The following is a 70,199-nucleotide window of genomic DNA, read 5'->3' as shown; positions in this document are numbered from 1 at the left end:
TCATTGCTGGCCCCTTCTTTGTGGGAGAAATAGCCAGACATTTGGTATTTTGAAAAAAGGCTCTGCCGAGCACGAAAACGGTGAGATGCTACATCTGTGGGAAAGCAGGTATCCCCAGTGCTGTTGTGCCTGTGAATAGGCTGCCCAGTTAAGGTGAAGACCAGCAGCAGCTTTCATTGCTGCCCCCTTCTTTGTGGGAGAAATAGCAGGACGTTTGGTATTTCGGAAAAAGTCTCTGCCGAGCACGAGAACAGTGAGATGCTACATCTGTGGGAAAGCAGGTATCCCCAGTGCTGTTGTGCCTGTGAATAGGCTGCACAGGAAGGTGAAGACCAGCCGCAGCTTTCATTGCTGGCCCCTTCTTTGTGGGAGAAATAGCCGGACGTTTGGTATTTCGGAAAAAGGCTCTGCCGAGCACGAGAACGGTGAGATGCTACCTCTGTGGGAAAGCAGGTATCCCCAGTGCTGTTGTGCCTGTGAATAGGCTGCACAGGGAAGGTGAAGACCACCAGCATCTTTCAGGGCTGCACCCTTCCTTGTGGGAGAAATGGCCGGACGTTTGGTATTTCGGAAAAAGGCGCTGCCGAGCACGACAACGTTGAGATGCTACATCTGTGGAAAAGCAGGTATCCCCAGTGCTGTTGTGCCTGTGAATAGGCTGCACAGGAAGGTGAAGACCAGCCGCAGCTTTCATTGCTGGCCCCTTCTTTGTGGGAGAAATAGCCGGACGTTTGGTATTTCCGAAAAAGTCTCTGCCAATCACGAGAACGGTGAGATGCTACATCTGTGGGAAAACAGGTATCCCCAGTGCTGTTGAGCCTGTGAATAGGCTGCACAGGGAAGGTGAAGACCAGCAGCAGCTTTCATTGCTGGCCCCTTTTTTGTTGGAGAAATAGCCGGACGTTTGGTTTTTCGGAAAAAGGCTCTGCCGAGCACGAGAACAGTGAGATGCTACATCTGTGGGAAAGCAGGTATACCCAGTGCTGTTGTGCCTGTGAATAGGCTGCACAGGGAAGGTGAAGACCAGCAGCAGCTTTCATTGCTGGCCCCTTCTTTGTGGGACAAATGGCCGGACGTTTGGTATTTCGGAAAAAGGCCCTGCCGAGCATGATAACGGTGAGATGCTACATATGTGGGAAAGCAGGTATCCCCAGTGCTGTTGTGCCTGTGAATAGGCTGCGCAGTTAAGGTGAAGACCAGCAGCAGCTTTCATTGCTGGCCCCTTCTTTGTGGGAGAAATAGCCGGACGTTTGGTATTTCGGAAAAAGGCTCTGCCGAGCACGAGAACGGTGAGATGCTACATCTGTGGGAAAGCAGGTATCCCCAGTGCTGTTGCGCCTGAGAATAGGCTGCACATGGAAGGTGAAGACCAGCAGCAGCTTTCATTGCTGGCCCCTTCTTTGTGGGAGAAATAGCCGGACGTTTGGTATTTCGGAAAAAGGCTCTGCCGAGCACGACAACTGTGAGATGCTACATCTGTGGGAAAGCAGGTATCCCCAGTGCTGTCGTGCCTGAGAATAGGTTGCACAGGGAAGGTGAAGACCAGCAGCATCTTTCATTGCTGCCCCCTTCTTTGTGGGAGAAATGGCCGGACGTTTGGTACTTCGGAAAAAGGCTCTGATGAGCACGAGAACGGTGAGATGCTACATTTCTGGGAGAGCAGATATCCCCAGTGCTGTTGTGCCTGTGAATAGGCTGCACAGGGAAGGTGAAGACCAGCAGCATCTTTCAGGGATGGACCTTTCCTTCTGGGAGAAATGGCTGGACATTTGGTATTTCGGAAAAAGGCTCTGCCGAGAACGAGAACGGTGAGATGCTACATCTGTGGGAAAGCAGGTATCCCCAGTGCTGTTGTGCCTGTGAATCGGCTGCCCATGGAAGGTGAAGACCAGCGGCAGCTTTCATTGCTGGCCCCTTCTTTGTGGGAGAAATATCAGGACGTTTGGTTTTTCGGAAAAAGGCTCTGGCGAGACCAAGAACTGTAGGACTCTACATCTGTCGGAAAGCAGGTATCCCCAGAGCTGTCATGCCTGTGAACAGGCTGCAAAGGGAAGGTGAAGACCAGCAGCAGCTTTCAGGGCTGGACATTTCCTTGTGGGAGAAATGGCCGGACGTTTTTTATTTCGGAAAAAGAGTCTGCCGAGCACGAGAACGGTGAGATGCTACATCTGTGGGAAAGCAGGTATCCCCAGAGCTGTCATGCCTGTGAACAGGCTGCACAGGGAAGGTGAAGACCAGCAGCAGCTTTCAGGCCTGGACATTTCCTTGTGGGAGAAATGGCCGGACGTTTTTTATTTCGGAAAAAGAGTCTGCCGAGCACGAGAACGGTGAGATGCTACATCTGTGGGAAAGCAGGTATCCCCAGTGCTGTTGAGCCTGTGAATAGGCTGCACAGGGAAGGTGAAGACCAGCAGCAGGTTTCATTGCTGGCGCCTTCTTTGTGGGAGAAATGGCTGGACGTTTGGTATTTCGGAAAAAGGCTCTGCCGAGCACGAGAACGGTGAGATGCTACATCTGTGGGAAAGCAGGTATCCCCAGTGCTGTTGTGCCTGTGAATAGGCTGCACAGGGAAGGTGAAGACCAGCAGCAGGTTTCATTGCTGGCCCCTTCTTTGTGGAAGAAATAGCCGGACGTTTGGTATTTCGGAAAAAGGCTCTGCCGAGCACGAGAACGGTGAGATGCTACATTTCTGGGAAAGCAGGTATCCCCAGTGCTGTTGTGCCTGTGAATAGGCTGCACAGGGAAGGTGAAGACCAGCAGCAGCTTTCATTGCTGGCCCATTCTTTGTGGGAGAAATAGCCAGACATTTAGTATTTCGGAAAAAGGCTCTGCCGAGCACGAGAACGGTGAGATGCTACATTTCTGGGAAAGCAGGTATCCCCAGTGCTGTTGTGCCTGTGAATAGGCTGCACAGGGAAGGTGAAGACCAGCAGCAGCTTTCAGGGCTGGACCTTTCCTTGTCGGAGAAATGGCCGGACGTTTGGTATTTCGGAAAAAGGCTCTGCCGAGCACGAGAACAGTGAGATGCTACATCTGTGGGAAAGCAGGTATCCCCAGTGCTGTCGTGCCTGTGAATAGGCCGCACAGGGATGGTGAAAACCAGCAGCAGCTTTCATTGCTGGCCCCTTCTTTGTGGGAGAATTAGCCAGACGTTTGATATTTCGGAAAAAGGCTCAGCGGAGCACGAGAACGGTGAGATGCTACATCTGTGGGAAAGCAGGTATCCCCAGTGCTGTTGTGCCTGTGAATCGGCTGCCCAGGGAAGGTGAAGACCAGCGGCAGCTTTCATTGCTGGCCCCTTCTTTGTGGGAGAAATATCATGACGTTTGGTTTTTCGGAAAAAGGCTCTGGCGAGACCAAGAACTGTAGGACTCAACATCTGTGGGAAAGCAGGTATCCCCAGAGCTGTCATGCCTGTGAATAGGCTGCAAAGGGAAGGTGAAGACCAGCAGCATCTTTCAGGGCTGGACATTTCCTTGTGGGAGAAATGGCCGGACGTTTGGTATTTCGGAAAAAGGCGCTGCCGAGCACGAGAACGATGAGATGCTACATCTGTGGGAAAGCAGGTATCCCCAGTGCTGTTGTGCCTGCGAATAGGCTGCACAGGGAAGGTGAAGACGAGCAGCAGCTTTCATTGCTGGCCCCTTCTTTGTGGGAGAAATAGCCGGACGTTTGGTATTTCGGAAAAAGGCTCTGCCGAGCACGAGAACGGTGAGATGCTACATTTCTGGGAAAGCAGGTATCCCCAGTGCTGTTGCGCCTGTGAATAGGCTGCACAGGGAAGGTGAAGACCAGCACCAGCTTTCATTGCTGGCCCCTTCTTTGTGGGAGAAATAGCCGGACGTTTGGTATTTCGGAAAAAGTCTCTGCCGAGCACGAGAACGGTGAGATGCTACATCTGTGGGAAAGCAGGTATCCCCAGTGCTGTTGTGCTTGTGAATAGGCTGCAAAGGGAAGGTGAAGACCAGCAGCATCTTTCAGGGCTGGACCTTTCCTTGTGGGAGAAATGGCCGGACGTTTGGTATTTCGGAAAAAGGCTCTGCCGAGCACGAGAACGGTGACATGCTACATTGCTTGGAAAGCAGGTATCCCCAGTGCTGTTGTGCCTGTGAATAGGCTGCCCAGTTAAGTTGAAGACCAGCAGCAGCTTTCATTGCTGGCCCCTTCTTTGTGGGAGAAATAGCAGGACGTTTGGTTTTTCGGAAAAGGCTCTGGCGAGAACAAGAACGGTAGGACGCTACATCTGTGGGAAAGCAGGTATCCCCAGAGCTGTTGTGCCTGTGAATAGGCTGCAAAGGGAAGGTGAAGACCAGCAGCATCTTTCAGGGCTGGACATTTCCTTGTGGGAGAAATGGCCGGACGTTTGGTATTTCCGAAAAAGTCTCTGCCAATCACGAGAACGGTGAGATGCTACATCTGTGGGAAAACAGGTATCCCCAGTGCTGTTGAGCCTGTGAATAGGCTGCACAGGGAAGGTGAAGACCACCAGCAGCTTTCATTGCTGGCCCCTTTTTTGTTGGAGAAATAGCCGGACGTTTGGTTTTTCGGAAAAAGGCTCTGCCGAGCACGAGAACAGTGAGATGCTACATCTGTGGGAAAGCAGGTATACCCAGTGCTGTTGTGCCTGTGAATAGGCTGCACAGGGAAGGTGAAGACCAGCAGCAGCTTTCATTGCTGGCCCCTTCTTTGTGGGACAAATGGCCGGACGTTTGGTATTTCGGAAAAAGGCCCTGCCGAGCATGATAACGGTGAGATGCTACATATGTGGGAAAGCAGGTATCCCCAGTGCTGTTGTGCCTGTGAATAGGCTGCGCAGTTAAGGTGAAGACCAGCAGCAGCTTTCATTGCTGGCCCCTTCTTTGTGGGAGAAATAGCCGGACGTTTGGTATTTCGGAAAAAGGCTCTGCCGAGCACGAGAACGGTGAGATGCTACATCTGTGGGAAAGCAGGTATCCCCAGTGCTGTTGCGCCTGAGAATAGGCTGCACATGGAAGGTGAAGACCAGCAGCAGCTTTCATTGCTGGCCCCTTCTTTGTGGGAGAAATAGCCGGACGTTTGGTATTTCGGAAAAAGGCTCTGCCGAGCACGACAACTGTGAGATGCTACATCTGTGGGAAAGCAGGTATCCCCAGTGCTGTCGTGCCTGAGAATAGGTTGCACAGGGAAGGTGAAGACCAGCAGCATCTTTCATTGCTGCCCCCTTCTTTGTGGGAGAAATGGCCGGACGTTTGGTATTTCGGAAAAAGGCTCTGATGAGCACGAGAACGGTGAGATGCTACATTTCTGGGAGAGCAGATATCCCCAGTGCTGTTGTGCCTGTGAATAGGCTGCACAGGGAAGGTGAAGACCAGCAGCATCTTTCAGGGATGGACCTTTCCTTCTGGGAGAAATGGCTGGACATTTGGTATTTCGGAAAAAGGCTCTGCCGAGAACGAGAACGGTGAGATGCTACATCTGTGGGAAAGCAGGTATCCCCAGTGCTGTTGTGCCTGTGAATCGGCTGCCCATGGAAGGTGAAGACCAGCGGCAGCTTTCATTGCTGGCCCCTTCTTTGTGGGAGAAATATCAGGACGTTTGGTTTTTCGGAAAAAGGCTCTGGCGAGACCAAGAACTGTAGGACTCTACATCTGTCGGAAAGCAGGTATCCCCAGAGCTGTCATGCCTGTGAACAGGCTGCAAAGGGAAGGTGAAGACCAGCAGCAGCTTTCAGGGCTGGACATTTCCTTGTGGGAGAAATGGCCGGACGTTTTTTATTTCGGAAAAAGAGTCTGCCGAGCATGAGAACGGTGAGATGCTACATCTGTGGGAAAGCAGGTATCCCCAGAGCTGTCATGCCTGTGAACAGGCTGCACAGGGAAGGTGAAGACCAGCAGCAGCTTTCAGGCCTGGACATTTCCTTGTGGGAGAAATGGCCGGACGTTTTTTATTTCGGAAAAAGAGTCTGCCGAGCACGAGAACGGTGAGATGCTACATCTGTGGGAAAGCAGGTATCCCCAGTGCTGTTGAGCCTGTGAATAGGCTGCACAGGGAAGGTGAAGACCAGCAGCAGGTTTCATTGCTGGCGCCTTCTTTGTGGGAGAAATGGCTGGACGTTTGGTATTTCGGAAAAAGGCTCTGCCGAGCACGAGAACGGTGAGATGCTACATCTGTGGGAAAGCAGGTATCCCCAGTGCTGTTGTGCCTGTGAATAGGCTGCACAGGGAAGGTGAAGACCAGCAGCAGGTTTCATTGCTGGCCCCTTCTTTGTGGAAGAAATAGCCGGACGTTTGGTATTTCGGAAAAAGGCTCTGCCGAGCACGAGAACGGTGAGATGCTACATTTCTGGGAAAGCAGGTATCCCCAGTGCTGTTGTGCCTGTGAATAGGCTGCACAGGGAAGGTGAAGACCAGCAGCAGCTTTCATTGCTGGCCCCTTCTTTGTGGGAGAAATAGCCAGACATTTAGTATTTCGGAAAAAGGCTCTGCCGAGCACGAGAACGGTGAGATGCTACATTTCTGGGAAAGCAGGTATCCCCAGTGCTGTCGTGCCTGTGAATAGGCTGCACAGGGAAGGTGAAGACCAGCAGCAGCTTTCAGGGCTGGACCTTTCCTTGTCGGAGAAATGGCCGGACGTTTGGTATTTCGGAAAAAGGCTCTGCCGAGCACGAGAACAGTGAGATGCTACATCTGTGGGAAAGCAGGTATCCCCAGTGCTGTCGTGCCTGTGAATAGGCCGCACAGGGATGGTGAAAACCAGCAGCAGCTTTCATTGCTGGCCCCTTCTTTGTGGGAGAATTAGCCAGACGTTTGATATTTCGGAAAAAGGCTCAGCGGAGCACGAGAACGGTGAGATGCTACATCTGTGGGAAAGCAGGTATCCCCAGTGCTGTTGTGCCTGTGAATCGGCTGCCCAGGGAAGGTGAAGACCAGCGGCAGCTTTCATTGCTGGCCCCTTCTTTGTGGGAGAAATATCATGACGTTTGGTTTTTCGGAAAAAGGCTCTGGCGAGACCAAGAACTGTAGGACTCAACATCTGTGGGAAAGCAGGTATCCCCAGAGCTGTCATGCCTGTGAATAGGCTGCAAAGGGAAGGTGAAGACCAGCAGCATCTTTCAGGGCTGGACATTTCCTTGTGGGAGAAATGGCCGGACGTTTGGTATTTCGGAAAAAGGCGCTGCCGAGCACGAGAACGATGAGATGCTACATCTGTGGGAAAGCAGGTATCCCCAGTGCTGTTGTGCCTGCGAATAGGCTGCACAGGGAAGGTGAAGACCAGCAGCAGCTTTCATTGCTGGCCCCTTCTTTGTGGGAGAAATAGCCGGACGTTTGGTATTTCGGAAAAAGGCTCTGCCGAGCACGAGAACGGTGAGATGCTACATTTCTGGGAAAGCAGGTATCCCCAGTGCTGTTGCGCCTGTGAATAGGCTGCACAGGGAAGGTGAAGACCAGCACCAGCTTTCATTGCTGGCCCCTTCTTTGTGGGAGAAATAGCCGGACGTTTGGTATTTCGGAAAAAGTCTCTGCCGAGCACGAGAACGGTGAGATGCTACATCTGTGGGAAAGCAGGTATCCCCAGTGCTGTTGTGCTTGTGAATAGGCTGCAAAGGGAAGGTGAAGACCAGCAGCATCTTTCAGGGCTGGACCTTTCCTTGTGGGAGAAATGGCCGGACGTTTGGTATTTCGGAAAAAGGCTCTGCCGAGCACGAGAACGGTGACATGCTACATTGCTTGGAAAGCAGGTATCCCCAGTGCTGTTGTGCCTGTGAATAGGCTGCCCAGTTAAGTTGAAGACCAGCAGCAGCTTTCATTGCTGGCCCCTTCTTTGTGGGAGAAATAGCAGGACGTTTGGTTTTTCGGAAAAAGGCTCTGGCGAGAACAAGAACGGTAGGACGCTACATCTGTGGGAAAGCAGGTATCCCCAGAGCTGTTGTGCCTGTGAATAGGCTGCAAAGGGAAGGTGAAGACCAGCAGCATCTTTCAGGGCTGGACATTTCCTTGTGGGAGAAATGGCCGGACGTTTGGTATTTCCGAAAAAGTCTCTGCCAATCACGAGAACGGTGAGATGCTACATCTGTGGGAAAACAGGTATCCCCAGTGCTGTTGAGCCTGTGAATAGGCTGCACAGGGAAGGTGAAGACCACCAGCAGCTTTCATTGCTGGCCCCTTTTTTGTTGGAGAAATAGCCGGACGTTTGGTTTTTCGGAAAAAGGCTCTGCCGAGCACGAGAACAGTGAGATGCTACATCTGTGGGAAAGCAGGTATACCCAGTGCTGTTGTGCCTGTGAATAGGCTGCACAGGGAAGGTGAAGACCAGCAGCAGCTTTCATTGCTGGCCCCTTCTTTGTGGGACAAATGGCCGGACGTTTGGTATTTCGGAAAAAGGCCCTGCCGAGCATGATAACGGTGAGATGCTACATATGTGGGAAAGCAGGTATCCCCAGTGCTGTTGTGCCTGTGAATAGGCTGCGCAGTTAAGGTGAAGACCAGCAGCAGCTTTCATTGCTGGCCCCTTCTTTGTGGGAGAAATAGCCGGACGTTTGGTATTTCGGAAAAAGGCTCTGCCGAGCACGAGAACGGTGAGATGCTACATCTGTGGGAAAGCAGGTATCCCCAGTGCTGTTGCGCCTGAGAAAAGGCTGCACATGGAAGGTGAAGACCAGCAGCAGCTTTCATTGCTGGCCCCTTCTTTGTGGGAGAAATAGCCGGACGTTTGGTATTTCGGAAAAAGGCTCTGCCGAGCACGAGAACGGTGAGATGCTACATCTGTGGGAAAGCAGGTATCCACAGTGCTGTTTTTCCTGTGAATAGGGTACACAGGGAAGGTGAAGACCAACAGCAGCTTTCAGGGCTGGCCCCTTCTTTGTGGGAGAAATAGCCGGACGTTTGGTATTTCGGAAAAAGGCTCTGCTGAGCACGAGAACGGTAGGACGCTACATCTGTGGGAAAGCAGGTATCCCCAGAGCTGTTGTGCCTGTGAATAGGCCGCACAGGGATGGTGAAAACCAGCAGCAGCTTTCATTGCTGGCCCCTTCTTTGTGGGAGAATTAGCCAGACGTTTGGTATTTCGGAAAAAGGCTCAGCGGAGCACGAGAACGGTGAGATGCTACATCTGTGGGAAAGCAGGTATCCCCAGTGCTGTTGTGCCTGTGAATCGGCTGCCCAGGGAAGGTGAAGACCAGCGGCAGCTTTCATTGCTGGCTCCTTCTTTGTGGGAGAAATATCATGACGTTTGGTTTTTCGGAAAAAGGCTCTGGCGAGACAAAGAACTGTAGGACTCAACATCTGTGGGAAAGCAGGTATCCCCAGAGCTGTCATGCCTGTGAATAGGCTGCAAAGGGAAGGTGAAGACCAGCAGCATCTTTCAGGGCTGGACATTTCCTTGTGGGAGAAATGGCCGGACGTTTGGTATTTCGGAAAAAGGCGCTGCCGAGCACGAGAACGATGAGATGCTACATCTGTGGGAAAGCAGGTATCCCCAGTGCTGTTGTGCCTGCGAATAGGCTGCACAGGGAAGGTGAAGACCAGCAGCAGCTTTCATTGCTGGCCCCTTCTTTGTGGGAGAAATAGCCAGACATTTGGTATTTCGGAAAAAGGCTCTGCCGAGCACGAGAACGGTGAGATGCTACATTTCTGGGAAAGCAGGTATCCCCAGTGCTGTTGCGCCTGTGAATAGGCTGCACAGGGAAGGTGAAGACCAGCAGCAGCTTTCATTGCTGGCCCCTTCTTTGTGGGAGAAATAGCCGGACGTTTGGTATTTCGGAAAAAGTCTCTGCCGAGCACGAGAACGGTGAGATGCTACATCTGTGGGAAAGCAGGTATCCCCAGTGCTGTTGTGCTTGTGAATAGGCTGCAAAGGGAAGGTGAAGACCAGCAGCATCTTTCAGGGCTGGACATTTCCTTGTGGGAGAAATGGCTGGACGTTTGGTATTTCGGAAAAAGGCTCTGCCGAGCACGAGAACGGTGACATGCTACATTGCTTTGAAAGCAGGTATCCCCAGTGCTGTTGTGCCTGTGAATAGGCTGCCCAGTTAAGTTGAAGACCAGCAGCAGCTTTCATTGCTGGCCCCTTCTTTGTGGGAGAAATAGCAGGACGTTTGGTTTTTCGGAAAAAGGCTCTGGCGACAACAAGAACGGTAGGACGCTACATCTGTGGGAAAGCAGGTATCCCCAGAGCTGTCATGCCTGTGAATAGGCTGCAAAGGGAAGGTGAAGACCAGCAGCATCTTTCAGGGCTGGACATTTCCTTGTGGGAGAAATGGCCGGACGTTTGGTATTTCCGAAAAAGTCTCTGCCAATCACGAGAACGGTGAGATGCTACATCTGTGGGAAAACAGGTATCCCCAGTGCTGTTGAGCCTGTGAATAGGCTGCCCAGTTAAGGTGAAGACCACCAGCAGCTTTCATTGCTGGCCCCTTCTTTGTTGGAGAAATAGCCGGACGTTTGGTTTTTCGGAAAAAGGCTCTGCCGAGCACGAGAACAGTGAGATGCTACATCTGTGGGAAAGCAGGTATCCCCAGTGCTGTCGCGCCTGAGAATAGGCTGCACAGGGAAGGTGAAGACCAGCAGCAGCTTTCATTGCTGGCCCCTTCTTTGTGGGAGAAATAGCCGGACGTTTGGTATTTCGGAAAAAGTCTCTGCCGAGCATGAGAACGGTGAGATGCTACATATGTGGGAAAGCAGGTATCCCCAGTGCTGTTGTGCCTGTGAATAGGCTGCACAGGGAAGGTGAAGACCAGCAGCAGCTTTCATTGCTGGCCCCTTCTTTGTGGGAGAAATAGCCGGACGTTTGGTATTTCGGAAAAAGGCTCTGCCGAGCACGAGAACGGTGAGATGCTACATCTGTGGGAAAGCAGGTATCCCCAGTGCTGTTGCGCCTGAGAATAGGCTGCACAGGGAAGGTGAAGACCAGCAGCAGCTTTCATTGCTGGCCCCTTCTTTGTGGGAGAAATAGCCGGACGTTTGGTATTTCGGAAAAAGGCTCTGCCGAGCACGAGAACGGTGAGATGCTACATCTGTGGGAAAGCAGGTATCCACAGTGCTGTTTTTCCTGTGAATAGGGTACACAGGGAAGGTGAAGACCAACAGCAGCTTTCAGGGCTGGCCCCTTCTTTGTGGGAGAAATAGCCGGACGTTTGGTATTTCGGAAAAAGGCTCTGCTGAGCACGAGAACGGTGAGATGCTACATCTGTGGGAAAGCAGGTATCCCCAGTGCTGTTGTGCCTGTGAATAGGCTGCACAGGGAAGGGGAAGACCAGCAGCATCTTTCATTGCTGGCCCCTTCTTTGTGGGAGAAATGGCCGGACGTTTGGTATTTCGGAAAAAGGCTCTGCCGAGCACGAGAACGGTGAGATGCTACATCTGTAGGAAAGCAGGTATCCCCAGTGCTGTTGTGCCTGTGAATAGGCTGCCCAGTTAAGGTGAAGACCAGCACCAGCTTTCATTGCTGCCCCCTTCTTTGTGGGAGAAATAGCAGGCCGTTTGGTTTTTCGGAAAAAGGCTCTGGCGAGACCAAGAACGGTACGACGCTACATCTGTGGGAAAGCAGGTATCCCCAGAGCTGTAGTGCCTGTGAATAGGCTGCACAGGGAAGGTGAAGACCAGCAGCAGGTTTCATTGCTGGCCCCTTCTTTGTGGGAGAAATAGCCGGACTTTTGGTTTTTCAGAAAAAGTCTCTGCCAAGCACGAGAACGGTGACATGCTACATCTGTGGGAAAGCAGGTATCCCCAGTGCTGTTTTGCCTATGAATAGGCTGCACAGGGAAGGGGAAGACCAACAGCATCTTTCAGGTCTGGCCCCTTCTATGTGGAAAAATAGCCGGACGTTTGGTATTTCGGAAAAAGGCTCTGCCGAGCACGAGAAAGGTGAGATGCTATATTTATGGGAAAGCAGATATCTTCAGTGCGGTCGTGCCTGTGAACAGGCTACACAGGGAAGGTGAAGACCAGCAGCATCTTTCTGGGGTGGACCTTTCCTTGTGGGAGAAATGGTCTGACGTTTGGTATTTCGGAAAAAGGCTCTGCCGAGCACGAGAACGGTGACATGCTACATCTGTGGGAAAGCAGGTATCCCCAGTGCTGTTGTGCCTGTGAATAGGCTGCACAAGGAAGGTGAAGACCAGCAGCAGCTTTCATTGCTGGCCCCTTCTTTGTGGGAGAAATGGCCGGACGTTTGGTATTTCGTAAAAAGGCTCTGCCGAGCACGAAAACGGTGACATGCTACATCTGTGGGAAAGCAGGTATCCACAGTGCTGTTTTTCCTGTGAATAGGGTACACAGGGAAGGTGAAGACCAACAGCAGCTTTCAGGGCTGGCCCCTTCTTTGTGGGAGAAATAGCCGGACGTTTGGTATTTCGGAAAAAGGCTCTGCCGAGCACGAGAAAGGTGAGATGCTACATCTGTGGGAAAGCAGATATCCCCAGTGCGGTCGTGCCTGTGAACAGGCTACACAGGGAAGGTGAAGACCAGCAGCATCTTTCTGGGGTGGACCTTTCCTTGTGGGAGAAATGGTCTGACGTTTGGTATTTCGGAAAAAGGCTCTGCCGAGCACGAGAACGGTGAGATGCTACATCTGTGGGAAAGCAGGTATCCCCAGTGCTGTTGTGCCTGTGAATAGGCTGCACAGGGAAGGTGAAGACCAGCAGCAGCTTTCATTGCTGGCCCCTTCTTTGTGGGAGAAATAGCCGGACGTTTGGTATTTCGGAAAAAGGCTCTGCCGAGCACGAGAACGGTGAGATGCTACATTTCTGGGAAAGCAGGTATCCCCAGAGCTGTCATGCCTGTGAATAGGCTACACAGGGAAGGTGAAGACCAGCAGCATCTTTCTGGGCTGGACCTTTCCTTGTGGGAGAAATGGCCTGACGTTTGGTATTTCGGAAAAAGGCTCTGCCGAGCACGAGAACGGTGAGATGCTACATCTGTGGGAAAGCAGGTATCCCCAGTGCTGTTGTGCCTGTGAATAGGCTGCACAGGGAAGGTGAAGACCTGCAGCAGCTTTCATTGCTGGCCCCTTCTTTGTGGGAGAAATAGCAGGACGTGTGGTTTTTCGGAAAAAGGCTCTGCCGAGAACAAGAACAGTAGGGCGCTACATCTGTGGGAAAGCAGGTATCCCCAGTGCTATCGTGCCTGTGAATAGGCTACACAGGGAAGGTGAAGACCAGCAGCAGCTTTCTGGGCTGGACCTTTCCTTGTGGGAGAAATGGCCTGACGTTTGGTATTTCGGAAAAAGGCTCTGCCGAGCACGAGAACGGTGACATGCTACATCTGTGGGAAAGCAGGTATCCCCAGTGCTGTTGTGCCTGTGAATAGGCTGCACAGGGAAGGGGAAGACCAGCAGCAGCTTTCAGGTCTGGCCCCTTCTATGTGGGAGAAATAGCCGGACGTTTGGTATTTCGGAAAAAGTCTCTGCCGAGCACGAGAACGGTGAGATGCTATATTTATGGGAAAGCAGATATCCCCAGTGCGGTCGTGCCTGTGAATAGGCTACACAGGGAAGGGGAAGACCAGCAGCATCTTTCAGGGATGGACCTTTCCTTGTGGGAGAAATGGCCAGACGTTTGGTATTTCGGAAAAAGGCTCTGCCGAGCACGAGAAAGGTAGGACGCTACATCTGTGGGAAAGCAGGTATCCCCAGTGCTGTTGTGCCTGTGAATAGGCTGCCCAGGGAAGGTGAAGACCAGCAGCAGCTTTCATTGCTGGCCCCTTCTTTGTGGGAGAAATGGCCGGACGTTTGGTATTTCGGAAAAAGGCTCTGCCGAGCACGAGAACGGTGAGATGCTACATTTCTGGGAAAGCAGATATCCCCAGTGCGGTCGTGCCTGTGAATAGGTTGCACAGGGAAGGGGAAGACCAGCAGTATCTTTCAGGTCTGGCCCCTTCCTTGTGGGAGAAATAGTGGGATGTTTGGTATTTCGAAAAAAGCCTCTGCCGAGAACAAGAACAGTAGGACGCTACATCTGTGGGAAAGCAGGTATCCCCAGTGCTGTTGTGCCTGTGAATAGGCTGCACAGGGAAGGTGAAGACCAGCAGCATCTTTCTGGGCTGGACCTTTCCTTGTGGGAGAAATGGCCTGACATTTGGTATTTCGGAAAAAGGCTCTGCCGAGCACGAGAACGGTGAGATGCTACTTCTGTGGGAAAGCAGGTATCCCCAGTGCTGTTGTGCCTGTGAATAGGCTGCACAGGGAAGGGGAAGACCAGCAGCAGCTTTCATTGCTGGCCCCTTCTTTGTGGGAGAAATAGCCGGACGTTTGGTATTTCGGAAAAAGGCTCTGCCGAGCACGAGAACGGTGAGATGCTACATTTCTGGGAAAGCAGGTATCCCCAGAGCTGTCATGCCTGTGAATAGCCTACACAGGGAAGGTGAAGACCAGCAGCATCTTTCTGGGCTGGACCTTTCCTTGTGGGAGAAATGGCCGGACGTTTGGTATTTCGGAAAAAGGCTCTGCCGAGCACGAGAACGGTGAGATGCTACATCTGTGGGAAAGCAGGTATCCCCAGTGCTGTTGTGCCTGTGAATAGGCTGCACAGGGAAGGGGAAGACCAGCAGCAGCTTTCAGGGCTGGCCCCTTCCTTGTTGGAGAATTAGCCAGACGTTTGGTATTTTGAAAAAAGGCTCTGCCGAGAACAAGAACGGTAGGACGCTACATCTGTGGGAAAGCAGGTATCCCCAGTGCTGTTGTGCCTGTGAATAGGCTGCACAGGGAAGGTGAAGACCAGCAGCAGCTTTCATTGCTGGCCCCTTCTTTGTGGGAGAAATAGCAGGACGTGTGGTTTTTCGGAAAAAGGCTCTGCCGAGAACAAGAACAGTAGGACGCTACATCTGTGGGAAAGCAGGTATCCCCAGTGCTATCGTGCCTGTGAATAGGCTACACAGGGAAGGTGAAGACCAGCAGCAGCTTTCTGGGCTGGACCTTTCCTTGTGGGAGAAATGGCCTGACGTTTGGTATTTCGGAAAAAGGCTCTGCCGAGCACGAGAACGGTGACATGCTACATCTGTGGGAAAGCAGGTATCCCCAGTGCTGTTTTGCCTGTGAATAGGCTGCACAGGGAAGGGGAAGACCAGCAGCATCTTTCAGGTCTGGCCCCTTCTATGTGAGGGAAATAGCCGGACGTTTTGTATTTCGGAAAAAGGCTCTGCCGAGCACGAGAACGGTGAGATGCTACACCTGTGGGAAAGCAGGTATCCCCAGTGCTGTTGTGCCTGTGAATAGGCTACACAGGGAAGGTGAAGACCAGCAGCAGCTTTCAGGGCTGGACCTTTCCTTGTCGGAGAAATGGTCTGACGTTTGGTATTTCGGAAAAAGGCTCTGCCGAGCACGAGAACGGTGACATGCTACATCTGTGGGAAAGCAGGCATCCCCAGTGCTGTTGTGCCTGTGAATAGGCTGCACAGGGAAGGTGAAGACCAGCAGCAGCTTTCATTGCTGGCCCCTTCTTTGTGGGAGAAATAGCCGGACGTTTGGTTTTTCGGAAAACGTCTCTGCCGAGCACGAGAACGGTGAGATGCTACATTTCTGGGAAAGCAGGTATCCCCAGAGCTGTCATGCCTGTGAATAGGGTACACAGGGAAGGTGAAGACCAGCAGCAGCTTTCAGGGCTGGACCTTTCCTTGTGGGAGAAATGGCCGGACGTTTGGTATTTCGGAAAAAGGCTCTGCCGAGCACAAGAACGGTGAGATGCTACATCTGTGGGAAAGCAGGTATCCCCAGTGCTGTTGTGCCTGTGAATAGGCTGCACAGGGAAGGTGAAGACCAGCAGCAGCTTTCATTGCTGGCCCCTTCTTTGTGGGAGAAATAGCCGGACGATTGGTTTTTCGGAAAAAGGCTCTGCCGAGCACGGGAACGGTGGGATGCTACATTTCTGGGAAAGCAGGTATCCCCAGAGCTGTTGTGCCTGTGAATAGGGTACACAGGGAAGGTGAAGACCAGCAGCAGCTTTCTGGGCTGGACCTTTCCTTGTGGGAGAAATGGCCTGACGTTTGGTATTTCGGAAAAAGGCTCTGCCGAGCACGAGAACGGTGACATGCTACATCTGTGGGAAAGCAGGTATCCCCAGTGCTGTTTTGCCTGTGAATAGGCTGCACAGGGAAGGGGAAGACCAGCAGCATCTTTCAGGTCTGGCCCCTTCTATGTGAGGGAAATAGCCGGACGTTTGGTATTTCGGAAAAAGGCTCTGCCGAGCACGAGAACGGTGAGATGCTACACCTGTGGGAAAGCAGGTATCCCCAGTGCTGTTGTGCCTGTGAATAGGCTACACAGGGAAGGTGAAGACCAGCAGCAGCTTTCAGGGCTGGACCTTTCATTGTCTGAGAAATGGTCTGACGTTTGGTATTTCGGAAAAAGGCTCTGCCGAGCACGAGAACGGTGACATGCTACATCTGTGGGAAAGCAGGCATCCCCAGTGCTGTTGTGCCTGTGAATAGGCTGCACAGGGAAGGTGAAGACCAGCAGCAGCTTTCATTGCTGGCCCCTTCTTTGTGGGAGAAATAGCCGGACGTTTGGTTTTTCGGAAAACGTCTCTGCCGAGCACGAGAACGGTGAGATGCTACATTTCTGGGAAAGCAGGTATCCCCAGAGCTGTTGTGCCTGTGAATAGGGTACACAGGGAAGGTGAAGACCAGCAGCAGCTTTCAGGGCTGGACCTTTCCTTGTGGGAGAAATGGCCGGACGTTTGGTATTTCGGAAAAAGGCTCTGCCGAGCACAAGAACGGTGAGATGCTACATCTGTGGGAAAGCAGGTATCCCCAGTGCTGTTGTGCCTGTGAATAGGCTGCACAGGGAAGGTGAAGACCAGCAGCAGCTTTCATTGCTGGCCCCTTCTTTGTGGGAGAAATAGCCGGACGATTGGTTTTTCGGAAAAAGGCTCTGCCGAGCACGGGAACGGTGGGATGCTACATTTCTGGGAAAGCAGGTATCCCCAGAGCTGTTGTGCCTGTGAATAGGGTACACAGGGAAGGTGAAGACCAGCAGCAGCTTTCAGGGCTGGACCTTTCCTTGTGGGAGAAATGGCCGGACGTTTGGTATTTCGGAAAAAGGCTCTGCCAAGCACGAGTACGGTGCGATGCTACATCTGTGGGAAAGCAGGTATCCCCAGTGCTGTTGTGCCTGTGAATAGGCTGCACAGGGAAGGGGAAGACCACCAGCAGCTTTCATTGCTGGCCCCTTCTTTGTGGGAGAAATAGCCGGACGTTTGGTATTTTGGAAAAAGGCTCTGCCGAGCACGAGAACGGTGAGATGCTACATCTGTGGGAAAGCAGATATCCCCAGTGCTGTTGTGCCTGTGAATAGGCTGCACAGGGAAGGGGAAGACCAGCAGCAGCTTTCATTGCTGGCCCCTTCTTTGTGGGAGAAATGGCTGGACGTTTGGTATTTCGGAAAAAGGCTCTGCCGAGCACGAGAACGGTGAGATGCTACATCTGTGGGAAAGCAGGTATCCCCACTGCTGTTTTGCCTGTGAATAGGCTGCACAGGGAAGGTGAACACCAGCAGCATCTTTCAGGTCTGGCCCCTTCCTTCTGGGAGATATAGCGGGATGTTTGGTATTTCGAAAAAGGCCTCTGCGGAGAACAAGAACGGTAGGAGGCTACATCTGTGGGAAAGCAGGTATCCCCAGTGCTGTTGTGCCTGTTAATAGGCTGCACAGGGAAGGTGAAGACCAGCAGCAGCTTTCATTGCTGGCCCCTTCTTTGTGGGAGAAATAGCCGGACGATTGGTTTTTCGGAAAAAGGCTCTGCCGAGCACGGGAACGGTGGGATGCTACATTTCTGGGAAAGCAGGTATCCCCAGAGCTGTTGTGCCTGTGAATAGGGTACACAGGGAAGGTGAAGACCAGCAGCAGCTTTTAGGGCTGGACCTTTCCTTGTGGGAGAAATGGCCGGACGTTTGGTATTTCGGAAAAAGGCTCTGCCAAGCACGAGTACGGTGAGATGCTACATCTGTGGGAAAGCAGGTATCCCCAGTGCTGTTGTGCCTGTGAATAGGCTGCACAGGGACGGGGAAGACCAGCAGCAGCTTTCATTGCTGGCCCCTTCTTTGTGGGAGAAATGGCTGGACGTTTGGTATTTCGGAAAAAGGCTCTGCCGAGCACGAGAACGGTGAGATGCTACATCTGTGGGAAAGCAGGTATCCCCACTGCTGTTTTGCCTGTGAATAGGCTGCACAGGGAAGGTGAACACCAGCAGCATCTTTCAGGTCTGGCCCCTTCCTTCTGGGAGATATAGCGGGATGTTTGGTATTTCGAAAAAGGGCTCTGCGGAGAACAAGAACGGTAGGAGGCTACATCTGTGGGAAAGTAGGTATCCCCAGTGCTGTTGTGCCTGTGAATAGGCTGCACAGGGAAGGTGAAGACCAGCAGCAGGTTTCATTGCTGGCCCCTTCTTTGTGGGAGATATAGCTGGACGTCTGGTTTTTCAGAAAATGTCTCTGCCGAGCACGAGAACCGTGAGATGCTACATTTCTGGGAAAGCAGGTATCCCCTGTGCTGTTCTGCCTGTGAATAGGCTGCACAGGGAAGGTGAAGACCAGCAGCAGCTTTCAGGGCTGGCCCCTTATTTGTGGGAGAAATAGCTGGACGTCTGGTTTTTCGGAAAAAGGCTCTGCCGAGCACGAATACGTTGAGATGCTACATTTCTGGGAAAGCAGGTATCCCCAGTGCTGTTGTGCCTGTGAATAGGCTGCCCAGGGAAGGGGAAGACCAGCAGCAGCTTTCATTGCTGGCCCCTTCTTTGTGGGAGAAATAGCCGGAGTTTTGGTTTTTCAGAAAAAGTATCTGCCGAGCACGAGAACGGTGAGAAGCTACATTTCTGGGAAAGCAGGTATCCCCAGAGCTGTCATGCCTGTGAATAGGCTACACAGGGAAGGGGAAGACCAGCAGCATCTTTCAGGGCTGGACCTTTCCTTGTGGGACAAATGGCCGGATATATGGTATTTCGGAAAAAGGCTCTGCCGAGCACGAGAACGGTGAGATGCTACATCTGTGGGAAAGCAGGTATCCCCAGTGCTGTTGTGCCTGTGAATAGGCTGCACAGGGAAGGTGAAGACCAGCAGCAGCTTTCATTGCTGGCCCCTTCTTTGTGGGAAAAATGGCCGGACGTTTTGTATTTCGGAAATAGGCTCTGCCGAGCACGAGAACGGTGAGATGCTACATCTGTGGGAAAGCAGGTATCCCCACTGCTGTTTTGCCTGTGAATAGGCTGCACAGGGAAGGTGAACACCAGCAGCATCTTTCAGGTCTGGCCCCTTCCTTCTGGGAGATATAGCGGGATGTTTGGTATTTCGAAAAAGGCCTCTGCGGAGAACAAGAACGGTAGGAGGCTACATCTGTGGGAAAGTAGGTATCCCCAGTGCTGTTGTGCCTGTGAATAGGCTGCACAGGGAAGGGGAAGACCAGCAGCAGCTTTCATTGCTGGCCCCTTCTTTGTGGGAGAAATAGCCGGACGATTGGTTTTTCGGAAAAAGGCTCTGCCGAGCACGGGAACGGTGGGATGCTACATTTCTGGGAAAGCAGGTATCCCCAGAGCTGTTGTGCCTGTGAATAGGGTACACAGGGAAGGTGAAGACCAGCAGCAGCTTTCAGGGCTGGACCTTTCCTTGTGGGAGAAATGGCCGGACGTTTGGTATTTCGGAAAAAGGCTCTGCCGAGCACGAGAACGGTGAGATGCTACATCTGTGGGAAAGCAGGTATCCCCAGTGCTGTTGTGCCTGTGAATAGGCTGCACAGGGAAGGGGAAGACCAGCAGCAGCTTTCAGGGCTGGCCCCTTCCTTGTTGGAGAATTAGCCAGACGTTTGGTATTTTGAAAAAAGGCTCTGCCGAGAACAAGAACGGTAGGACGCTACATCTGTGGGAAAGCAGGTATCCCCAGTGCTGTTGTGCCTGTGAATAGGCTGCACAGGGAAGGTGAAGACCAGCAGCAGCTTTCATTGCTGGCCCCTTCTTTGTGGGAGAAATAGCAGGACGTGTGGTTTTTCGGAAAAAGGCTCTGCCGAGAACAAGAACAGTAGGACGCTACATCTGTGGGAAAGCAGGTATCCCCAGTGCTATCGTGCCTGTGAATAGGCTACACAGGGAAGGTGAAGACCAGCAGCAGCTTTCTGGGCTGGACCTTTCCTTGTGGGAGAAATGGCCTGACGTTTGGTATTTCGGAAAAAGGCTCTGCCGAGCACGAGAACGGTGACATGCTACATCTGTGGGAAAGCAGGTATCCCCAGTGCTGTTTTGCCTGTGAATAGGCTGCACAGGGAAGGGGAAGACCAGCAGCATCTTTCAGGTCTGGCCCCTTCTATGTGAGGGAAATAGCCGGACGTTTTGTATTTCGGAAAAAGGCTCTGCCGAGCACGAGAACGGTGAGATGCTACACCTGTGGGAAAGCAGGTATCCCCAGTGCTGTTGTGCCTGTGAATAGGCTACACAGGGAAGGTGAAGACCAGCAGCAGCTTTCAGGGCTGGACCTTTCCTTGTCGGAGAAATGGTCTGACGTTTGGTATTTCGGAAAAAGGCTCTGCCGAGCACGAGAACGGTGACATGCTACATCTGTGGGAAAGCAGGCATCCCCAGTGCTGTTGTGCCTGTGAATAGGCTGCACAGGGAAGGTGAAGACCAGCAGCAGCTTTCATTGCTGGCCCCTTCTTTGTGGGAGAAATAGCCGGACGTTTGGTTTTTCGGAAAACGTCTCTGCCGAGCACGAGAACGGTGAGATGCTACATTTCTGGGAAAGCAGGTATCCCCAGAGCTGTTGTGCCTGTGAATAGGGTACACAGGGAAGGTGAAGACCAGCAGCAGCTTTCAGGGCTGGACCTTTCCTTGTGGGAGAAATGGCCGGACGTTTGGTATTTCGGAAAAAGGCTCTGCCGAGCACAAGAACGGTGAGATGCTACATCTGTGGGAAAGCAGGTATCCCCAGTGCTGTTGTGCCTGTGAATAGGCTGCACAGGGAAGGTGAAGACCAGCAGCAGCTTTCATTGCTGGCCCCTTCTTTGTGGGAGAAATAGCCGGACGATTGGTTTTTCGGAAAAAGGCTCTGCCGAGCACGGGAACGGTGGGATGCTACATTTCTGGGAAAGCAGGTATCCCCAGAGCTGTTGTGCCTGTGAATAGGGTACACAGGGAAGGTGAAGACCAGCAGCAGCTTTCTGGGCTGGACCTTTCCTTGTGGGAGAAATGGCCTGACGTTTGGTATTTCGGAAAAAGGCTCTGCCGAGCACGAGAACGGTGACATGCTACATCTGTGGGAAAGCAGGTATCCCCAGTGCTGTTTTGCCTGTGAATAGGCTGCACAGGGAAGGGGAAGACCAGCAGCATCTTTCAGGTCTGGCCCCTTCTATGTGAGGGAAATAGCCGGACGTTTGGTATTTCGGAAAAAGGCTCTGCCGAGCACGAGAACGGTGAGATGCTACACCTGTGGGAAAGCAGGTATCCCCAGTGCTGTTGTGCCTGTGAATAGGCTACACAGGGAAGGTGAAGACCAGCAGCAGGTTTCAGGGCTGGACCTTTCATTGTCTGAGAAATGGTCTGACGTTTGGTATTTCGGAAAAAGGCTCTGCCGAGCACGAGAACGGTGACATGCTACATCTGTGGGAAAGCAGGCATCCCCAGTGCTGTTGTGCCTGTGAATAGGCTGCACAGGGAAGGTGAAGACCAGCAGCAGCTTTCATTGCTGGCCCCTTCTTTGTGGGAGAAATAGCCGGACGTTTGGTTTTTCGGAAAACGTCTCTGCCGAGCACGAGAACGGTGAGATGCTACATTTCTGGGAAAGCAGGTATCCCCAGAGCTGTTGTGCCTGTGAATAGGGTACACAGGGAAGGTGAAGACCAGCAGCAGCTTTCAGGGCTGGACCTTTCCTTGTGGGAGAAATGGCCGGACGTTTGGTATTTCGGAAAAAGGCTCTGCCGAGCACAAGAACGGTGAGATGCTACATCTGTGGGAAAGCAGGTATCCCCAGTGCTGTTGTGCCTGTGAATAGGCTGCACAGGGAAGGTGAAGACCAGCAGCAGCTTTCATTGCTGGCCCCTTCTTTGTGGGAGAAATAGCCGGACGATTGGTTTTTCAGAAAAAGGCTCTGCCGAGCACGGGAACGGTGGGATGCTACATTTCTGGGAAAGCAGGTATCCCCAGAGCTGTTGTGCCTGTGAATAGGGTACACAGGGAAGGTGAAGACCAGCAGCAGCTTTCAGGGCTGGACCTTTCCTTGTGGGAGAAATGGCCGGACGTTTGGTATTTCGGAAAAAGGCTCTGCCAAGCACGAGTACGGTGAGATGCTACATCTGTGGGAAAGCAGGTATCCCCAGTGCTGTTGTGCCTGTGAATAGGCTGCACAGGGAAGGGGAAGACCACCAGCAGCTTTCATTGCTGGCCCCTTCTTTGTGGGAGAAATAGCCGGACGTTTGGTATTTTGGAAAAAGGCTCTGCCGAGCACGAGAACGGTGAGATGCTACATCTGTGGGAAAGCAGATATCCCCAGTGCTGTTGTGCCTGTGAATAGGCTGCACAGGGAAGGGGAAGACCAGCAGCAGCTTTCATTGCTGGCCCCTTCTTTGTGGGAGAAATGGCTGGACGTTTGGTATTTCGGAAAAAGGCTCTGCCGAGCACGAGAACGGTGAGATGCTACATCTGTGGGAAAGCAGGTATCCCCACTGCTGTTTTGCCTGTGAATAGGCTGCACAGGGAAGGTGAACACCAGCAGCATCTTTCAGGTCTGGCCCCTTCCTTCTGGGAGATATAGCGGGATGTTTGGTATTTCGAAAAAGGCCTCTGCGGAGAACAAGAACGGTAGGAGGCTACATCTGTGGGAAAGTAGGTATCCCCAGTGCTGTTGTGCCTGTTAATAGGCTGCACAGGGAAGGTGAAGACCAGCAGCAGCTTTCATTGCTGGCCCCTTCTTTGTGGGAGAAATAGCCGGACGATTGGTTTTTCGGAAAAAGGCTCTGCCGAGCACGGGAACGGTGGGATGCTACATTTCTGGGAAAGCAGGTATCCCCAGAGCTGTTGTGCCTGTGAATAGGGTACACAGGGAAGGTGAAGACCAGCAGCAGCTTTTAGGGCTGGACCTTTCCTTGTGGGAGAAATGGCCGGACGTTTGGTATTTCGGAAAAAGGCTCTGCCAAGCACGAGTACGGTGAGATGCTACATCTGTGGGAAAGCAGGTATCCCCAGTGCTGTTGTGCCTGTGAATAGGCTGCACAGGGACGGGGAAGACCAGTAGCAGCTTTCATTGCTGGCCCCTTCTTTGTGGGAGAAATGGCTGGACGTTTGGTATTTCGGAAAAAGGCTCTGCCGAGCACGAGAACGGTGAGATGCTACATCTGTGGGAAAGCAGGTATCCCCAGTGCTGTTGAGCCTGTGAATAGGCTGCACAGGGAAGGTGAACACCAGCAGCATCTTTCAGGTCTGGCCCCTTCCTTCTGGGAGATATAGCGGGATGTTTGGTATTTCGAAAAAGGGCTCTGCGGAGAACAAGAACGGTAGGAGGCTACATCTGTGGGAAAGTAGGTATCCCCAGTGCTGTTGTGCCTCTGAATAGGCTGCACAGGGAAGGTGAAGACCAGCAGCAGGTTTCATTGCTGGCCCCTTCTTTGTGGGAGATATAGCTGGACGTCTGGTTTTTCAGAAAATGTCTCTGCCGAGCACGAGAACCGTGAGATGCTACATTTCTGGGAAAGCAGGTATCCCCTGTGCTGTTCTGCCTGTGAATAGGCTGCACAGGGAAGGTGAAGACCAGCAGCAGCTTTCAGGGCTGGCCCCTTATTTGTGGGAGAAATAGCTGGACGTCTGGTTTTTCGGAAAAAGGCTCTGCCGAGCACGAATACGGTGAGATGCTACATTTCTGGGAAAGCAGGTATCCCCAGTGCTGTTGTGCCTGTGAATAGGCTGCCCAGGGAAGGGGAAGACCAGCAGCAGCTTTCATTGCTGGCCCCTTCTTTGTGGGAGAAATAGCCGGAGTTTTGGTTTTTCAGAAAAAGTATCTGCCGAGCACGAGAACGGTGAGAAGCTACATTTCTGGGAAAGCAGGTATCCCCAGAGCTGTCATGCCTGTGAATAGGCTACACAGGGAAGGGGAAGACCAGCAGCATCTTTCAGGGCTGGACCTTTCCTTGTGGGACAAATGGCCGGATATATGGTATTTCGGAAAAAGGCTCTGCCGAGCACGAGAACGGTGAGATGCTACATCTGTGGGAAAGCAGGTATCCCCAGTGCTGTTGTGCCTGTGAATAGGCTGCACAGGGAAGGTGAAGACCAGCAGCAGCTTTCATTGCTGGCCCCTTCTTTGTGGGAAAAATGGCCGGACGTTTTGTATTTCGGAAATAGGCTCTGCCGAGCACGAGAACGGTGAGATGCTACATCTGTGGGAAAGCAGGTATCCCCACTGCTGTTTTGCCTGTGAATAGGCTGCACAGGGAAGGTGAACACCAGCAGCATCTTTCAGGTCTGGCCCCTTCCTTCTGGGAGATATAGCGGGATGTTTGGTATTTCGAAAAAGGCCTCTGCGGAGAACAAGAACGGTAGGAGGCTACATCTGTGGGAAAGTAGGTATCCCCAGTGCTGTTGTGCCTGTGAATAGGCTGCACAGGGAAGGGGAAGACCAGCAGCAGCTTTCATTGCTGGCCCCTTCTTTGTGGGAGAAATAGCCGGACGATTGGTTTTTCGGAAAAAGGCTCTGCCGAGCACGGGAACGGTGGGATGCTACATTTCTGGGAAAGCAGGTATCCCCAGAGCTGTTGTGCCTGTGAATAGGGTACACAGGGAAGGTGAAGACCAGCAGCAGCTTTCAGGGCTGGACCTTTCCTTGTGGGAGAAATGGCCGGACGTTTGGTATTTCGGAAAAAGGCTCTGCCAAGCACGAGTACGGTGAGATGCTACATCTGTGGGAAAGCAGGTATCCCCAGTGCTGTTGTGCCTGTGAATAGGCTGCACAGGGAAGGTGAAGACCAGCAGCAGCTTTCATTGCTGGCCCCTTCTTTGTGGGAGAAATAGCCGGACGTTTGGTATTTTGGAAAAAGGCTCTGCCGAGCACGAGAACGGTGAGATGCTACATCTGTGGGAAAGCAGATATCTCCAGTGCTGTTGTGCCTGTGAATAGGCTGCACAGGGAAGGGGAAGACCAGCAGCAGCTTTCATTGCTGGCCCCTTCTTTGTGGGAGAAATGGCTGGACGTTTGGTATTTCGGAAAAAGGCTCTGCCGAGCACGAGAACGGTGAGATGCTACATCTGTGGGAAAGCAGGTATCCCCAGTGCTGTTTTGCCTGTGAATAGGCTGCACAGGGAAGGTGAACACCAGCAGCATCTTTCAGGTCTGGCCCCTTCCTTCTGGGAGATATAGCGGGATGTTTGGTATTTCGAAAAAGGCCTCTGCGGAGAACAAGAATGGTAGGAGGCTACATCTGTGGGAAAGTAGGTATCCCCAGTGCTGTTGTGCCTGTGAATAGGCTGCACAGGGAAGGTGAAGACCAGCAGCAGGTTTCATTGCTGGCCCCTTCTTTGTGGGAGATATAGCTGGAAGTCTGGTTTTTCGGAAAATGTCTCTGCCGAGCACGAGAACGGTGAGATGCTACATTTCTGGGAAAGCAGGTATCCCCTGTGCTGTTCTCCCTGTGAATAGGCTGCACAGGGAAGGTGAAGACCAGCAGCAGCTTTCAGGGCTGGGCCCTTATTTGTGGGAGAAATAGCTGGACGTCTGGTTTTTCGGAAAAAGGCTCTGCCGAGCACGAATACGGTGAGATGCTACATTTCTGGGAAAGCAGGTATCCCCAGTGCTGTTGTGCCTGTGAATAGGCTGCCCAGGGAAGGGGAAGACCAGCAGCAGCTTTCATTGCTGGCCCCTTCTTTGTGGGAGAAATAGCCGGACTTTTGGTTTTTCAGAAAAAGTATCTGCCGAGCATGAGAATGGTGAGAAGCTACATTTCTGGGAAAGCAAGTATCCCCAGAGCCGTCATGCCTGTGAATAGGCAACACAGGGAAGGTGAAGACCAGCAGCATCTTTCAGGGCTGGACCTTTCCTTGTGGGACTAATGGCCGGATATTTGGTATTTCGGAAAAAGGCTCTGCCGAGCACGAGAACGGTGAGATGCTACATCTGTGGGAAAGCAGGTATCCCCAGTGCTGTTGTGCCTGTGAATAGGCTGCACAGGGAAGGTGAAGACCAGCAGCAGCTTTCATTGCTGGCCCCTTCTTTGTGGGAGAAATAGCCGGACGTTTGGTTTTTTGGAAAAAGTCTCTGCCGAGCACGAGAACGGTGAGAAGCTACATTTCTGGGAAAGCAGGTATCCCCAGAGCTGTCATGCCTGTGAATAGGCTACACAGCGAAGGGGAAGACCAGCAGCATCTTTCAGGGCTGAACCTTTCCTTGTGGGACAAATGGCCGGATATATGGTATTTCGGAAAAAGGCTCTGCCGAGCACGAGAACGGTGAGATGCTACATCTGTGGGAAAGCAGGTGTCCCCACTGCTGTTGTGCCTGTGAAGAGGCTGCACAGGGAAGGTGAAGAGCAGCAGCAGCTTTCATTGCTGGCCCCATCTTTGTGGGAGAAATGGCCGGACGTTTGGTATTTCGGAAATAGGCTCTGCCGAGCACGAGAACGGTGAGATGCTACAATTCTGGGAAAGCAGGTATCCCCAGTGCTGTTGTGCCTGTGAATAGGCTGCACAGGGAAGGTGAAGACCAGCAGCAGCTTTCATTGCTGGCCCCTTCTTTGTGGGAGAAATAGCCGGACGTTTGGTATTTCGGAAAAAGGCTCTGCCGAGCACGAGAACGGTAGGACGCTACATCTGTGGGAAAGCAGGTATCCCCAGTGCTGTTGTGCCTGTGAATAGGCTGCACAGGGAAGGTGAAGACCAGCAGCAGCTTTCATTGCTGGCCCCTTCTTTGTGGGAGAAATGGCTGGACGTTAGGTATTTCGGAAAAAGGCTCTGCCGAGCACGAGAACGGTGAGATGCTACATTTCTGGGAAAGCAGGTATCCCCAGTGCGGTCGTGCCTGTGAATAGGTTGCACATGGAAGGGTAAGACCAGCACTATCTTTCAGGTCTGGCCCCTTCCTTGTGGGAGAAATAGTGGGATGTTTGGTATTTCGAAAAAAGCCTCTGCCGAGAACAAGAACGATAGGACGCTATATCTGTGGGAAAGTAGGTATCCCCACTGCTGTTGTGCCTGTGAATAGGCTGCACAGGGAAGGTGAAGACCAGCAGCAGGTTTCATTGCTGGCCCCTTCTTTGTGGGAGAAATAGCCGGACGTTTGCTTTTTCGGAAAAAGGCTCTGCCGAGCACGAGAACGGTGAGAAGCTACATTTCTGGGAAAGCAGGTATCCCCAGAGCTGTCGTGCCTGTGAATAGGCTACACAGGGAAGGTGAAGACCAGCAGCAGCTTTCAGGGCTGGACCTTTCCTTGTGGGAGAAATGGCGGGACATTTGGTATTTCGGAAAAAGGCTCTGCCGAGCACGAGAACGGTGAGATGCTACTTCTGTGGGAAAGCAGGTATCCCCAGTGCTATTGTGCCTGTGAATAGGCTGCACAGGGAAGGTGAAGACCAGCAGCATCTTTCAGGGCTGCACCTTTCCTTGTGGGAGAAATGGCCGGACATTTGGTATTTCGGAAAAAGGCTCTGCCGAGCACGAGAACGGTGAGATTCTACGATTCTGGGAAAGCAGGTATCCCCAGAGCTGTCGTGCCTGTGAATAGGCTACACAGGGAAGGTGAAGACCAGCAGCATCTTTCAGGGCTGGACCTTTCCTTGTGGGAGAAATGGCCTGACGTTTGGTATTTCGGAAAAAGGCTCTGCCGAGCACGAGAACGGTGAGAAGCTACATTTCTGGGAAAGCAGGTATCCCCAGAGCTGTCATGCCTGTGAATAGGCTACACAGGGAAGGTGAAGACCAGCAGCAGCTTTCATTGCTGGCCCCTTCTTTGTGGGAGAAATAGCCGGACGTTTGGTATTTCGGAAAAAGGCTCTGCGGAGCACGAGAACGGTGAGATGCTACATTTCTGGGAAAGCAGGTATCCCCAGTGCTGTCGTGCCTGTGAATAGGTTGCACAGGGAAGGGGAACACCAGCAGCATCTTTCAGGTCTGGCCCCTTCCTTCTGGGAGAAATAGCAGGATGTTTGGTATTTCGAAAAAAGCCTCTGCGGAGAACAAGAACGGTAGGACGCTACATCTGTGGGAAAGCAGGTATCCCCAGTGCTGTTGTGCCTGTGAATAGGCTGCCCAGGGAAGGTGAAGACCAGCAGCATCTTTCAGGGCTGGACCTTTCCTTGTGGGAGAAATGGCCGGACATTTGGTATTTCGGAAAAAGGCTCTGCCGAGCACGAGAACGGTGAGATGCTACAATTCTGGGAAAGCAGGTATCCCCAGAGCTGTCGTGCATGTGAATAGGCTACACAGGGAAGGTGAAGACCAGCAGCATCTTTCTGGGCTGGACCTTTCCTTGTGGGAGAAATGGCCTGACGTTTGGTATTTCGGAAAAAGGCTCTGCCGAGCACGAGAAAGGTGACATGCTACATTTCTGGGAAAGCAGATATCCCCAGTGCTGTCATGCCTGTAAATAGGCTACACAGGGAAGGTGAAGACCAGCAGCATCTTTCTGGGATGGACCTTTCCTTGTGGGAGAAATATCCGGACGTTTGGTATTTCGGAAAAAGGCTCTGCCGAGCACGAGAACGGTGAGAAGCTACATTTCTCGGAAAGCAGGTATCCCCAGAGCTGTCATGCCTGTGAATAGGCTACACAGGGAAGGTGAAGACCAGCAGCAGCTTTCATTGCTGGCCCCTTCTTTGTGGGAGAAATAGCCGGACGTTTGGTATTTCGGAAAAAGGCTCTGCCGAGCACAAGAACGGTGAGATGCTACATCTGTGGGAAAGCAGGTATCCCCAGTGCTGTTGTGCCTGTGAATAGGCTGCACAGGGAAGGTGAAGACCAGCAGCAGCTTTCATTGCTGGCCCCTTCTTTGTGGGAGAAATAGCCGGACGTTTGGTTTTTCGGAAAAAGGCTCTGCCGAGCACGGGAACGGTGGGATGCTACATTTCTGGGAAAGCAGGTATCCCCAGAGCTGTCGTGCCTGTGAATAGGCTACACAGGGAAGGTGAAGACCAGCAGCATGTTTCTGGGCTGGACCTTTCCTTGTGGGAGAAATGGCCTGGCGTTTGGTATTTCGGAAAAAGGCTCTGCCGAGCACGAGAACAGTGAGATGCTACATCTGTGGGAAAGCAGGTATCCCCAGTGCAGTTGTGCCTGTGAATAGGCTGCACAGGGTAGGTGAAGACCAGCACCAGCTTTCATTGCTGGCCCCTTCTTTGTGGGAGAAATAGCCGGACGTTTGGTTTTTTGGAAAAAGTCTCTGCCGAGCACGAGAACGGTGAGAAGCTACATTTCTGGGAAAGCAGGTATCCCCAGAGCTGTCATGCCTGTGAATAAGCGACACAGGGAAGGTGAAGACCAGCAGCATCTTTCAGGGCTGGACCTTTCCTTGTGGGACAAATGGCCGGATATTTGGTTTTTCGGAAAAAGGCTCTGCCGAGCACGAGAACGGTGACATGCTACATCTGTGGGAAAGCAGGTATCCCCACTGCTGTTGTGCCTGTGAATAGGCTGCACAGGGAAGGTGAAGAGCAGCAGCAGCTTTCATTGCTGGCCCCTTCTTTGTGGGAGAAATGGCCGGACGTTTGGTATTTCGGAAAAAGGCTCTGCCGAGCACGAGAACGGTGAGATGCTACAGTTCTGGGAAAGCAGGTATCCCCAGTGCTGTTGTGCCTGTGAATAGGCTGCCCAGGGAAGGTGAAGACCAGCAGCAGCTTTCATTGCTGGCCCCTTCTTTGTGGGAGAAATAGCCGGACGTTTGGTATTTTGGAAAAAGTCTCTGCCGAGCACGAGAACGGTGAGATGCTACATTTCTGGGAAAGCAGGTATCCCCAGAGCTGTCATGCCTGTGAATAGGCTACACAGGGAAGGTGAAGACCAGCAGCAGCTTTCAGGGCTGGACCTTTCCTTGAGGGAGACATGGCCTGATGTTTGGTATTCCGGAAAAAGGCTCTGCCGAGCACGAGAACGGTGAGATGCTACATTTCTGGGAAAGCAGGTATCCCCAGTGCTGTTCTGCCTGTGAATAGGCTGCACAGGGAAGGTGAAGACCAGCAGCAGCTTTCATTGCTGGCCCCTTCTTTGTGGGAGAAATAGCCGGACGTTTGGTATTTCGCAAAAAGGCTCTACCGAGCACGAGAACGGTAGGACGCTACATCTGTGGGAAAGCAGGAATCACCAGTGCTGTCGTGCCTGTGAATAGGCTGCACAGGGAAGGTGAAGACCAGCAGCAGCTTTCATTGCTGGCCCCTTCCTTCTGGGAGAAATAGCGGGATGTTTGGTATTTCGAAAAAGGCCTCTGCGGAGAACAAGAAAGGTAGGACGCTACATCTGTGGGAAAGTAGGTATCCCCAGTGCTGTTGTGCCTGTGAATAGGCTGCCCAGGGAAGGTGAAGACCAGCAGCAGGTTTCATTGCTGGCCCCTTCTTTGTGGGAGAAATAGCCGGACGTTTGGTATTTCGGGAAAAGGCTCTGCCGAGCACGAGAACGGTGAGATGCTACATCTGTGGGAAAGCAGGTATCCCCAGTGCTGTTGTGCCTGTGAATACGCTGCACAGGGAAGGTGAAGACCAGCAGCAGATTTCTGGGCTGGACCTTTCCTTCTGGGAGACATGGCCTGACGTTTGGTATTTCGGAAAAAGGCTCTGCCGAGCACGAGAACAGTAGGACGCTACATCTGTGGGAAAGCAGGTATCCCCAGTGCTGTTCTGCCTGTGAATAGGCTGCACAGGGAAGGTGAAGACCAGCAGCAGCTTTCATTGCTGCCCCCTTCTTTGTGGGAGAAATAGCAGGACGTTTGGTTTGTCGGAAAAAAGCCTCTGCCGAGAACAAGAACGGTAGGACGCTACATCTGTGGGAAAGCAGGTATCCCCAGTGCTGTTGTGCCTCTGAATAGGCTGCACAGGGAAGGGGAAGACCAGCAGCATCTTTCAGGGCTGGACCTTTCCTTGTGGGAGAAATGGCCGGACGTTTGGTATTTCGGAAAAAGGCTCTGCAGAGCACGAGAACGGTGATATGTTACATCTGTGGGAAAGCAGGTATCCCCAGTGCTGTTGTGCCTGTGAATACGCTGCCCAGGGAAGGTGAAGACCAGCAGCAGCTTTCATTGCTGGCCCCTTCTTTGTGGGAGAAATAGCCGGACGTTTGGTTTTTTGCAAAAAGCCTCTGCCGAGCACGAGAACGGTGAGATGCTACATTTCTGGGAAAGCAGGTATCCCCACTGCTGTTGTGCCTGTGAATAGGCTGCACAGGGAAGGGGAACACCAGCAGCATCTTTCAGGTCTGCCCCTTCCTTGTTCGAGAATTAGCAGGACGTTTGGTTTTTCGGAAAAAGTCTCTGCCGAGCACGAGAACGGTGACATGCTACATTTCTGGGAAAGCAGGTATCCCCAGAGCTGTCATGCCTGTGAATAGGCTACACAGTGAAGGTGAAGACCAGCAGCAGCTTTCAGGGCTGGACCTTTCCTTGAGGGAGACATGGCCTGATGTTTGGTATTCCGGAAAAAGGCTCTGCCGAGCACGAGAACGGTGAGATGCTACATTTCTGGGAAAGCAGGTATCCCCAGTGCTGTTCTGCCTTTGAATAGGCTGCACAGGGAAGGTGAAGACCAGCAGCAGCTTTCATTGCTGGCCCCTTCTTTGTGGGAGAAATAGCCGGACGTTTGGTATTTCGCAAAAAGGCTCTGCCGAGCACGAGAACGGTAGGACGCTACATCTGTGGGAAAGCAGGAATCACCAGTGCTGTTCTGCCTGTGAATAGTCTGCACAGGGAAGGTGAAGCGCAGCAGCAGCTTTCATTGCTGGCCCCTTCCTTCTGGGAGAAATAGCGGGATGTTTGGTATTTCGAAAAAGGCCTCTGCGGAGAACAAGAACGGTAGGACGCTACATCTGTGGGAAAGTAGGTATCATCAGTGCTGTTGTGCCTGTGAATAGGCTGCACAGGGAAGGTAAAGACCAGCAGCAGCTTTCATTGCTGGCCCCTTCTTTGTGGGAGAAATGGCTGGACGTTTGGTATTTCGGAAAAAGGCTCTGCCGAGCACGAGAACGGTGAGATGCAACATCTGTGGGAAAGCAGGTATCCCTAGTGCTGTTGTGCCTGTGAATAGGCTGCACAGGGAAGGTAAAGACCAGCAGCAGCTTTCGTTGCTGGCCCCTTCTTTGTGGGAGAAATGGCCGGACGTTTGGTATTTCGCAAAAAGGCTCTGCCGAGCACGAGAAAGGTAGGACGCTACATCTGTGGGAAAGCAGGAATCCCCAGTGCTGTTCTGCCTGTGAATAGGCTGCACAGGGAAGGTGAAGACCAGCAGCAGCTTTCAGGGCTGGACCCTTCTTTGTGGGAGAAATGGCTGTACGTTTGGTATTTTGGAAAAAGGCTCTGTCGAGCACGAGAACGGTGAGATGCTACATTTCTGGGAAAGCAGGTATCCCCAGTGCGGTTGTGCCTGTGAATAGGTTGCACAGGGAAGGGGAAGACCAGCAATATCTTTCAGGTCTGGCCCCTTCCTTGTGGGAGAAATAGTGGGATGTTTGGTATTTCGAAAAAAGCCTCTGCGGAGAACAAGAACGGTAGGACGCTACATCTGTGGGAAAGCAGGTATCCCCAGTGCTGTTGTGCCTGTGAATAGGCTGCACAGGGAAGGTGAAGACCAGCAGCAGCTTTCAGGGCTGGCCCATTCTTTGTGGGAGAAATTGCAGGACGTTTGGTATTTCGGAAAAAGTCTCTGCCGAGCACGAGAACGGTGACATGCTACATTTCTGGGAAAGCAGGTATCCCCAGAGCTGTCATGCCTGTGAATAGGCTACACAGGGAAGGTGAAGACCAGCAGCATCTTTCTGGGCTGGACCTTTCCTTGTGGGAGACATGGCCTGATGTTTGGTATTTCGGAAAAAGTCTCTGCCGAGCACGAGAACGGTGAGATGCTACATCTGTGGGAAAGCAGGAATCCCCAGTGCTGTTTTGCCTGTGAATAGGCTGCACAGGGAAGGTGAAGACCAGCAGCAGCTTTCATTGCTGGCCCCTTCTTTGTGGGAGAAATGGCTGGACGTTTGGTATTTCGGAAAAAGGCTCTGTCGAGCACGACAACGGTGAGATGCTACATTTCTGGGAAAGCAAGTATCCCCAGTGCGGTCGTGCCTGTGAATAGGTTGCACAGGGAAGGGGAAGACCAGCAGTATCTTTCAGGTCTGGCCCCTTCCTTGTGGGAGAAATAGTGGGATGTTAGGTATTTCGAAAAAAGACTCTGCGGAGAACAAGAACGGTAGGACGCTACATCTGTGGGAAAGTAGGTATCCCCAGTGCTGTTGTGCCTGTGAATAGGCTGCACAGGGAAGGTGAAGACCAGCAGCAGCTTTCATTACTGGCCCATTCTTTGTGGGAGAAATAGCCGGACGTTTTGTTTTTCAGAAAAAGGCTCTGCCGATCACGAGAACGGTGAGATGCTACATTTCTGGGAAAGCAGGTATCCCCAGAGCTGTCGTGCCTGTGAATAGGGTACACAGGAAGGTGAAGAACAGCAGCATCTTTCTGGCCTGGACCTTTCCTTGTGGGAGAAATGGCCGGACGTTTGGTATTTTGGAAAAAGGCTCTGCCGAGCACGAGAACGGTAGGACGCTACATCTGTGGGAAAGCAGGTATCCCCAGTGCTGTTGTGCCTGTGAATAGGCTGCACAGGGAAGGTGAAGACCAGCAGCAGCTTTCAGGGCTGCACCTTTCCTTGTGGGAGACATGGCCTGACGTTTGGTGTTTCGGAAAAAGGCTCTGCCGAGCACGAGAACGGTGAGATGCTACATCTGTGGGAAAGCAGGTATCCCCAGTGCTGTTGTGCCTGTGAATAGGCTGCACAGGGAAGGTGAAGACCAGCAGCAGCTTTCTGGGCTGGCCCCTTCCTTGTTGGAGAATTAGCAGACGTTTGGTATTTTGAAAATAGGCTCTGCCGAGAACAAGAACGGTAGGACGCTACATCTGTGGGAAAGCAGGTATCCCCAGTGCTGTTGTGCCTGTGAATAGGCTGCACAGGGAAGGTGAAGACCAGCCGCAGCTTTCATTGCTGGCCCCTTCTTTGTGGGAGAAATAGCCGGACGTTTGGTTTTTTGGAAATAGTCTCTGCCGAGCACGAGAACGGTGAGATGCTACATTTCTGGGAAAGCAGGTATCCCCAGTGCTGTTGTGCCTGTGAATAGGCTGCACAGGGAAGGTGAAGACCAGCAGCAGCTTTCATTGCTGGCCCCTTCTTTGTGGGAGAAATGGCCGGACGTTTGGTATTTCGCAAAAAGGCTCTGTCGAGCACGAGAACGGTGAGATGCTACATTTCTGGGAAAGCAGATATCCCCAGTGCGGTCGTGCCTGTGAATAGGTTGCACAGGGAAGGTGAAGACCAGCAGCATCTTTCAGGTCTGGCCCCTTCCTTGTGGGAGAAATAGTGGGATGTTTGGTATTTCGAAAAAGGCCTCTGCGGAGAACAAGAACGGTAGGACGCTACATCTGTGGGAAAGTAGGTATCCCCAGTGCTGTTGTGCCTGTGAATAGGCTGCACAGGGAAGGTGAAGACCAGCAGCAGCTTTCATTGCTGGCCCCTTCTTTGTGGGAGAAATAGCCGGACATTTGGTCTTTCAGAAAAAGGCTCTGCCGATCACGAGAACGGTGAGATGCTACATTTCAGGGAAAGCAGGTATCCCCAGAGCTGTCGTGCATGTGAATAGGGTACACAGGGAAGGTGAAGACCAGCAGCATCTTTCTGGGCTGGACCTTTCCTTGTGGGAGAAATGGCCGGACGTTTGGTATTTCGGAAAAAGGCTCTGCCGAGCACGAGAACGGTAGGACGCTACATCTGTGGGAAAGCAGGTATCCCCAGTGCTGTTGTGCCTGTGAATAGGCTGCACAGGGAAGGTGAAGACCAGCAGCAGCTTTCTGGGCTGGACCTTTCCTTGTGGGAGACATGGCCTGACGTTTGGTATTTCCGAAAAAGGCTCTGCCGAGCACGAGAATGGTGAGATGCTACATCTGTGGGAAAGCAGGTATCCCCAGTGCTGTTGTGCCTGTGAATAGGCTGCACAGGGAAGGGGAAGACCAGCAGCATCTTTCAGGTCTGGCCCCTTCCTTGTTGGAGAATTAGCAGACGTTTGGTATTTTGAAAAAAGGCTCTGCCCAGAACAAGAACGGAAGGACGCTACATCTGTGGGAAAGCAGGTATCCCCAGTGCTGTTGTGCCTGTGAATAGGCTGCACAGGGAAGGTGAAGACCAGCAGCAGCTTTCATTGCTGGCCCCTTCTTTGTGGGAGAAATAGCCGGACGTTTGGTATTTCGGAAAAAGTCTCTGCCGAGCACGAGAACGGTGACATGCTACATTTCTGGGAAAGCAGGTATCCCCAGAGCTGTCATGCCTGTGAATAAGCTACACAGGGAAGGTGAAGACCAGCAGCAGCTTTCTGGGCTGGACCTTTCCTTGTGGGAGACAAGGCCTGACGTTTGGTATTTCGTAATAAGGCTCAGCCGAGCACGAGAACGCTGAGATGCTACATCTGTGGGAAAGCAGGTATCCCCAGTGCTGTTGTGCCTGTGAATAGGCTGCACAGGGAAGGTGAAGACAAGCAGCATCTTTCAGGGCTGGACCTTTCCTTGTGGGAGAAATGGCCGGATGTTTGGTATTTCGGAAAAAGGCTTTGCCGAGTACGGGAACGGTGAGATGCTACATCTGTGGGAAAGCAGGTATCCCCAGTGCTGTTGTGCCTGTGAATAGGCTGCACAGGGAAGGTGAAGACCAGCAGCAGCTTTCATTGCTGGCCCCTTCTTTGTGGGAGAAATGGCTGGACGTTTGGTATTTCGGAAAAAGGCTCTGTCGACCACGAGAATGGTGAGATGCTACATTTCTGGGAAAGCAGGTATCCCCAGTGCGGTCGTGCCTGTGAATAGGTTGCACAGGGAAGGGGAAGACCAGCAGTATCTTTCAGGTCTGGCCCCTTCTTTGTGGGAGAAATAGTGGGATGTTTGGTATTTCGAAAAAAGACTCTACGGAGAAGAAGAACGGTAGGATGCTACATCTGTGGGAAAGTAGGTATCCCCAGTGCTGTTGTGCCTGTGAATAGGCTGCACAGGGAAGGTGAAGACCAGCAGCATCTTTCATTGCTGGCCCCTTCTTTGTGGGAGAAATAGCCGGACGTTTGGTATTTCGGAAAAAGGCTCTGCCGAGCACGAGAAAAGTGACATGCTACATTTCTGGGAAAGCAGGTATCCCCAGAGCTGTCATGCCTGTGAATAAGCTACACAGGGAAGGTGAAGACCAGCAGCAGCTTTCTGGGCTGGACCTTTCCTTGTGGGAGACAAGGCCTGACGTTTGGTATTTCGTAATAAGGCTCAGCCGAGCACGAGAACGTTGAGATGCTACATCTGTGGGAAAGCAGGTATCCCCAGTGCTGTTGTGCCTGTGAATAGGCTGCACAGGGAAGGTGAAGACAAGCAGCATCTTTCAGGGCTGGACCTTTCCTTGTGGGAGAAATGGCCGGATGTTTGGTATTTCGGAAAAAGGCTGTGCCGAGTACGGAAACGGTGAGATGCTACATCTGTGGGAAAGCAGGTATCCCCAGTGCTGTTGTGCCTGTGAATAGGCTGCACAGGGAAGGTGAAGACCAGCAGCAGCTTTCATTGCTGGCCCCTTCTTTGTGGGACAAATGGCCGGACGTTTGGTATTTCGCAAAAAGGCTCTGCCGAGCACGAGAACGGTAGGACGCTACATCTGTGGGAAAGCAGGAATCCCCAGTGCTGTTCTGCCTGTGAATAGGCTGCACAGGGAAGGTGAAGAGCAGCAGCAGCTTTCATTGCTGGCCCCTTCTTTGTGGGAGAAATAGCTGGACGTTTGGTATTTCGGAAAAAGGCTCTGTCGAGCACGAGAATGGTGAGATGCTACATTTCTGGGAAAGCAGGTATCCCCAGTGCGGTCGTGCCTGTGAATAGGTTGCACAGGGAAGGGGAAGACCAGCAGTATCTTTCAGGTCTGGCCCCTTCCTTGTGGGAGAAATAGTGGGATGTTTGGTATTTCGAAAAAAGACTCTGCGGAGAAGAAGAACGGTAGGATGCTACATCTGTGGGAAAGTAGGTATCCCCAGTGCTGTTGTGCCTGTGAATAGGCTGCACAGGGAAGGTGAAGACCAGCAGCATCTTTCAGGTCTGGCCCCTTCTTTGTGGGAGAAATAGCCGGACGTTTTGTATTTCGGAAAAAGGCTCTGCCGAGCACGAGAACGGTGAGATGCTATATTTCTGGGAAAGCAGATATCCCCAGTGCGGTCTTTCCTGTGAATAGGCTACACAGGGAAGTTGAAGACCAGCAGCATCTTTCTGGGCTGGACCTTTCCTAGTGGGAGAAATGGCCTGACGTTTGGTACTTCAGAAAAAGGCTCTGCCGAGCACGAGAACGGTGAGATGCTACATCTGTGGGAAAGCAGGTATCCCCAGTGCTGTTGTGCCTGTGAATAGGCTGCACAGGGAAGGTGAAGACCAGCAGCATCTTTCAGGGCTGGACCTTTCCTTGTGGGAGACATGGCCGGATGTTTGGTATTTCGGAAAAAGGCTCTGCCGAGCACGAGAACGGTGAGATGCTACATCTGTGGGAAAGCAGGTATCCCCAGTGCTGTTCTGCCTGTGAATAGGCTGCACAGGGAAGGTGAAGACCAGCAGCAGCTTTCATTGCTGGCCCCTTCTTTGTGGGAGAAATGGCCGGACGTTTGGTATTTCGCAAAAAGGCTCTGCCGAGCACGAGAACGGTGAGATGCTACATCTGTGGGAAAGCAGGTATCCCCAGTGCTGTTGTGCCTGTGAATAGGCTGCACAGGGAAGGTGAAGACCAGCAGCATCTTTCAGGTCTGGCCCCTTCTTTGTGGGAGAAATAGCCGGACGTTTTGTATTTCGGAAAAAGGCTCTGCCGAGCACGAGAACGGTGAGATGCTATATTTCTGGGAAAGCAGATATCCCCAGTGCGGTCTTTCCTGTGAAAAGGCTACACAGGGAAGTTGAAGACCAGCAGCATCTTTCTGGGCTGGACCTTTCCTAGTGGGAGAAATGGCCTGACGTTTGGTACTTCGGAAAAAGGCTCTGCCGAGCACGAGAACGGTGAGATGCTACATCTGTGGGAAAGCAGGTATCCCCAGTGCTGTTGTGCCTGTGAATAGGCTGCACAGGGAAGGTGAAGACCAGCAGAATCTTTCAGGGCTGGACCTTTCCTTGTGGGAGACATGGCCGGATGTTTGGTATTTCGGAAAAAGGCTCTGCCGAGCACGAAAACGGTGAGATGCTACATTTCTGGGAAAGCAGGTATCCCCAGTGCTGTTCTGCCTGTGAATAGGCTGCACAGGGAAGGTGAAGACCAGCAGCAGCTTTCATTGCTGGCCCCTTCTTTGTGGGAGAAATGGCCGGACGTTTGGTATTTCGCAAAAAGGCTCTGCCGAGCACGAGAAAGGTAGGACGCTACATCTGTGGGAAAGCAGGAATCCCCAGTGCTGTTCTGCCTGTGAATAGGCTGCACAGGGAAGGTGAAGACCAGCAGCAGCTTTCATTGCTGGCCCCTTCTTTGTGGGAGAAATGGCTGGACGTTTGGTATTTCGGAAAAAGGCTCTGTCGAGCACGAGAACGGTGAGATGCTACTTCTCTGGGAAAGCAGGTATCCCCAGTGCTGTCTTGCCTGTGAATAGGTTGCACAGGGAAGGGGAAGACCAGCAGTATCTTTCAGGTCTGGCCCCTTCCTTGTTGGAGAATTAGCAGACGTTTTGTATTTTGAAAAAAGGCTCTGCCGAGAACAAGAACGGAAGGACGCTACATCTGTGGGAAAGCAGGTATCCCCAGTGCTGTTGTGCCTGTGAATAGGCTGCACAGGGAAGGTGAAGACCAGCAGCAGCTTTCATTGCTGGCCCCTTCTTTGTGGGAGAAATAGCCGGACGTTTGGTTTTTCAGAAAAAGGCTCTGCCGAGCACGAGAACGGTGACATGCTACATTTCTGGGAAAGCAGGTATCCCCAGAGCTGTCATGCCTGTGAATAAGCTACACAGGGAAGGTGAAGACCAGCAGCAGCTTTCTGGGCTGGACCTTTCCTTGTGGGAGACAAGGCCTGACGTTTGGTATTTCGTAATAAGGCTCAGCCGAGCACGAGAACGCTGAGATGCTACATCTGTGGGAAAGCAGGTATCCCCAGTGCTGTTGTGCCTGTGAATAGGCTGCACAGGGAAGGTGAAGACAAGCAGCATCTTTCAGGGCTGGACCTTTCCTTGTGGGAGAAATGGCCGGATGTTTGGTATTTCGGAAAAAGGCTTTGCCGAGTACGGGAACGGTGAGATGCTACATCTGTGGGAAAGCAGGTATCCCCAGTGCTGTTGTGCCTGTGAATAGGCTGCACAGGGAAGGTGAAGACCAGCAGCAGCTTTCATTGCTGGCCCCTTCTTTGTGGGACAAATGGCCGGACGTTTGGTATTTCGCAAAAAGGCTCTGCCGAGCACGAGAACGGTAGGACGCTACATCTGTGGGAAAGCAGGAATCCCCAGTGCTGTTCTGCCTGTGAATAGGCTGCACAGGGAAGGTGAAGAGCAGCAGCAGCTTTCATTGCTGGCCCCTTCTTTGTGGGAGAAATGGCTGGACGTTTGGTATTTCGGAAAAAGGCTCTGTCGAGCACGAGAATGGTGAGATGCTACATTTCTGGGAAAGCAGGTATCCCCAGTGCGGTCGTGCCTGTGAATAGGTTGCACAGGGAAGGGGAAGACCAGCAGTATCTTTCAGGTCTGGCCCCTTCCTTGTGGGAGAAATAGTGGGATGTTTGGTATTTCGAAAAAAGACTCTGCGGAGAAGAAGAACGGTAGGATGCTACATCTGTGGGAAAGTAGGTATCCCCAGTGCTGTTGTGCCTGTGAATAGGCTGCACAGGGAAGGTGAAGACCAGCAGCATCTTTCAGGTCTGGCCCCTTCTTTGTGGGAGAAATAGCCGGACGTTTTGTATTTCGGAAAAAGGCTCTGCCGAGCACGAGAACGGTGAGATGCTATATTTCTGGGAAAGCAGATATCCCCAGTGCGGTCTTTCCTGTGAATAGGCTACACAGGGAAGTTGAAGACCAGCAGCATCTTTCTGGGCTGGACCTTTCCTAGTGGGAGAAATGGCCTGACGTTTGGTACTTCGGAAAAAGGCTCTGCCGAGCACGAGAACGGTGAGATGCTACATCTGTGGGAAAGCAGGTATCCCCAGTGCTGTTGTGCCTGTGAATAGGCTGCACAGGGAAGGTGAAGACCAGCAGCATCTTTCAGGGCTGGACCTTTCCTTGTGGGAGACATGGCCGGATGTTTGGTATTTCGGAAAAAGGCTCTGCCGAGCACGAGAACGGTGAGATGCTACATTTCTGGGAAAGCAGGTATCCCCAGTGCTGTTCTGCCTGTGAATAGGCTGCACAGGGAAGGTGAAGACCAGCAGCAGCTTTCATTACTGGCCCCTTCTTTGTGGGACAAATGGCCGGACGTTTGGTATTTCGGAAAAAGGATCTGCCGAGCACGAGAACGGTGAGATTCTACATCTGTGGGAAAGCAGGTATCCCCAGTGCTGTTGTGCCTGTGAATAGGCTGCACAGGGAAGGTGAAGACCAGCAGCATCTTTCAGGTCTGTCCCCTTCTTTGTGGGAGAAATAGCCGGACGTTTTGTATTTCGGAAAAAGGCTCTGCCGAGCACGAGAACGGTGAGATGCTATATTTCTGGGAAAGCAGATATCCCCAGTGCGGTCTTTCCTGTGAATAGGCTACACAGGGAAGTTGAAGACCAGCAGCATCTTTCTGGGCTGGACCTTTCCTAGTGGGAGAAATGGCCTGACGTTTGGTACTTCGGAAAAAGGCTCTGCCGAGCACGAGAACGGTGAGATGCTACATCTGTGGGAAAGCAGGTATCCCCAGTGCTGTTGTGCCTGTGAATAGGCTGCACAGGGAAGGTGAAGACCAGCAGCATCTTTCAGGGCTGGACCTTTCCTTGTGGGAGACATGGCCGGATGTTTGGTATTTCGGAAAAAGGCTCTGCCGAGCACGAGAACGGTGAGATGCTACATTTCTGGGAAAGCAGGTATCCCCAGTGCTGTTCTGCCTGTGAATAGGCTGCACAGGGAAGGTGAAGACCAGCAGCAGCTTTCATTGCTGGCCCCTTCTTTGTGGGAGAAATGGCCGGACGTTTGGTATTTCGCAAAAAGGCTCTGCCGAGCACGAGAAAGGTAGGACGCTACATCTGTGGGAAAGCAGGAATCCCCAGTGCTGTTCTGCCTGTGAATAGGCTGCACAGGGAAGGTGAAGACCAGCAGCAGCTTTCATTGCTGGCCCCTTCTTTGTGGGAGAAATGGCTGGACGTTTGGTATTTCGGAAAAAGGCTCTGTCGAGCACGAGAACGGTGAGATGCTACTTCTCTGGGAAAGCAGGTATCCCCAGTGCTGTCGTGCCTGTGAATAGGTTGCACAGGGAAGGTGAAGACCAGCAGTATCTTTCAGGTCTGGCCCCTTCCTTGTGGGAGAAATAGTGGGATGTTTGGTATTTCGAAAAAAGACTCTGCGGAGAACAAGAACGGTAGGATGCTACATCTGTGGGAAAGTAGGTATCCCCAGTGCTGTTGTGCCTGTGAATAGGCTGCACAGGGAAGGTGAAGACCAGCAGCAGCTTTCATTGCTGGCCCATTCTTTGTGGGAGAAATAGCCGGACGTTTGGTTTTTCAGAAAAAGGCTCTGCCGAGCACGAGAACGGTGAGATGCTACATTTCTGGGAAAGCAGGTATCCCCAGAGCTGTCGTGCCTGTGAATAGGGTACACAGGGAAGGTGAAGACCAGCAGCAGCTTTCTGGGCTGGACCTTTCCTTGTGGGAGAAATGGCCGGACGTTTGGTATTTCGGAAAAAGGCTCTGCCGAGCACGAGAACGGTAGGACGCTACATCTGTGGGAAAGCAGGTATCCGCAGTGCTGTTGTGCCTGTGAATAGGCTATACAGGGAAGGTGAAGACCAGCAGCAGCTTTCAGGGCTGGACCTTTCCTTGTGGGAGACATGGCCTGACGTTTGGTATTTCAGAAAAAGGCTCTGCCGAGCACGAGAACGGTGAGATGCTACATCTGTGGGAAAGCAGGTATCCCCAGTGCTGTTGTGCCTGTGAATAGGCTGCACAGGGAAGGGGAAGACCAGCAGCATCTTTCAGGTCTGACCCCTTCCTTGTTGGAGAATTAGCAGACGTTTGGTATTTTGAAAAAAGGCTCTGCCGACAACAAGAACGGTAGGACGCTACATCTGTGGGAAAGCAGGTATCCCCAGTGCTGTTGTGCCTGTGAATAGGCTGCACAGGGAAGGCGAAGACCAGCAGCAGCTTTCATTGCTGGCCCCTTCTTTGTGGAAGAAATAGCCGGACGTTTGGTATTTCGGAAAAAGGCTGTGCCGAGCACGAGAACGGTGAGATGCTACATCTGTGGGAAAGCAGGTATCCCCAGTGCTGTTGTGCCTGTGAATAGGCTGCACAGGGAAGGTGAAGACCAGCAGCATCTTTCAGGTCTGGCCCCTTCCTTGGAGAATTAGCCACACGTTTGGTATTTTGAAAAAAGGCTCTGCCGAGAACAAGAAGGGTAGAACGCTACATTTCTGGGAAAGCAGGTATCCCCAGTGCTGTTGTGCCTGTGAATAGGCTGCACAGGGAAGGTGAAGACCAGCAGCAGCTTTCTGGGCTGGCCCCTTCTTTGTGGGATAAATAGCCGGACGTTTGGTATTTCGGAAAAAGGCTCTGCCGAGCACGAGAACGGTGAGATGCTATATTTATGGGAAAGCAGATATCCCCAGTGCGGTCATGCCTGTGAATAGGCTACACAGGGAAGGTGAAGACCAGCCGTATCTTTCAGGTCTGGCCCCTTCCTTGTGGGAGAAATGGTGGGATGTTTGGTATTTCGAAAAAAGCCTCTGCCGAGAACAAGAACGGTAGGACGCTACATCTGTGGGAAAGTAGGTATCCCCAGTGCTGTTGTGCCTGTGAATAGGCTGCACAGGGAAGGTGAAGACCAGCAGCAGCTTTCATTGCTGGCCCCTTCTTTGTGGGAGAAATAACCAGACGTTTGCTTTTTCGGAAAAAGGCTCTGCCGAGCACGAGAACGGTGAGATGCTACATTTCTGGGAAAGCAGATATCCCCAGTGCGGTCCTGCCTTTGAATAGGCTGCACAGGGAAGGTGAAGACCAGCAGCAGCTTTCAGGGATGGGCCTTTCCTTCTGGGAGAAATGGCCGGACGTTTGGTATTTTGGAAAAAGGCTCTGCCGAGCACAAGAACGGTGAGATGCTACATCTGTGGGAAAGCAGGTATCCCCAGTGCTGTTGTGCCTGTGAATAGGATGCACAGGGAAGGGGAAAACCAGCAGCAGCTTTCATTGCTGGCCCCTTCTTTGTGGGAGAAATAGCCGGACGTTTGGTATTTCGGAAAAAGGCTCTGCCGAGCACGAGAACGGTGAGATGCTACATCTGTGGGAAAGCAGGTATCCCCAGTGCTGTTGTGCCTGTGAATAGGCTGCACAGGGAAGGTGAAGACCAGCAGCATCTTTCAGGTCTGGCCCCTTCTTTGTGGGAGAAATAGCCGGACGTTTGGTATTTCGGAAAAAGGCTCTGCCGAGCACGAGAACGGTGAGATGCTATATTTCTGGGAAAGCAGATATCCCCAGTGCGGTCTTTCCTGTGAATAGGCTACACAGGGAAGTTGAAGACCAGCAGCATCTTTCTGGGCTGGACCTTTCCTAGTGGGAGAAATGGCCTGACGTTTGGTATTTCGGAAAAAGGCTCTGCCGAGCACGAGAACGCTGAGATGCTACATCTGTGGGAAAGCAGGTATCCCCAGTGCTGTTGTGCCTGTGAATAGGCTGCACAGGGAAGGTGAAGACCAGCAGCAGCTTTCTGGGCTGGACCTTTCCTTGTGGGAGACATGGCCTGACGTTTGGTATTTCGGAAAAAGGCTCTGCCGAGCACGAGAACAGTAGGACGCTACATCTGTGGGAAAGCAGGTATCCCCACTGCTGTTGTGCCTATGAATAGGCTGCACAGGGAAGGGGAAGAGTAGCAGCAGCTTTCATTGCTGGCCCCTTCTTTGTGGGAGAAATGGCTGGACGTTTGGTATTTCGGAAAAAGGCTCTGCCGAGCACGAGAAAGGTGAGATGCTACATTTCTGGGAAAGCAGATATCCCCAGTGTGGTCGTGCCTGTGAATAGGCTGCACAGGGAAGGGGAAGACCAGCAGCATCTTTCAGGTCTGGCCCCTTCCCTGTGGTAGAAAGAGTGGGATGTTTGGTATTTCGAAAAAAGCCTCTGCCGAGAACAAGAACGGTAGGACGCTACATCTGTGGGAAAGTAGGTATCCCCAGTGCTGTTGTGCCTGTGAATAGGCTGCACAGGGAAGGTGAAGACCAGCAGCAGCTTTCATTGCTGGCCCCTACTTTGTGGGAGAAATAGCCGGACGTTTGCTTTTTCGGAAAAAGTCTCTGCCGAGCACGGGAACGGTGAGATGCTACAATTCTGGGAAAGCAGGTATCCCCAGAGCTGTCATGCCTGTGAATAGGCTACACAGGGAAGGTGAAGACCAGCAGCATCTTTCTGGGCTGGACCTTTCCTTGTGGGAGAAATGGCGGGACATTTGGTATTTCGGAAAAAGGCTCTGCCGAGCACGAGAACGTTGAGATGCTACATCTGTGGGAAAGCAGGTATCCCCAGTGCTGTTGTGCCTGTGAATAGGCTGCACAGGGAAGGTGAAGACCAGCAGCATCTTTCAGGTCTGGCCCCTTCCTTGTTGGAGAATTAGCAGACGTTTGTTATTTTTAAAAAAGGCTCTGCCGAGAACAAGAACGGTAGGACGCTACATCTGTGGGAAAGCAGGTATCCCCAGTGCTGTTGTGCCTGTGAATAGGCTGCACAGGGAAGGTGAAGACCAGCAGGATCTTTCCGGGCTGGACCTTTCCTTGTGGGAGAAATGGCCGGACATTTGGTATTTCGGAAAAAGTCTCTGCCGAGCACGGGAACGGTGAGATGCTACATTTCTGGGAAAGCAGGTATCCCCAGAGCTGTCATGCCTGTGAATAGGCTACACAGGGAAGGTGAAGACCAGCAGCATCTTTCAGGGCTGGACCTTTCCTTGTGGGAGAAATAGCGGGATGTTTGGTATTTCGAAAAAAGGCTCTGCCGAGAACAAGAACGGTAGGACGCTACATCTGTGGGAAAGCAGGTATCCCCAGTGCTGTTGTGCCTGTGAATAGGCTGCACAGGGAAGGTGAAGACCAGCAGCAGCTTTCATTGCTGGCCCCTTCTTCGTGGGAGAAATAACCGGACGTTTGGTTTTTTGGAAAAAGTCTCTGCCGAGCACGAGAACAGTGAGATGCTATATTTATGGGAAAGCAGATATCCCCAGTGCGGTCGTGCCTGTGAATAGGCTACACAGGGAAGGTGAAGACCAGCAGCAGCTTTCATTGCTGGCCCCTTCTTTTTGGGAGAAATGGCTGGACGTTTGGTATTTCGGAAAAAGGCTCTGCCGAGCACGAGAACGGTGAGATGCTACATTTCTGTGGGAAAGCAGATATCCCCAGTGCGGTCTTGCCTGTGAATAGGTTGCACATGGAAGGGGAAGACCAGCAGCATCTTTCAGGTCTGGCCCCTTCCTTGTGGGAGAAATAGTGGGATGTTTGGTATTTCGAAAAAAGCCTCTGCCGAGAAAAAGAACGGTAGGACGCTACATCTGTAGGAAAGTAGGTATCCCCAGTGCTGTTGTGCCTGTGAATAGGCTGCACAGGGAAGGGGAAGACCAGCAGCAGCTTTCATTGCTGGCCCCTTCTTTGTGGGAGAAATAGCTGGACGTTTGCTTTTTAGGAAAAAGGCTCTGCCGAGCACGAGAACCGTAGGACGCTACATCTGTGGGAAAGCAGGTATCCCCAGTGCTGTTGTGCCTGTGAATAGGCTGCACAGGGAAGGTGAAGACCATCAGCAGCTTTCTGGGCTGGACCTTTCCTTGTGGGAGAAATGGCGGGACATTTGGTATTTCGGAAAAAGGCTCTGCCGAGCACGAGAACGGTGAGATGCTACATCTGTGGGAAAGCAGGTATCCCGAGTGCTGTTGTGCCTGTGAATAGGCTGCACAGGGAAGGGGAAGACCAGCAGCAGCTTTCATTGCTGGCCCCTTCTTTGTGGGAGAAATAGCCGGACGTTTGGTTTTTCAGAAAAAGGCTCTGCCGAGCACGAGAACGGTGAGATGTTACATCTGTGGGAAAGCAGGTATCCCCAGTGCGGTCGCTCCTGTGAATAGGCTACACAGGGAAGGTGAAGACCAGCAGCATCTTTCTGGGCTGGATATTTCCTTGTGGGAGAAATGGCTGGACGTTTGGTATTTCGGAAAAAGGCTCTGCCGAGCACGAGAACAGTAGGACGCTACATCTGTGGGAAAGCAGGTATCCCCAGTGCTGTTGTGCCTGTGAATAGGCTGCACTGGGAAGGTGAAGACCAGCAGCAGCTTTCATTGCTGGCCCCTTCTTTGTGGGAGACATGGCCTGACGTTTGGTATTTCGGAAAAAGGCTCTGCCGAGCACGAGAACGGTGAGATGCTACATTTCTGGGAAAGCAGATATCCGCAGTGCGGTCATGCCTGTGAATAGGTTGCATAGGGAAGGGGAAGACCAGCAGCATCTTTCAGGTCTGGCCCCTTCCTTGCGGGAGAAATAGCGGGATGTTTGGTATTTCGAAAAAAGCCTCTGCCGAGAACAAGAACGGTAGGACGCTACATCTGTGGGAAAGTAGGTATCCCCAGTGCTGTTGTGCCTGTGAATAGGCTGCACAGGGAAGGGGAACACCAGCAGCAGCTTTCATTGCTGGCCCCTTCTTTGTGGGAGAAATAGCCGGACGTTTGGTTTTTCGGAAAAAGTCTCCACCGAGCACGAGAACGGTGAGATGCTACATTTCTGGGAAAGCAGGTATCCCCAGAGCTGTCATGCCTGTGAATAGGCAACACAGGGAAGGTGAAGACCAGCAGCATCTTTCAGGGCTGGACCATTCCTTGTGGGAGAAATGGCCGGACATTTCGTATTTCGGAAAAAGGCTCTGCCGAGCATGAGAAAGCTGAGATGCTACATCTGTGGGAAAGCAGTATCCCCAGTGCTGTTGTGCCTGTGAATAGGCTGCACAGGGAAGGTGAAGACCAGCAGCATCTTTCAGGTCTGGCCCCTTCCTTGTTGGAGAATTAGCAGACGTTTGCTATTTTGAAGAAAGGCTATGCCGAGAACAAGAACGGTAGGACGCTACATCTGTGGGAAAGCAGGTATCTCCAGTGCTGTTGTGCCTGTGAATAGGCTGCACAGGGAAGGGGAAGACCAGCAGCAGCTTTCATTGCTGGCCCCTTCTTTGTGGGAGAAATAGCCGGACGTTTGGTATTTCGGAAAAAGGCTCTGCCGAGCACGAGAACGGTGACATGCTACATCTGTGGGAAAGCAGGTATCCCCAGAGCTGTCGTGCCTGTGAATACGCTGCACAGGGAAGGGGAAGACCAGCAGCATCTTTCATTGCTGGCCCCTTCTTTGTGGGAGAAATAGCCGGACGTTTGGTTTTTCAGAAAAAGTCTTTGCCGAGCACGAGAACGGTGAGACGCTACATTTCTGGGAAAGCAGGTATACCCAGAGCTGTCGTGCCTGTGAATAGGCTACACAGGGAAGGTGAAGACCAGCAGCATCTTTCTGGGCTGGACCTTTCCTTGTGGGAGACATGGCCTGACGTTTGGTATTTCGGAAAAAGGCTCTGCCGAGCACGAGAACGGTGAGATGCTACATTTCTGTGGGAAAGCAGATATCCCCAGTGCGGTCTTGCCTGTGAATAGGTTGCACATGGAAGGGAAGACCAGCAGCATCTTTCAGGTCTGGCCCCTTCCTTGTGGGAGAAATAGTGGGATGTTTGGTATTTCGAAAAAAGCCTCTGCCGAGAAAAAGAAGGGTAGGACGCTACATCTGTGGGAAAGTAGGTATCCCCAGTGCTGTTGTGCCTGTGAATAGGCTGCACAGGGAAGGGGAAGACCAGCAGCAGCTTTCATTGCTGGCCCCTTCTTTGTGGGAGAAATAGCCGGACGTTTGCTTTTTAGGAAAAAGGCTCTGCCGAGCACGAGAACCGTAGGACGCTACATCTGTGGGAAAGCAGGTATCCCCAGTGCTGTTGTGCCTGTGAATAGGCTGCACAGGGAAGGTGAAGACCAGCAGCATCTTTCAGGTCTGGCCCCTTCCTTGTTGGAGAATTAGCAGACGTTTGCTATTTTGAAGAAAGGCTCTGCCGAGAACAAGAACGGTAGGACGCTACATCTGTGGGAAAGCAGGTATCTCCAGTGCTGTCGTGCCTGTGAATAGGCTGCACAGGGAAGGGGAAGACCAGCAGCAGCTTTCATTGCTGGCCCCTTCTTTGTGGGAGAAATAGCCGGACGTTTGGTATTTCGGAAAAAGGCTCTGCCGAGCACGAGAACGGTGAGATGCTATATTTCTGGGAAAGCAGATATCCCCAGTGCGGTCGTTCCTGTGAATAGGCTACACATGGAAGGTGAAGAGCAGCAGCAGCTTTCAGGGCTGGACCTTTCCTTGTGGGAGAAATGGCCTGACGTTTGGTATTTCAGAAATATGCTCTGCCGAGCACGAGAACGGTGAGATGCTACATCTGTGGGAAAGCAGGTATCCCCAGTGCTGTTGTGCCTGTGAATAGGCTGCACAGGGAAGGTGAAGACGAGCAGCACCTTTCAGGGCTGGCCCCTTCTTTATGGGAGAAATAGCCGGACGTTTGGTTTTTCAGAAATAGACTCTGCCGAGCACGAGAACGGTGAGATGCTACATTTCTGGGAAAGCAGGTATCCCCAGAGCTGTCGTGCCTGTGAATAGGCTGCACAGGGAAGGTGAAGACCAGCAGCATCTTTCTGGGCTGGACCTTTCCTTGTGGGAGACATGGCCTGACGTTTGGTATTTCAGAAATATGCTCTGCCGAGCACGAGAACGGTGAGATGCTACATCTGTGGGAAAGCAGGTATCCCCAGTGCTGTTGTGCCTGTGAATAGGCTGCACAGGGAAGGGGAAGACCAGCAGCAGCTTTCATTGCTGGCCCCTTCTTTGTGGGAGAAATGGCCGGACGTTTGGTATTTCGGAAAAAGGCTCTGCCGAGCACGAGAACGGTGAGATGCTACATTTCTGGGAAAGCAGATATCCGCAGTGCGGTCGTGCCTGTGAATAGGTTGCACAGGGAAGGGGAAGACGAGCAGCATCTTTCAGGTCTGGCCCCTTCCTTGTGGAAGAAATAGCGGGATGTTTGGTATTTCGAAAAAAGCCTCTGCCGACAACAAGAACGGTAGGACGCTACATCTGTGGGAAAGCAGGTATCCCCAGTGCTGTTGTGCCTGTGAATAGGCTGCACAGGGAAGGTGAAGACCAGCAGCAGCTTTCTGGGCTGGACCTTTCCTTGTGGGAGACATGGCCTGACGTTTGGTATTTCGGAAAAAGGCTCTGCCGAGCACGAGAAGGGTGAGATGCTACATCTGTGGGAAAGCAGGTATCCCCAGTGCTGTTGTGCCTGTGAATAGGCTACACAGGGAAGGTGAAGACCAGCAGCATCTTTCAGGTATGGCCCCTTCCTTGTTGGAGAATTAGCAGACGTTTGGTATTTTGAAAAAAGGCTCTGCCGAGAACAAGAACGGTAGGACGCTACATCTGTGGGAAAGCAGGTATCCCCAGTGCTGTTGTGCCTGTGAATAGGCTACACAGGGAAGGTGAAGACCAGCAGCATCTTTCAGGTCTGGCCCCTTGCTTGTTGGATAATTAGCAGACGATTGGTATTTTGAAAAAAGGCTCTGCCGAGAACAAGAACGGTAGGACGCTACATCTGTGGGAAAGCAGGTATCCCCAGTGCTGTTGTGCCTGTGAATAGGCTGCACAGGGAAGGGGAAGACCAGCAGCAGCTTTCATTGCTGGCCCCTTCTTTGTGGGAGAAATGGCCGGACGTTTGGTATTTCGGAAATATGCTCTGCCGAGCACGAGAACGGTGAGATGCTACATCTGTGGGAAAGCAGGTATCCCCAGTGCTGTTGTGCCTGTGAATAGGCTGCACAGGGAAGGGGAAGACCAGCAGCAGCTTTCAGGGCTGGCCCCTTCTTTGTGGGAGAAATAGCCGGACGTTTGGTTTTTCAGAAAAAGACTCTGCCGAGAACGAGAACGGTGAGATGCTACATTTCTGGGAAAGCAGGTATCCCCAGAGCTGTCGTGCCTGTGAATAGGCTACACATGGAAGGTGAAGACCAGCAGCACCTTTCTGGGCTGGACCTTTCCTTGTGGGAGACATGGCCTGACGTTTGGTATTTCGGAAAAAGGCTCTGCCGAGCACGAGAACGGTGAGATGTTACATCTGTGGGAAAGCAGGTATCCCCAGTGCTGTTGTGCCTGTGAATAGGCTGCACAGGGAAGGTGAAGATCAGCAGCATCTTTCAGGTATGGCCCCTTCCTTGTTGGAGAATTAGCAGACGTTTGGTATTTTGAAAAAAGGCTCTGCCGAGAACAAGAACGGTAGGACGCTACATCTGTGGGAAAGCAGGTATCCCCAGTGCTGTTGTGCCTGTGAATAGGCTGCACAGGGAAGGGGAAGAGGAGCAGCAGCTTTCATTGCTGGCCCCTTCTTTGTGGGAGAAATAGCCGGACGTTTGGTTTTTCAGAAAAAGGCTCTGCCGAGCACGAGAACGGTAAGATGCTACATTTCTGGGAAAGCAGGTATCCCCAGAGCTGTCGTGCCTGTGAATAGGCTACACAGGGAAGGTGAAGACCAGCAGCATCTTTCAGGGCTGGACCTTCCCTTCTGGGAGAAATGGCCTGACGTTTGGTATTTCGGAAATAGGCTCTGCCGAGCACGAGAACGCTGAGATGTTACATCTGTGGGAAAGCATGTATCCCCAGTGCTGTTGTGCCTGTGAATAGGCTTCACAGGGAAGGTGAAGACCAGCAGCAGCTTTCTGGGATGGACCTTTCCTTGTGGGAGACATGGCCTGACGTTTGGTTTTACAGAAAAAGGCTCTGCCGAGCACGAGAACAGTAGGACGCTACATTTCTGGGAAATCACGTATCTCCAGTGCTGTTGTGCCTGTGAATAGGCTGCACAGGGAAGGTGAAGACCAGCAGCAGCTTTCATTGCTGGCCCCTTCTTTGTGGGAGAAATGGCCGGACGTTTGGTATTTCGGAAAAAGGCTCTGCCGAGCACGAGAACGGTGAGATGCTACATCTGTGGGAAAGTAGGTATCCCCAGTGCTGTTGTGCCTGTGAATAGGCTGCACAGGGAAGGTGAAGACCAGCAGCATCTTTCAGGTCTGGCCCCTTCTTTGTGGGAGAAATAGCGGGATGTTTGGTATTTCGGAAAATGCCCCTGCCGACAACAAGAACGGAAGGACTCTACATCTGTGGGAAAGTAGGTATCACCAGTGCTATTGTGCCTGTGAATAGGCTGCACAGGGAAGGGGAAGACCAGCAGCAGCTTTCATTGCTGGCCCCTTCTTTGTGGGAGAAATGGCCGGACGTTTGGTATTTCGGAAAAAGTCTCTGCCGAGCACGAGAACGGTGAGATGCTATATTTCTGGGAAAGCAGATATCCCCAGTGCGGTCTTGCCTGTGAATAGGTTGAACAGGGAAGGTGAAGACCAGCAGCATCTTTCTTGGCTGGACCTTTCCTTGTGGGAGAAATGGCCTGACGTTTGGTATTTCGGAAAAAGGCTCTGCCGAGCACGAGAACGGTGAGATGCTACATCTGTGGGAAAGCAGGTATCCCCAGTGCTGTTGTGCCTGTGAATAGGCTGCACAGGGAAGGTGAAGACCAGCAGCAGATTTCTGGGCTGGACCTTTCCTTGTGGGAGACATGGCCTGACGTTTGGTATTTCGGAAAAAGGCTCTGCCGAGCACGAGAATGTTAGGACGCTACATCTGTGGGAAAGCAGGTATCCCCAGTGCTGTTGTGCCTGTGAATAGGCTGCACAGGGAAGGTGAAGACCAGCAGCAGCTTTCATTGCTGGCCCCTTCTTTGTGGGAAAAATAGCCGGACGTTTGCTTTTTCAGAAAAAGGCTCTGACGAGCACGAGAACGGTGAGATGCTACATTTCTGAGAAAGCAGGTATCCCCAGAGCTGTCGTACCTGTGAATAGGCTACACAGGGAAGGTGAAGACCAGCAGCATCTTTCAGGGCTGGACCTTTCCTTGTGGGAGAAATAGCCGGACGTTTGGTATTTCGGAAAAAGGCTCTGCCGAGCACGAGAACGGTGACATGCTACATTTCTGGGAAAGCAGGTATCCCCAGTGCTGTTGTGCCTGTGAATAGGCTGCACAGGGAAGGTGAAGACCAGCAGCAGCTTTCATTGCTGGCCCCTTCTTTGTGGGAGAAATGGCCGGACGTTTGGTATTTCGGAAAAAGGCTCTGCCGAGCACGAGAACGGTGAGATGCTACATCTGTGGGAAAGCAGGTATCCCCAGTGCTGTTGTGCCTGTGAATAGGCTGCACAGGGAAGGTGAAGACCAGCAGCAGCTTTCATTGCCAGCCCCTTCTTTGTGGGAGAAATAGCCGGACGTTTGGTATTTCGGAAAAAGTCTCTGCCGAGCACGAGAACGGTGAGATGCTATATTTCTGGGAAAGCAGATATCCCCAGTGCGGTCGTTCCTGTGAATACGCTACACAGGGAAGGTGAAGACCAGCAGCATCTTGCAGGGCTGTAACTTTCCTTCTGGCAGAAATGGCCTGATATTTGGTATTTCGGAAAAAGGGTCTGCCGAGCACGAGAACGGTGAGATGCTACATCTGTGGGAAAGCAGGTATCCCCAGTGCTGTTGTGCCTGTGAATAGGCTGCACAGGGAAGGGGAAGACCAGCAGCAGCTTTCATTGCTGGCCCCTTCTTTGTGGGAGAAATAGCCGGACGTTAGGTTTTTCAGAAAAAGGCTCTGCCGAGCATGAGAACGGTGAGATGCTACATTTCTGGGAAAGCAGGTATCCCCAGAGCTGTCGTGCCTGTGAATAGGCTGCACAGGGAAGGTGAAGACCAGCAGCATCTTTCAGGGCTGGACCTTTCCTTGTGGGAGAAATGGCCTGACGTTTGGTATTTCGGAAAAAGGCTCTGCCGAGCACGAGAACGGTGAGATGCTACATCTGTGGGAAAGCAGGTATCCCCAGTGCTGTTGTGCCTGTGAATAGGCTGCACAGGGAAGGTGAAGACCAGCAGCAGATTTCTGGGCTGGACCTTTCCTTGTGGGAGACATGGCCTGACGTTTGGTATTTCGGAAAAAGGCTCTGCCGAGCACGAGAACAGTAGGACGCTACATCTGTGGGAAAGCAGGTATCCCCAGTGCTGTTGTGCCTGTGAATAGGCTGCACAGGGAAGGGGAAGACCAGCAACAGCTTTCATTGCTGGCCCCTTCTTTGTGGGAGAAATGGCCGGACGTTTGGTATTTCGGAAAAAGGCTCTGCCGAGCACGAGAACGGTGAGATGCTACATTTCTGGGAAAGCAGATATCCCCAGTGCGGTCGTGCCTGTGAATAGGTTGCACAGGGAAGGGGAAGACCAGCAGCAGCTTTCAGGTCTGGCCCCTTCCTTGTGGGAGAAATAGCGGGATGTTTGGTATTTCGAAAAAAGCCTCTGCCGAGAACAAGAACGGTATGACGCTACATCTGCGGGAAAGCAGGTATCCCCAGTGCTGTTGTGCCTGTGAATAGGCTGCACAGGGAAGGTGAAGACCAGCAGCAGCTTTCATTGCTGGCCCCTTCTTTGTGGGAGAAATAGCCGGACGTTTGGTTTTTCAGAAAAAGGGTCTGCCGAGCACGAGAACGGTGAGATGCTACAATTCTGGGAAAGCAGGTATCCCCAGAGCTGTCATGCCTGTGAATAGGCTACACAGGAAAGGTGAAGACCAGCAGCATCTTTCTTGGCTGGACCTTTCCTTGTGGGAGAAATGGCGGGACATTTGGTATTTCGGAAAAAGGCTCTGCCGAGCACGAGAACGTTGAGATGCTACATCTGTGGGAAAGCAGGTATCCCCAGTGCTGTTGTGCCTGTGAATAGGCTGCACAGGGAAGGTGAAGACCAGCAGCATCTTTCAGGTCTGGCCCCTTCCTTGTTGGAGAATTAGCAGACGTTTGGTATTTTGAAAAAAGGCTCTGCCGAGAACAAGAACGGTAGGACGCCACATCTGTGGGAAAGCAGGTATCCCCAGTGCTGTTGTGCCTGTGAATAGGCTGCACAGGGAAGGTGAAGACCAGCAGCAGCTTTCAGGGCTGGACCTTTCCTTGTGGGAGAAATGGCCGGACATTTGGTATTTCGGAAAAAGTCTCTGCCGAGCACGGGAACGGTGAGATGCTACATTTCTGGGAAAGCAGGTATCCCCAGAGCTGTCATGCCTGTGAATAGGCTACACAGGGAAGGTGAAGACCAGCAGTATCTTTCAGGGCTGGACCTTTCCTTGTGGGAGAAATAGCGGGATGTTTGGTATTTCGAAAAAAGGCTCTGCCGAGAACAAGAACGGTAGGACGCTACATCTGTGGGAAAGCAGGTATCCCCAGTGCTGTTGTGCCTGTGAATAGGCTGCACAGGGAAGGTGAAGACCAGCAGCAGCTTTCATTGCTGGCCCATTCTTTGTGGGAGAAATAGCCGGACGTTTGGTTTTTCAGAAAAAGTCTCTGCCGAGCACGAGAACGGTGAGATGCTACATTTCTGGGAAAGCAGGTATCCCCAGAGCTGTCGTGCCTGTGAATAGGGTACACAGGGAAGGTGAAGACCAGCAGCATCTTTCTGGGCTGGACCTTTCCTTGTGGGAGAAATGGCCGGACGTTTGGTATTTCGGAAAAAGGCTCTGCCGAGCACGAGAACGGTAGGACGCTACATCTGTGGGAAAGCAGGTATCCGCAGTGCTGTTGTGCCTGTGAATAGGCTGCACAGGGAAGGTGAAGACCAGCAGCAGCTTTCAGGGCTGGACCTTTCCTTGTGGGAGACATGGCCTGACGTTTGGTATTTCGGAAAAAGGCTCTGCCGAGCACGAGAACGGTGAGATGCTACATCTGTGGGAAAGCAGGTATCCCCAGTGCTGTTGTGCCTGTGAATAGGCTGCACAGGGAAGGGGAAGACCAGCAGCATCTTTCAGGTCTGACCCCTTCCTTGTTGGAGAATTAGCAGACGTTTGGTATTTTGAAAAAAGGCTCTGCCGAGAACAAGAACGGTAGGACGCTACATCTGTGGGAAAGCAGGTATCCCCAGTGCTGTTGTGCCTGTGAATAGGCTGCACAGGGAAGGCGAAGACCAGCAGCAGCTTTCATTGCTGGCCCCTTCTTTGTGGAAGAAATAGCCGGACGTTTGGTATTTCGGAAAAAGTCTCTGCCGAGCACGAGAACGGTGAGAAGCTACATCTGTGGGAAAGCAGGTATCCCCACTGCTGTTGTGCCTGTGAATAGGCTGCACAGGGAAGGTGAAGACCAGCAGCAGCTTTCATTGCTGGCCCCTTCTTTGTGGGAGAAATGGCCGGACGTTTGGTATTTCTGAAAAAGGCTCTGCCGAGCACGAGAACGGTGAGATGCTACATTTCTGGGAAAGCAGATATTCCCAGTGCGGTCGTGCCTGTGAATAGGTTGCACAGGGAAGGGGAACACCAGCAGCATCTTTCAGGTCTGGCCCCTTCCTTGTGGGAGAAATAGCGGGATGTTTGGTATTTCGAAAAAGGCCTCTGCGGAGAACAAGAACGGTAGGACGCTACATCTGTGGGAAAGCAGGTATCCCCAGTGCTGTTGTGCCTGTGAATAGGCTGCACAGGGAAGGTGAAGACCAGCAGCAGGTTTCATTGCTGGCCCCTTCTTTGTGGGAGAAATAGCAGGACATTTGGTTTTTCGGAAAAAGTCTCTGCCGAGCACGAGAACGGTGAGATGCTACATTTCTGGGAAAGCAGGTATCCCCAGAGCTGTCATGCCTGTGAATAGGCTACACAGGGAAGGTGAAGACCAGCAGCATCTTTCTTGGCTGGACCTTTCCTTGTGGGACAAATGGCTGGACATTTGGTATTTCGGAAAAAGGCTGTGCCGAGCACGAGAACGGTGAGATGCTACATCTGTGGGAAAGCAGGTATCCCCAGTGCTGTTGTGCCTGTGAATAGGCTGCACAGGGAAGGTGAAGACCAGCAGCATCTTTCAGGTCTGGCCCCTTCCTTGGAGAATTAGCCACACGTTTGGTATTTTGAAAAAAGGCTCTGCCGAGAACAAGAAGGGTAGAACGCTACATCTGTGGGAAAGCAGGTATCCCCAGTGCTGTTGTGCCTGTGAATAGGCTGCACAGGGAAGGTGAAGACCAGCAGCAGCTTTCTGGGCTGGCCCCTTCTTTGTGGGATAAATAGCCGGACGTTTGGTATTTCGGAAAAAGGCTCTGCCGAGCACGAGAACGGTGAGATGCTATATTTATGGGAAAGCAGATATCCCCAGTGCGGTCATGCCTGTGAATAGGCTACACAGGGAAGGTGAAGACCAGCAGCAGCTTTCAGGGCTGGACCCTTTTTGTGGGAGAAATGGCTGGACGTTTGGTATTTCGGAAAAAGGCTCTGCCGAGCACGAGAACGCTGAGATGCTACATTGCTGGGAAAGCAGATATCCCCAGTGCGGTCGTGCCTGTGAATAGGTTGCACAGGGAAGGGGAAGACCAGCCGTATCTTTCAGGTCTGGCCCCTTCCTTGTGGGAGAAATGGTGGGATGTTTGGTATTTCGAAAAAAGCCTCTGCCGAGAACAAGAACGGTAGGACGCTACATCTGTGGGAAAGTAGGTATCCCCAGTGCTGTTGTGCCTGTGAATAGGCTGCACAGGGAAGGTGAAGACCAGCAGCAGCTTTCATTGCTGGCCCCTTCTTTGTGGGAGAAATAACCAGACGTTTGCTTTTTCGGAAAAAGGCTCTGCCGAGCACGAGAACGGTGAGATGCTACATTTCTGGGAAAGCAGATATCCCCAGTGCGGTCGTGCCTTTGAATAGGCTGTACAGGGAAGGTGAAGACCAGCAGCAGCTTTCAGGGATGGGCCTTTCCTTCTGGGAGAAATGGCCGGACGTTTGGTATTTTGGAAAAAGGCTCTGCCGAGCACAAGAACGGTGAGATGCTACATCTGTGGGAAAGCAGGTATCCCCAGTGCTGTTGTGCCTGTGAATAGGATGCACAGGGAAGGGGAAAACCAGCAGCAGCTTTCATTGCTGGCCCCTTCTTTGTGGGAGAAATAGCCGGACGTTTGGTATTTCGGAAAAAGGCTCTGCCGAGCACGAGAACGGTGAGATGCTACATCTGTGGGAAAGCAGGTATCCCCAGTGCTGTTGTGCCTGTGAATAGGCTGCACAGGGAAGGTGAAGACCAGCAGCATCTTTCAGGTCTGGCCCCTTCTTTGTGGGAGAAATAGCCGGACGTTTGGTATTTCGGAAAAAGGCTCTGCCGAGCACGAGAACGGTGAGATGCTATATTTCTGGGAAAGCAGATATCCCCAGTGCGGTCTTTCCTGTGAATAGGCTACACAGGGAAGTTGAAGACCAGCAGCATCTTTCTGGGCTGGACCTTTCCTAGTGGGAGAAATGGCCTGACGTTTGGTATTTCGGAAAAAGGCTCTGCCGAGCACGAGAACGGTGACATGCTACATCTGTGGGAAAGCAGGTATCCCCAGTGCTGTTGTGCCTGTGAATAGGCTGCACAGGGAAGGTGAAGACCAGCAGCAGCTTTCTGGGCTGGACCTTTCCTTGTGGGAGACATGGCCTGACGTTTGGTATTTCGGAAAAAGGCTCTGCCGAGCACGAGAACAGTAGGACGCTACATCTGTGGGAAAGCAGGTATCCCCACTGCTGTTGTGCCTATGAATAGGCTGCACAGGGAAGGGGAAGAGTAGCAGCAGCTTTCATTGCTGGCCCCTTCTTTGTGGGAGAAATGGCCGGACGTTTGGTATTTCGGAAAAAGGCTCTGACGAGCACGAGAAAGGTGAGATGCTACATTTCTGGGAAAGCAGATATCCCCAGTGTGGTTGTGCCTGTGAATAGGCTGCACAGGGAAGGGGAAGACCAGCAGCAGCTTTCAGGTCTGGCCCCTTCCCTGTGGTAGAAATAGTGGGATGTTTGGTATTTCGAAAAAAGCCTCTGACGAGAACAAGAACGGTAGGACGCTACATCTGTGGGAAAGTAGGTATCCCCAGTGCTGTTGTGCCTGTGAATAGGCTGCACAGGGAAGGTGAAGACCAGCAGCAGCTTTCATTGCTGGCCCCTACTTTGTGGGAGAAATAGCCGGACGTTTGCTTTTTCGGAAAAAGTCTCTGCCGAGCACGGGAACGGTGAGATGCTACATCTGTGGGAAAGCAGGTATCCCCAGAGCTGTCATGCCTGTGAATAGGCTACACAGGGAAGGTGAAGACCAGCAGCATCTTTCTGGGCTGGACCTTTCCTTGTGGGAGAAATGGCGGGACATTTGGTATTTCGGAAAAAGGCTCTGCCGAGCACGAGAACGTTGAGATGCTACATCTGTGGGAAAGCAGGTATCCCCAGTGCTGTTGTGCCTGTGAATAGGCTGCACAGGGAAGGTGAAGACCAGCAGCATCTTTCAGGTCTGGCCCCTTCCTTGTTGGAGAATTAGTAGACGTTTGGTATTTTTAAAAAAGGCTCTGCCGAGAACAAGAACGGTAGGACGCTACATCTGTGGGAAAGCAGGTATCCCCAGTGCTGTTGTGCCTGTGAATAGGCTGCACAGGGAAGGTGAAGACCAGCAGGATCTTTCCGGGCTGGACCTTTCCTTGTGGGAGAAATGGCCGGACATTTGGTATTTCGGAAAAAGTCTCTGCCGAGCACAGGAACGGTGAGATGCTACATTTCTGGGAAAGCAGGTATCCCCAGAGCTGTCATGCCTGTGAATAGGCTACACAGAGAAGGTGAAGACCAGCAGCATCTTTCAGGGCTGGACCTTTCCTTGTGGGAGAAATAGCGGGATGTTTGGTATTTCGAAAAAAGGCTCTGCCGAGAACAAGAACGGTAGGACGCTACATCTGTGGGAAAGCAGGTATCCCCAGTGCTGTTGTGCCTGTGAATAGGCTGCACAGGGAAGGTGAAGACCAGCAGCAGCTTTCATTGCTGGCCCCTTCTTCGTGGGAGAAATAACCGGACGTTTGGTTTTTTGGAAAAAGTCTCTGCCGAGCACAAGAACAGTGAGATGCTATATTTATGGGAAAGCAGATATCCCCAGTGCGGTCGTGCCTGTGAATAGGCTACACAGGGAAGGTGAAGACCAGCAGCATCTTTCATTGCTGGCCCCTTCTTTGTGGGAGAAATGGCTGGACGTTTGGTATTTCTGAAAAAGGCTCTGCCGAGCACGAGAACGCTGAGATGCTACATTTCTGTGGGAAAGCAGATATCCCCAGTGCGGTCTTGCCTGTGAATAGGTTGCACATGGAAGGGGAAGACCAGCAGCATCTTTCAGGTCTGGCCCCTTCCTTGTGGGAGAAATAGTGGGATGTTTGGTATTTCGAAAAAAGCCTCTGCCGAGAAAAAGAACGGTAGGACGCTACATCTGTGGGAAAGTAGGTATCCCCAGTGCTGTTGTGCCTGTGAATAGGCTGCACAGGGAAGGGGAAGACCAGCAGCAGCTTTCATTGCTGGCCCCTTCTTTGTGGGAGAAATAGCTGGACGTTTGCTTTTTAGGAAAAAGGCTCTGCCGAGCACGAGAACGGTGAGATGCTACATCTGTGGGAAAGCAGGTATCCCCAGTGCTGTTGTGCCTGTGAATAGGCTGCACAGGGAAGGGGAAGACCAGCAGCAGCTTTCATTGCTGGCCCCTTCTTTGTGGGAGAAATAGCCGGACGTTTGGTTTTTCAGAAAAAGGCTCTGCCGAGCACGAGAACGGTGAGATGTTACATCTGTGGGAAAGCAGGTATCCCCAGTGCGGTCGCTCCTGTGAATAGGCTACACAGGGAAGGTGAAGACCAGCAGCATCTTTCTGGGCTGGACCTTTCCTTGTGGGAGAAATGGCTGGACGTTTGGTATTTCGGAAAAAGGCTCTGCCGAGCACGAGAACAGTAGGACGCTACATCTGTGGGAAAGCAGGTATCCCCAGTGCTGTTGTGCCTGTGAATAGGCTGCACAGGGAAGGTGAAGACCAGCAGCAGCTTTCATTGCTGGCCCCTTCTTTGTGGGAGACATGGCCTGACGTTTGGTATTTCGGAAAAAGGCTCTGCCGAGCACGAGAACGGTGAGATGCTACATTTCTGGGAAAGCAGATATCCGCAGTGCGGTCATGCCTGTGAATAGGTTGCATAGGGAAGGGGAAGACCAGCAGCATCTTTCAGGTCTGGCCCCTTCCTTGCGGGAGAAATAGCGGGATGTTTGGTATTTCGAAAAAAGCCTCTGCCGAGAACAAGAACGGTAGGACGCTACATCTGTGGGAAAGTAGGTATCCCCAGTGCTGTTGTGCCTGTGAATAGGCTGCACAGGGAAGGTGAAGACCAGCAGCAGCTTTCATTGCTGGCCCCTTCTTTGTGGGAGAAATATCCGGACGTTTGGTTTTTCGGAAAAAGTCTCCACCGAGCACGAGAACGGTGAGATGCTACATTTCTGGGAAAGCAGGTATCCCCAGAGCTGTCATGCCTGTGAATAGGCTACACAGGGAAGGTGAAGACCAGCAGCATCTTTCAGGGCTGGACCATTCCTTGTGGGAGAAATGGCCGGACATTTGGTATTTCGGAAAAAGGCTCTGCCGAGCACGAGAAAGCTGAGATGCTACATCTGTGGGAAAGCAGTATCCCCAGTGCTGTTGTGCCTGTGAATAGGCTGCACAGGGAAGGTGAAGACCAGCAGCATCTTTCAGGTCTGGCCCCTTCCTTGTTGGAGAATTAGCAGACGTTTGCTATTTTGAAGAAAGGCTCTGCCGAGAACAAGAACGGTAGGACGCTACATCTGTGGGAAAGCAGGTGTCTCCAGTGCTGTTGTGCCTGTGAATAGGCTGCACAGGGAAGGGGAAAACCAGCAGCAGCTTTCATTGCTGGCCCCTTCTTTGTGGGAGAAATAGCCGGACGTTTGGTATTTCGGAAAAAGGCTCTGCCGAGCACGAGAACGGTGACATGCTACATCTGTGGGAAAGCAGGTATCCCCAGAGCTGTCGTGCCTGAGAATAGGCTGCACAGGGAAGGGGAAGACCAGCAGCATCTTTCATTGCTGGCCCCTTCTTTGTGGGAGAAATAGCCGGACGTTTGGTTTTTCAGAAAAAGTCTTTGCCGAGCACGAGAACGGTGAGACGCTACATTTCTGGGAAAGCAGGTATACCCAGAGCTGTCGTGCCTGTGAATAGGCTACACAGGGAAGGTGAAGACCAGCAGCATCTTTCTGGGCTGGACCTTTCCTTGTGGGAGACATGGCCTGACGTTTGGTATTTCGGAAAAAGGCTCTGCCGAGCACGAGAACGCTGAGATGCTACATTTCTGTGGGAAAGCAGATATCCCCAGTGCGGTCTTGCCTGTGAATAGGTTGCACATGGAAGGGGAAGACCAGCAGCATCTTTCAGGTCTGGCCCCTTCCTTGTGGGAGAAATAGTGGGATGTTTGGTATTTCGAAAAAAGCCTCTGCCGAGAAAAAGAAGGGTAGGACGTACATCTGTGGGAAAGTAGGTATCCCCAGTGCTGTTGTGCCTGTGAATAGGCTGCACAGGGAAGGGGAAGACCAGCAGCAGCTTTCATTGCTGGCCCCTTCTTTGTGGGAGAAATAGCCGGACGTTTGCTTTTTAGGAAAAAGGCTCTGCCGAGCACGAGAACCGTAGGACGCTACATCTGTGGGAAAGCAGGTATCCCCAGTGCTGTTGTGCCTGTGAATAGGCTGCACAGGGAAGGTGAAGACCAGCAGCATCTTTCTGGGCTGGCCCTTTCCTTGTGGGAGAAATGGCTGGACGTTTCGTATTTCGGAAAAAGGCTCTGCCGAGCACGAGAACAGTAGGACGCTACATCTGCGGGAAAGCAGGTATCCCCAGTGCTGTTGTGCCTGTGAATAGGCTGCACAGGGAAGGTGAAGACCAGCAGCAGCTTTCATTGCTGGCCCCTTCTTTGTGGGAGAAATAGCCGGACGTTTGGTTTTTCAGAAAAAGGGTCTGCCGAGCACGAGAACGGTGAGATGCTACAATTCTGGGAAAGCAGGTATCCCCAGAGCTGTCATGCCTGTGAATAGGCTACACAGGAAAGGTGAAGACCAGCAGCATCTTTCTTGGCTGGACCTTTCCTTGTGGGAGAAATGGCGGGACATTTGGTATTTCGGAAAAAGGCTCTGCCGAGCACGAGAACGTTGAGATGCTACATCTGTGGGAAAGCAGGTATCCCCAGTGCTGTTGTGCCTGTGAATAGGCTGCACAGGGAAGGTGAAGACCAGCAGCATCTTTCAGGTCTGGCCCCTTCCTTGTTGGAGAATTAGCAGACGTTTGGTATTTTGAAAAAAGGCTCTGCCGAGAACAAGAACGGTAGGACGCTACATCTGTGGGAAAGCAGGTATCCCCAGTGCTGTTGTGCCTGTGAATAGGCTGCACAGGGAAGGTGAAGACCAGCAGGATCTTTCCGGGCTGGACCTTTCCTTGTGGGAGAAATGGCCGGACATTTGGTATTTCGGAAAAAGTCTCTGCCGAGCACGGGAACGGTGAGATGCTACATTTCTGGGAAAGCAGGTATCCCCAGAGCTGTCATGCCTGTGAATAGGCTACACAGGGAAGGTGAAGACCAGCAGCATCTTTCAGGGCTGGACCTTTCCTTGTGGGAGAAATAGCGGGATGTTTGGTATTTCGAAAAAAGGCTCTGCCGAGAACAAGAACGGTAGGACGCTACATCTGTGGGAAAGCAGGTATCCCCAGTGCTGTTGTGCCTGTGAATAGGCTGCACAGGGAAGGTGAAGACCAGCAGCAGCTTTCATTGCTGGCCCATTCTTTGTGGGAGAAATAGCCGGACGTTTGGTTTTTCAGAAAAAGGCTCTGCCGAGCACGAGAACGGTGAGATGCTACATTTCTGGGAAAGCAGGTATCCCCAGAGCTGTCGTGCCTGTGAATAGGGTACACAGGGAAGGTGAAGACCAGCAGCATCTTTCTGGGCTGGACCTTTCCTTGTGGGACTAATGGCCGGATATTTGGTATTTCGGAAAAAGGCTCTGCCGAGCACGAGAACGGTAGGACGCTACATCTGTGGGAAAGCAGGTATCCGCAGTGCTGTTGTGCCTGTGAATAGGCTGCACAGGGAAGGTGAAGACCAGCAGCAGCTTTCAGGGCTGGACCTTTCCTTGTGGGAGACATGGCCTGACGTTTTGTATTTCGGAAAAAGGCTCTGCCGAGCACGAGAACGGTGAGATGCTACATCTGTGGGAAAGCAGGTATCCCCAGTGCTGTTGTGCCTGTGAATAGGCTGCACAGGGAAGGGGAAGACCAGCAGCATCTTTCATGTCTGACCCCTTCCTTGTTGGAGAATTAGCAGACGTTTGGTATTTTGAAAAAAGGCTCTGCCGAGAACAAGAACGGTAGGACGCTACATCTGTGGGAAAGCAGGTATCCCCAGTGCTGTTGTGCCTGTGAATAGGCTGCACAGGGAAGGCGAAGACCAGCAGCAGCTTTCATTGCTGGCCCCTTCTTTGTGGAAGAAATAGCCGGACGTTTGGTATTTCGGAAAAAGTCTCTGCCGAGCACGAGAACGCTGAGATGCTACATTTCTGTGGGAAAGCAGATATCCCCAGTGCGGTCTTGCCTGTGAATAGGTTGCACATGGAAGGGGAAGACCAGCAGCATCTTTCAGGTCTGGCCCCTTCCTTGTGGGAGAAATAGTGGGATGTTTGGTATTTCGAAAAAAGCCTCTGCCGAGAAAAAGAAGGGTAGGACGTACATCTGTGGGAAAGTAGGTATCCCCAGTGCTGTTGTGCCTGTGAATAGGCTGCACAGGGAAGGGGAAGACCAGCAGCAGCTTTCATTGCTGGCCCCTTCTTTGTGGGAGAAATAGCCGGACGTTTGCTTTTTAGGAAAAAGGCTCTGCCGAGCACGAGAACCGTAGGACGCTACATCTGTGGGAAAGCAGGTATCCCCAGTGCTGTTGTGCCTGTGAATAGGCTGCACAGGGAAGGTGAAGACCAGCAGCATCTTTCTGGGCTGGCCCTTTCCTTGTGGGAGAAATGGCTGGACGTTTCGTATTTCGGAAAAAGGCTCTGCCGAGCACGAGAACAGTAGGACGCTACATCTGCGGGAAAGCAGGTATCCCCAGTGCTGTTGTGCCTGTGAATAGGCTGCACAGGGAAGGTGAAGACCAGCAGCAGCTTTCATTGCTGGCCCCTTCTTTGTGGGAGAAATAGCCGGACGTTTGGTTTTTCAGAAAAAGGGTCTGCCGAGCACGAGAACGGTGAGATGCTACAATTCTGGGAAAGCAGGTATCCCCAGAGCTGTCATGCCTGTGAATAGGCTACACAGGAAAGGTGAAGACCAGCAGCATCTTTCTTGGCTGGACCTTTCCTTGTGGGAGAAATGGCGGGACATTTGGTATTTCGGAAAAAGGCTCTGCCGAGCACGAGAACGTTGAGATGCTACATCTGTGGGAAAGCAGGTATCCCCAGTGCTGTTGTGCCTGTGAATAGGCTGCACAGGGAAGGTGAAGACCAGCAGCATCTTTCAGGTCTGGCCCCTTCCTTGTTGGAGAATTAGCAGACGTTTGGTATTTTGAAAAAAGGCTCTGCCGAGAACAAGAACGGTAGGACGCTACATCTGTGGGAAAGCAGGTATCCCCAGTGCTGTTGTGCCTGTGAATAGGCTGCACAGGGAAGGTGAAGACCAGCAGGATCTTTCCGGGCTGGACCTTTCCTTGTGGGAGAAATGGCCGGACATTTGGTATTTCGGAAAAAGTCTCTGCCGAGCACGGGAACGGTGAGATGCTACATTTCTGGGAAAGCAGGTATCCCCAGAGCTGTCATGCCTGTGAATAGGCTACACAGGGAAGGTGAAGACCAGCAGCATCTTTCAGGGCTGGACCTTTCCTTGTGGGAGAAATAGCGGGATGTTTGGTATTTCGAAAAAAGGCTCTGCCGAGAACAAGAACGGTAGGACGCTACATCTGTGGGAAAGCAGGTATCCCCAGTGCTGTTGTGCCTGTGAATAGGCTGCACAGGGAAGGTGAAGACCAGCAGCAGCTTTCATTGCTGGCCCATTCTTTGTGGGAGAAATAGCCGGACGTTTGGTTTTTCAGAAAAAGGCTCTGCCGAGCACGAGAACGGTGAGATGCTACATTTCTGGGAAAGCAGGTATCCCCAGAGCTGTCGTGCCTGTGAATAGGGTACACAGGGAAGGTGAAGACCAGCAGCATCTTTCTGGGCTGGACCTTTCCTTGTGGGACTAATGGCCGGATATTTGGTATTTCGGAAAAAGGCTCTGCCGAGCACGAGAACGGTAGGACGCTACATCTGTGGGAAAGCAGGTATCCGCAGTGCTGTTGTGCCTGTGAATAGGCTGCACAGGGAAGGTGAAGACCAGCAGCAGCTTTCAGGGCTGGACCTTTCCTTGTGGGAGACATGGCCTGACGTTTTGTATTTCGGAAAAAGGCTCTGCCGAGCACGAGAACGGTGAGATGCTACATCTGTGGGAAAGCAGGTATCCCCAGTGCTGTTGTGCCTGTGAATAGGCTGCACAGGGAAGGGGAAGACCAGCAGCATCTTTCATGTCTGACCCCTTCCTTGTTGGAGAATTAGCAGACGTTTGGTATTTTGAAAAAAGGCTCTGCCGAGAACAAGAACGGTAGGACGCTACATCTGTGGGAAAGCAGGTATCCCCAGTGCTGTTGTGCCTGTGAATAGGCTGCACAGGGAAGGCGAAGACCAGCAGCAGCTTTCATTGCTGGCCCCTTCTTTGTGGAAGAAATAGCCGGACGTTTGGTATTTCGGAAAAAGTCTCTGCCGAGCACGAGAACGGTGAGAAGCTACATCTGTGGGAAAGCAGGTATCCCCACTGCTGTTGTGCCTGTGAATAGGCTGCACAGGGAAGGTGAAGACCAGCAGCAGCTTTCATTGCTGGCCCCTTCTTTGTGGGAGAAATGGCCGGACGTTTGGTATTTCGGAAAAAGGCTCTGCCGAGCACGAGAACAGTGAGATGCTACATTTCTGGGAAAGCAGATATTCCCAGTGCGGTCGTGCCTGTGAATAGGTTGCACAGGGAAGGGGAACACCAGCAGCATCTTTCAGGTCTGGCCCCTTCCTTGTGGGAGAAATAGCGGGATGTTTGGTATTTCGAAAAAGGCCTCTGCGGAGAACAAGAACGGTAGGACGCTACATCTGTGGGAAAGCAGGTATCCCCAGTGCTGTTGTGCCTGTGAATAGGCTGCACAGGGAAGGTGAAGACCAGCAGCAGCTTTCATTGCTGGCCCCTTCTTTGTGGGAGAAATAGCAGGACATTTGGTTTTTCGGAAAAAGTCTCTGCCGAGCACGAGAACGGTGAGATGCTACATTTCTGGGAAAGCAGGTATCCGCAGTGCTGTTGTGCCTGTGAATAGGCTGCACAGGGAAGGTGAAGACCAGCAGCAGCTTTCAGGGCTGGACCTTTCCTTGTGGGAGACATGGCCTGACGTTTGGTATTTCGGAAAAAGGCTCTGCCGAGCACGAGAACGGTGAGATGCTACATCTGTGGGAAAGCAGGTATCCGCAGTGCTGTTGTGCCTGTGAATAGGCTGCACAGGGAAGGTGAAGACCAGCAGCAGCTTTCAGGGCTGGACCTTTCCTTGTGGGAGACATGGCCTGACGTTTGGTATTTCGGTAAAAGGCTGTGCCGAGCACGAGAACGGTGAGATGCTACATCTGTGGGAAAGCAGGTATCCCCAGTGCTGTTGTGCCTGTGAATAGGCTGCACAGGGAAGGTGAAGACCAGCAGCATCTTTCAGGTCTGGCCCCTTCCTTGGAGAATTAGCCACACGTTTGGTATTTTGAAAAAAGGCTCTGCCGAGAACAAGAAGGGTAGAACGCTACATCTGTGGGAAAGCAGGTATCCCCAGTGCTGTTGTGCCTGTGAATAGGCTGCACAGGGAAGGTGAAGACCAGCAGCAGCTTTCTGGGCTGGCCCCTTCTTTGTGGGATAAATAGCCGGACGTTTGGTATTTCGGAAAAAGGCTCTGCCGAGCACGAGAACGGTGAGATGCTATATTTATGGGAAAGCAGATATCCCCAGTGCGGTCATGCCTGTGAATAGGCTACACAGGGAAGGTGAAGACCAGCAGCAGCTTTCAGGGCTGGACCCTTTTTGTGGGAGAAATGGCTGGACGTTTGGTATTTCGGAAAAATGCTCTGCCGAGCACGAGAACGGTGAGATGCTACATCTGTGGGAAAGCAGGTATCCCCAGTGCTGTTGTGCCTGTGAATAGGATGCACAGGGAAGGGGAAAACCAGCAGCAGCTTTCATTGCTGGCCCCTTCTTTGTGGGAGAAATAGCCGGACGTTTGGTATTTCGGAAAAAGGCTCTGCCGAGCACGAGAACGGTGAGATGCTACATCTGTGGGAAAGCAGGTATCCCCAGTGCTGTTGTGCCTGTGAATAGGCTGCACAGGGAAGGTGAAGACCAGCAGCATCTTTCAGGTCTGGCCCCTTCTTTGTGGGAGAAATAGCCGGACGTTTGGTATTTCGGAAAAAGGCTCTGCCGAGCACGAGAACGTTGAGATGCTACATCTGTGGGAAAGCAGGTATCCCCAGTGCTGTTGTGCCTGTGAATAGGCTGCACAGGGAAGGTGAAGACCAGCAGCATCTTTCAGGTCTGGCCCCTTCCTTGTTGGAGAATTAGCAGACGTTTGGTATTTTGAAAAAAGGCTCTGCCGAGAACAAGAACGGTAGGAATCTACATCTGTGGGAAAGCAGGTATCCCCAGTGCTCTTGTGCCTGTGAATAGGCTGCACAGGGAAGGTGAAGACCAGCAGGATCTTTCCGGGCTGGACCTTTCCTTGTGGGAGAAATGGCCGGACATTTGGTATTTCGGAAAAAGTCTCTGCCGAGCACGGGAACGGTGAGATGCTACATTTCTGGGAAAACAGGTATCCCCAGTGCTGTCATGCCTGTGAATAGGCTACACAGGGAAGGTGAAGACCAGCAGCATCTTTCAGGGCTGGACCTTTCCTTGTGGGAGAAATAGCGGGATGTTTGGTATTTCGAAAAAAGGCTCTGCCGAGAACAAGAACGGTAGGACGCTACATCTGTGGGAAAGCAGGTATCCCCAGTGCTGTTGTGCCTGTGAATAGGCTGCACAGGGAAGGTGAAGACCAGCAGCAGCTTTCATTGCTGGCCCCTTCTTCGTGGGAGAAATAACCGGACGTTTGGTTTTTTGGAAAAAGTCTCTGCCGAGCACAAGAACAGTGAGATGCTATATTTATGGGAAAGCAGATATCCCCAGTGCGGTCGTGCCTGTGAATAGGCTACACAGGGAAGGTGAAGACCAGCAGCAGCTTTCATTGCTGGCCCCTTCTTTGTGGGAGAAATGGCTGGACGTTTGGTATTTCTGAAAAAGGCTCTGCCGAGCACGAGAACGGTGAGATGCTACATCTGTGGGAAAGCAGGTATCCCCAGTGCTGTTGTGCCTGTGAATAGGCTGCACAGGGAAGGTGAAGACCAGCAGCATCTTTCAGGTCTGGCCCCTTCTTTGTGGGAGAAATAGCTGGACGTTTGCTTTTTAGGAAAAAGGCTCTGCCGAGCACTAGAACGGTGAGATGCTACATCTGTGGGAAAGCAGGTATCCCGAGTGCTGTTGTGCCTGTTAATAGGCTGCACAGGGAAGGGGAAGACCAGCAGCAGCTTTCATTGCTGGCCCCTTCTTTGTGGGAGAAATAGCCGGACGTTTGGTTTTTCAGAAAAAGGCTCTGCCGAGCACGAGAACGGTGAGATCTTACATCTGTGGGAAAGCAGGTATCCCCAGTGCGGTCGCTCCTGTGAATAGGCTACACAGGGAAGGTGAAGACCAGCAGCATCTTTCTGGGCTGGACCTTTCCTTGTGGGAGAAATGGCTGGACGTTTGGTATTTCGGAAAAAGGCTCTGCCGAGCACGAGAACAGTAGGACGCTACATCTGTGGGAAAGCAGGTATCCCCAGTGCTGTTGTGCCTGTGAATAGGCTGCACAGGGAAGGTGAAGACCAGCAGCAGCTTTCATTGCTGGCCCCTTCTTTGTGGGAGACATGGCCTGACGTTTGGTATTTCGGAAAAAGGCTCTGCCGAGCACGAGAACGGTGAGATGCTACATTTCTGGGAAAGCAGATATCCGCAGTGCGGTCATGCCTGTGAATAGGTTGCATAGGGAAGGGGAAGACCAGCAGCATCTTTCAGGTCTGGCCCCTTCCTTGCGGGAGAAATAGCGGGATGTTTGGTATTTCGAAAAAAGCCTCTGCCGAGAACAAGAACGGTAGGACGCTACATCTGTGGGAAAGTAGGTATCCCCAGTGCTGTTGTGCCTGTGAATAGGCTGCACAGGGAAGGTGAAGACCAGCAGCAGCTTACAGGTCTGGCCCTTTCCTTGTTGGAGAATTAGCAGACGTTTGGTATTTTGAAGAAAGGCTCTGCCGAGAACAAGAACGGTAGGACGCTACATCTGTGGGAAAGCAGGTATCTCCAGTGCTGTTGTGCCTGTGAATAGGCTGCGCAGGGAAGGGGAAAACCAGCAGCAGCTTTCATTGCTGGCCCCTTCTTTGTGGGAGAAATAGCCGGACGTTTGGTATTTCGGAAAAAGGCTCTGCCGAGCACGAGAACGGTGCCATGCTACATCTGTGGGAAAGCAGGTATCCCCAGAGCTGTCGTGCCTGTGAATACGCTGCACAGGGAAGGGGAAGACCAGCAGCATCTTTCATTGCTGGCCCCTTCTTTGTGGGAGAAATAGCCGGACGTTTGGTTTTTCAGAAAAAGTCTTTGCCGAGCACGAGAACGGTGAGACGCTACATTTCTGGGAAAGCAGGTATACCCAGAGCTGTCGTGCCTGTGAATAGGCTACACAGGGAAGGTGAAGACCAGCAGCATCTTTCTGGGCTGGACCTTTCCTTGTGGGAGACATGGCCTGACGTTTGGTATTTCGGAAAAAGGCTCTGCCGAGCACGAGAACGCTGAGATGCTACATTTCTGTGGGAAAGCAGATATCCCCAGTGCGGTCTTGCCTGTGAATAGGTTGCACATGGAAGGGGAAGACCA

Source organism: Harpia harpyja, chromosome 5, assembly GCF_026419915.1.
Source record: "Harpia harpyja isolate bHarHar1 chromosome 5, bHarHar1 primary haplotype, whole genome shotgun sequence".
Lineage (NCBI taxonomy): Eukaryota > Metazoa > Chordata > Aves > Accipitriformes > Accipitridae > Harpia > Harpia harpyja.
Note: the sequence above shows the minus strand (reverse complement) of the source record.